This window comes from Arachis hypogaea, chromosome 1 (assembly GCF_003086295.3).
Source record: "Arachis hypogaea cultivar Tifrunner chromosome 1, arahy.Tifrunner.gnm2.J5K5, whole genome shotgun sequence".
Classification (NCBI taxonomy): domain Eukaryota; kingdom Viridiplantae; phylum Streptophyta; class Magnoliopsida; order Fabales; family Fabaceae; genus Arachis; species Arachis hypogaea.
Window position 1 is genome coordinate 17,252,195 of NC_092036.1, and position 60,130 is coordinate 17,312,324.

Sequence of the window (60,130 nt, forward strand, 5' to 3'; positions counted from 1 at the left end):
TTGAAACCTCGGGTCGTTCTCCCTAGGAATTACAATAAAGTGTCTTGTTATTGGTTTGAGTTGTTTTGGGGTTTTGGATAAGAGACATGAAAGTAAATGGTAATGAAAATAAACTAACAACTATAAAAGGCTCTTGGTAAGGTATGAGAACTAGAAGTTCTATCCTAGTTATCCTTCTCAATTGTGATGAGAATTGTTCATTGCTACCACTTAGTTAACCCTTGCTAATAAAGGAAAGTCAAGTGGATGAATTGACTTGAGCCACAAGTCCTAGCCAACTCCCAAGGAAAGACTAGCTTTAGTGCACTCCAAACCAATTAGCAATCTCTCCAATTACCAATCAACAAAGGAATTAGATAACTCAAGTGTCACTAATTACTCTACCTAGGCCAAGAGGAACAAAATCTACACTATATCTAGAAGAGGCATTTCAACAAACACATAAAAGGCAATAAAAGTAAACAACATAAATTGCAAGAATTAAAGGGAGATCTAACTACAAAGGCAAAAGATCAACAATAGAAAAGTAAAGAAGAACAATTTATTATGAATTACCTCTTATTGAATTGGAAGAATGTAGAAAGAACAATACTAGATCTACAACAAAATGTAAGAACAACATAAAGGAAATTACAACAAAAGAATAGAAGAAGATGAATGTAGCAACAAAGAATTGAAATGTAGAAGTAGAAGAAAGGAAAGATTAAAATCTAGATCTAAGAACTAAACCTAATCATAATCCTAATTCTAGAGAGAAGAGAGAGCTTCTCTCTCTAGAAACTACTTCTAACTAATCCTAATGAGTGTGTAATGAACTAATCTCCTTTGCTCTTCAATCCTTGGCTTTAAATAGCATCTTTGGCGCCAAAGTTGGTTGCAATTGGGCCCCACAACCCTTCAGAATTCGTTGGTTGCGAATTCATTAAAAAATCATATATCAGCACCGACGCGTACGCGCACAGCACGCGTACGCGTCCATAGGGTAATTCGCAGGTGCGCGCAAGCGCCAGGTGCGCGCGCGCGTCCATGGGCGAGTTCAACTTCTTTGACTTTTCATGATTTCTCCACTTTGCATACTTTCCTCTTCACTCCTTTGATCCCTTCCTAGCCTTTTCAATCTGAAATCACTAACAAACATATCAAGGCATCTAGTGGAATCAAAGGTGAATTGAATTTAGCTAGTTTAAGGTCTAGAAAGCATGTTTTCACATCTAAGCACAAATTAGGAGACAATCACCAAACTATGCTATTTCATTGAATAAATGTGGGTAAAAGGTTATAAAATCCCCTAAATTAAGCACAAGATAAACCCTCAAAATGGGGTTTGTCAACCTCCCCACACTTAAACCAAGCATGTCCTCATGCTTAAACCAAGAATGAAGTAAAGGGTACGGCATTTATTCAATGGAACTAACTAAATGCAATCTACCTATATGCAACTATCTAAATGAATGCAATTGCTTGGTCAAAATAAATCAATCTCCAAGAAGCATATATAAGCATAAGGGCAAAAGGTATTAACAACCATGCCAAACCATAATTGAATCGAGCTATTAAATATTTTTACAAACTTGCATGAAAGGAGATGATCATTGGTGGAAACATGTGATTGAGCATCAAACCCTCACCGGATGTGTTTGCACTCTATTCGCTCAAGTGTTTAGGGTTGATTCTCTCAATTCTCCCCTAATCATGCTTTCTAAGATTTGTTTTTCTTCTAACAATCGACATATATTTCATGCATGCATACAAGTATCATGAGGTCTTTTCTTTAGTTGTAATGGGGCTAGGGTCAAGGTATGATGCATATATGGTTAAGTGAGCTTGAAATTTGAATCTTTGATAAGCTTAAACTTCCCACCTAACCTATGACATCCTATTCAATTAAGTTCTAACCTAACTACCCATTTTTCACTTTTTCACATACTCATGTATCCCTTTTCATTTCACAACACTCATGCATTGATTTTATTGAGCTACACTTTGCTTTGGGGCATTTTGTCCCCTTTTTATTTCTTTCTTTTTCTTCTTTTTCTTTCTTTTTCTATTTTTTTCTTTTTTTCTTTTTCATATTATTTTTCTTTTCTTTTTCTTTTGTTTTTCTCATTTTTTTCTTTCTATATACAAGAACCTCAATGCATAAGGTCTATACATTTGATCAATACATGAGCATCTACCCAATTCCCAATATTTTCAATAACAATACAAAATTACCCTTTTATTCACCCAATGTCCCAAGGTTCCCATACTTGAATGATACTCACACACACTAGTCTAAGCTAATCAAAGATCCAAATAAGGACATTTATTGTTTTCCGCTTTAGGCTTGTAATGTGCTAAAATTAAGAACAAAGTGGGTTAAGCGTAGGCTCAAATAGGCTAACAATGGAAGATAAAAGGTAAGGCTATTTGGGTAAGTGAGCTAATTAAATGATGGCCTCAATCATATAAATGCATGAATACACAAAATAATGGACATAAAGAATCAAACAAATCAAAGATTACAATCATAGAAAGAGAATAATGCACACAAGAAGGAAAATAAGTGGTTATAAGACGTAACCACACCATTAGGCTCAAATCTCACTTGCTTGTGTTCTTAGCTCAAAACATGATCCACAAGATATATAATTCAAGCAAGTTCTATGAAAAGTTTTCACTCAAATCAATTGAGGTGCCCTATAGATAGAAATCTTGAAAATTTCATTATTTTGACTAAGCTTATTGTGTATATATATGCAAAAATTAAGAAAATACAAGTAAAAATCCTAAAATCCTAGAATGAACTACAAAAGTGTTGGGATTAGAAACTTGTCACCCAAAATCGTCGAACGGTCGGACGACCTCCCCACACTTAAAAGTTTGCACCGTCCTCGGTGCACTCAAAGATGAGCAAGGGGGTACGGCGACTCTCCGGATTGCTACGTGTTCTTGGTCTTGCTTCCATGTTTGCTTGTGGTGCATTCATCATAAAAAAACAAAAATATAACACCATAAGATGAGAAGATATAAAAACAAGGAAGCATACATTGTTGGAGTGAGGTAAATCACTAGAAATGAGTGAGTGAATTAGTGTGGCATTAATGACAGATAAGTGTGTGAATTCTAAATTGCGCGGTTTAGAACACACATTAGCATAAAAAGCTATGTCACCAAAGAAGCATGCACTTTACTCATTCTAGTATGCTTGAGATGCTTTAAGTAAACTTGTAAGGTAAAACAAGCATTAAAGAAGCATGAAAGCATTCAAGTCAAACACATATGGATGCATATGATCATGAAATACCATGCATTAAGGTAAATGCACATCATCATCCATCATCAAGAGGTTGCCTAATCACAAAATAAGGCTCAAATCACATGGTGGCCAAATCATGTAATTCAAGAAGAGTTACAAGCTCGAAGGCAATTCTCATCACTTGGTATTTTTCAAAAGATAAGCATGAAAAACTCAAGACCAAGTAGCAAAATATAACCTCAATCATAGGATCCAACAAAGATTATCTAAAAACATTAATGCTAAATTAGCATTTAGGCAATAAGGGAAAAGCAATGCATAGTAAACAAAGTCAATAATCCAACACTTATAATAAAAAAGGAGAAAATGAAATGAAAACTAACTAAAACTAACTAACAAACTAACTAACTAACTAATTAACTAACTAAAATAAATGGTTATCCATGGTGTTAGGGAGTGTTGGATGAGGGATTGGAGAAGGGAAGAAGAGATGAGAAGGAAAGAAATGGAAAGAGGAGAAGAAAGGAAATGTGGTGTAGGAAGGGCATCCGCGCGTACGCGCGCATGCCGCGCCCGCGTCGATGGCTTATTTCGAGAGTGGCGCGTACGCGTCATGTGCGCGTACGCGCAAGTGGGGTTGTGCCAAAGGCACAACGCGCGCACAGTGCGGGCCTAACTCTCGGGTTAATGCATGGAAGGTGGAACTTCTCAACCCACGTGTACGCGTGCATGGCGCGCTCGCGTGGATGGTCGAAAATGCTCAATGTACGTGTACGCGTGCAGTGCGCGTACGCGTGGATGGTGCTCTGTTTTTCAAAAAAAAATTTTTTGGTATATTTTTACACTAATCCAAGCATTCCAAACCTCCAAACAGCTACCAAAACACCATAAAACCTTATTTAACATACTAAACTATCAAATGCACTTAACAAACTACCAAAACTTGAAATTAAACTAATTCTACAAAAGAGAAAATGAAAAGATTTTACCATGGTGGGGTGTCTCCCACCTAGCACTTTTATTTATTGTCCTTAAGTTGGACTTATGGGGAGCTCCTCATCAAGGTGGCTTGTGCTTGTATTCATCTTGGAACTTCCACCAATGCTTGGACTTCCAATAAGCTCCATCATTCAAGATTAATATCTCCAAGCTTTGATGGAGTTCTTCACAAACCATGGGCTCCCAATGTTGATCCTCATATGTTCCCGGATCCCATATTTTGTCTTCACACCCATCTCCAAGTTGATTATCATTAATCCATGTGGGTGGTGAGCAAGGTGAATTCTCAACAACGTGACCAAACATCCTTCTAGGCCCATGTACTCTAGTTATACACCAACTCTTGCTATTAAGCTTTGGACATGTGACCATAATGAACATAGGATAATGCTTCCAACCACTAACCATCTCCTTTTTACTCTTAAAGCCACAAATATATCTAAGTTGACCATCCGTTTCAAGCAAACCATATTCAAGGGGAATAATAAAGCTTGAGTATAAGGAATTTACCCACTTGAATGAGAGAGTGGATGGTGGTGGCTTGGGGAGAGGTATCTCCAATGTGCTAGTAAACTCCACTCCCTTGTTTTCTTCCTTGATTGCCTCCACCTTTTCAAAAACTTTTTCACCTTCAATCCTTTGTTCATCAACTTCATCTAACTCTTCTCCATCACTCAAGTCATAAATGGGAGGTTGAGAGAAATCTACCTCCACATCACTTTCGAATTTATTAGGAGAAGGTTCTTCAAATTCAAAGGATTCTTCACCAAGAAGATTGGATGCATGATCTTCATCACCAAGGGAACTCAATTCTTACTTCACTCCTTCCAAGTCTTCATATGGGATATGCCTTGGAGGTTGTGCACATTCCTCCTCAACATCAACTTCAATCATCTTGGAGGAGTTTTCTATAACTCTAGATTCCCATGGAGGTTCCGCATCTCCTAGGTCTTCAACCACTTCTTCCTTTTTTTCAATAATCATAGGCTTCTCCAATTGTTCTAACACAAAGTAGGATTCCTCCTTTTCCACCGACGTTTCCAATCTCTTTTTTAAGCTATGCTCCTCTTTAGATTCTCCACATGTATCCATGGGAGTTCCTTGAGTGTCCAAAAGTTGGGATGCTAGCCGGTTTACCACCTCATCTAAGGTGGTCATGAATTGTTGCACATCCCTTGTCATCTCCTCTTGTCCTTGAAGAAGAACGCCGAGGGTTTCATCCATTAGAGATTGGGGTGGATGGGAGGGTTCATCATTTTGGAGAAAGGGTTCATTATAAGAAGGTGGTTCTTCTTGGTAAGGTGGTGGTGTGTATTGGGGTGGTTCTTGGGAGTAGTAATCTTGGAATTGTGGTTCCATGTATGGCTTATATGGTTCAAAAGTTGGTTGGTGTGATGGATAAGGATCATGGTCATAGGAAGGTGTTTGTTGAAAATAGGCTTGTGAGTGTGGTTGAAATTCATGTTGAGGATATGACTCATAGGCATATGGTGGTGGTTCTTGAAAATCACAAGGAGATTCACCATAGCCATTGGATTGATATGCATCTAAAGATGGCTCTTCTTCATAGTGCATTGGTGGGGGTTGTTGCCATGAGGATTGATCATAAGCATATGGCTCTTCCCACCTTTGATTATCCCATTCTTGATACACAACTTCATTATAGTTCTCATCACCTACAACATAATTGTAACTACACTCATAGCCAAAGGGAGAATTCATGATAGCAAGAGAGGGCAAAAAAAACAAAAATAGTAACAAATAAAGAGAACAAACTAAAAACTAACAAATAAGCAAAAAGCAAACATATTCACAATATTCACATATATACAATAACCAATAACATAACACCATTGCAATTCCCCGGCAACGGCGCCATTTTGACGAATGGATTTTTCACGGTTTAGAATTTCACAAATGAATTCTCGTTGCAAGTATAGTTTCTAAACCAATCAAAAATCCTCTCATACAAAAGATTGTTTGTCACAAGTAACAAACCCCTAATTTTATAAACCGAAGTATTGAAACCTCGGGTCGTTCTCCCTAGGAATTACAATAAAGTGTCTTGTTATTGGTTTGAGTTGTTTTGGGGTTTTGGATAAGAGACATGAAAGTAAATGGTAATGAAAATAAACTAACAACTATAAAAGGCTCTTGGTAAGGTATGAGAACTAGAAGTTCTATCCTAGTTATCCTTCTCAATTGTGATGAGAATTGTTCATTGCTACCACTTAGTTAACCCTTGCTAATAAAGGAAAGTCAAGTGGATGAATTGACTTGAGCCACAAGTCCTAGCCAACTCCCAAGGAAAGACTAGCTTTAGTGCACTCCAAACCAATTAGCAATCTCTCCAATTACCAATCAACAAAGGAATTAGATAACTCAAGTGTCACTAATTACTCTACCTAGGCCAAGAGGAACAAAATCTACACTATATCTAGAAGAGGCATTTCAACAAACACATAAAAGGCAATAAAAGTAAACAACATAAATTGCAAGAATTAAAGGGAGATCTAACTACAAAGGCAAAAGATCAACAATAGAAAAGTAAAGAAGAACAATTTATTATGAATTACCTCTTATTGAATTGGAAGAATGTAGAAAGAACAATACTAGATCTACAACAAAATGTAAGAACAACATAAAGGAAATTACAACAAAAGAATAGAAGAAGATGAATGTAGCAACAAAGAATTGAAATGTAGAAGTAGAAGAAAGGAAAGATTAAAATCTAGATCTAAGAACTAAACCTAATCATAATCCTAATTCTAGAGAGAAGAGAGAGCTTCTCTCTCTAGAAACTACTTCTAACTAATCCTAATGAGTGTGTAATGAACTAATCTCCTTTGCTCTTCAATCCTTGGCTTTAAATAGCATCTTTGGCGCCAAAGTTGGTTGCAATTGGGCCCCACAACCCTTCAGAATTCGTTGGTTGCGAATTCATTAAAAAATCATATATCAGCACCGACGCGTACGTGCACAGCACGCGTACGCGTCCATAGGGTAATTCGCAGGTGCGCGCAAGCGCCAGGTGCGCGCAAGCGCCAGGTGCGCAAGCGCCAGGTGCGCGCGCGTGTCCATGGGCGAGTTCAACTTCTTTGACTTTTCATGATTTCTCCACTTTGCATACTTTCCTCTTCACTCCTTTGATCCCTTCCTAGCCTTTTCAATCTGAAATCACTAACAAACATATCAAGGCATCTAGTGGAATCAAAGGTGAATTGAATTTAGTTAGTTTAAGGTCTAGAAAGCATGTTTTCACATCTAAGCACAAATTAGGAGACAATCACCAAACTATGCTATTTCATTGAATAAATGTGGGTAAAAGGTTATAAAATCCCCTAAATTAAGCACAAGATAAACCCTCAAAATGGGGTTTGTCAATCTGTCACAAAAGGAGTCCGAAAAAATTGTTCAGGATGGGCCCTTGGTTGATGATGAAGAAGGAGCTGAGGAAGGAGATTAAAATTTGGGATAGTACTGTATGTTATTTGTATTTTGATGAATTTGTATTTTGTATTGAACTTGCTTATCATCATTTTGATGATGATAAAAACTTTGTATATTTGGCCAAGTATATTGGCTTTTAATTAGCTGATTTTTCATATGACTTTTCTTGTATATAAGTTGTTTTGTAATTTGATGAGTTGTTTCCTTTTGAACTTTGAAATGTGTTGGTTATATTGACTATGTGAAAAATATTACTCAGGAATTTGATTGATCCTGATAGATTAGTTAATTAGAAGGTTGATTGATAGCTATCAGTTATGTTAGGAGAAGTTTGATTTCAAAAATGTCCTCATTAACGGATGAGATTGTAATGCGCGTTGAGTATTGGTTTGAGATAGGATTTGTATGACGTAAGTCATTATTTGTTGTTTTGATGGTTATATCTCGAAGAGATATAGATCGGAATAGAAAAGAGAAACATCAATTGATAACACATATATGAGAGAAGATAAGTATATAATATTGTTGACCTTTGGGTACAAAGGTGCGGTAGGCTTGCCTTGTTAAAAACTTTCCAAGCAAAATTTTTTTGGAAAAAATCTTGTGAGTAGAAAAAAGAGTACAAGCATGGCCTTGACTTTTAACTATAATAAATTTTTAAAGAGGATATATTTCAAGTGTTAGGTAAAGTGATACCATTTAAAGATTGTAAACGGTATGCACCATTTCCTAAGATTTCAATAACTCGGAAAGGATCTTCCTAATTTGCAGCTAAATTTTCATGTGTTGGAGGTCGCCTTGCTTGTTCAGTTTTTCTGAGTACTAAAATGTTAACTTGAAAAGATTGGGGGTTGACTTTTTGGTTGTATCGCCGGGCTTTATGCTGCTGCATAGCTCGATGACGCAAAACTGCTATACTTCGGATTTCTTCGATAGTGTCTAAATCAATTTGTCAAGCTGTATCTTGTAGCCAGGAATCAGTGAATTAAGTTCGAAGTGATGATTGAGAGACCTCCAGAGGAATCATGGCTTCAGATCCATATACCAATTAGAAAGGTGTTTTCTTTGTTGTTGAATGAGCGGTAGTATTGTATCTCCATATAATTTGGGATATGAGCTTGGCCCAGAGCCCTTTAGCATCATCTAACTTTTTTTGTAAGGCATGTAAAATGACTTTATTGGTTGCTTTTGTTAAGCCGTTTGTTTGTGGGTTTTCTACTGAAGAAAAGTGTTGTGTTATCTTTAAGTTCTACAAAAAAAAGAGGTGAATTTTTTTATCGATAAACTGGCGACCATTGTCAATGATGATGTACCAAGGTATACCAAATCTATATATGATATATTTCCAAACAAAGAAAATCATTTGTTGAGATATTATTTTAGCTAAGGGTTGAGTCTCAATCTATTTAGAAAAATAATCAATTGCAACTACTAGAAATTTTACCTGGCTTGGTGCTAAAGGGAAGGGGCTGAGGATATCAAGCCTCCCATTGGTTAAAACTTAAAAGGCCAACTTACTTCAGAATAATGCAATGCTTTGGCTGGAATGGGTATAATCGGAGAGTGCTTTTGACAAATAGGGCAAGCTTTCACTTTGGTATTGCAATCTTGTTGTAAGGTTGGCCAGAAAAATCTAGCACGAAGTATTTTGGAGGATAGGCTCCGAGCTCCGATGTGTGTTCCACAAATGCCTTCATGAGCTTCTACTATAGCTAGGTCAGCTTCAGCCTGGAAAGACATTTTATCAATGGACGAGAAAAACCTCGTATATATAGAAAATTATTGAATACTGTAAAGAAGGATGCATGTCATCGGAATTTTCAAACATCATTAATGCTGTGTGGAACTTTTCGGTTTTGAGATATTGCATATAAGGCCATCGCCAATCATCTTCCTAATTGACACTTAAAACCTCGGTTAGATTGATGCTTGGTGTTAGCAAGGTAGATTAATAAAGAGAATAAGTATGTGATTGTGTGCTTGCAAGCTTAGATAAAATGTCAGTTCGGTGATTGTGTTCCCTAGGTATGTGAATATGTGATGAATTTCAAACTTAGAAAAATTGAAAATGAGGAATTTTACAATAACCAAATATTTTGCTAGTAAAGGGTCTTTGACCTGAAAGAGATTGTTTACCTGTTGTACGACCAGTAAAGAGTCGCAATATAAATTTAATTCTGAGATGTGTAGATCAATTGCTAACCTCAGGCCCACAATTAGAACTTCGTACTCTATCTGGTTGTTACTTGCTTTGAAAGAGAGATGTAAAGAGTGTTCAAGAACAAATCCGTTACCATCTTTAAGGAGGACTCCAGCACCACATCCTTGTGGATTAGAAGCGCCATCAACATAAAGAGTCAATTCCATAGAATGTTTGTCCAAATTGGGGACAGTGAACTCGGCGATGAAGTCTGCTAAGTATTGTTACTTGATTGGACTTCTACTTTGATATCTGATGTCAAATTTGGAAAGCTCAACCGACCATTTTATAAGTCGGCCAGCTAGTTCTGGTTTATTGAGAACTTGGCACAGTGGTTTGTCAGTTCGGATATTGATGACATGCTCTGAAAGTATGGTCGAAGTTGTCTAGCTGAGAATATCAAAGCAAGAGCTAGCTTCTCCATCTTTGAGTAGCAAAGCTCGGCATGCTGCAGTGACTTGCTGACAAAGTAAATAGGCTGCTGTACTTTTTCTCTTTCTATGACAAGAGCAAAACTTATAGCCCAGTCAGTAACAGATAGGTAAAGATAAAGTTCTTTCCCATAAATAGGCTTTTGTAATATTGGAGGTTTTGAAAGGGTAGCCTTTAGATTTGAAAAAGCATTTCACATTCATTGTTCTAGTTAAAATTGTTTTTCTTTTTCAATGTTTGGAAAAAACAAGAAGATTTAGAAGCTAAACATGGTAAAAATCTGGATAAGGCAACAAGTCTCCCTATTAAACGTTGTACTTTCTTGATTGTTTGTGGGTTTTTCATCTCCAGTATAGCTCGACACTTATCAGGATTGGCTTCTATACCTCGACTTGTAAGCTAAAACCCTAGGAATTTGCCTCCTTGTACACCGAAAGCGCATTTCTCCGGATTTAGCCGTATGTTATACCGTCTAATTTGATTAAAAATTTCAATGAGATCGTCGACATGCTGATTGCCGAGCTTTGTTTTTGCCACCATGTCATCAACATAAACTTTCATGTTCCGTCCGATTTGGTTTGCAAACACCTTATTAGGGCTGGAAGTGAGTCGAGTTGAGCTGAGCTAGACCAAGTTCAAGTTCAGATCACAAAATTTGAGCTTGACTCACGACTTGATAGATTAACAATCAAGCTTATTTCCTAAGCCCAAGGTCAACTCACCGAAAGCTCACGAGTTGGCTCGAACTCACGAGCTGCCTCAATAATAGGAATATAATCTATAATTCTATACCAATAATTTACAACTTATATATTTTAAAAAATATTTAAAAAGATCAATTTTATATATTGTTTATCTATCAATGAATTATAAATTTTTTATTTATATCCTACAACAAAATTATATATAAAAAATAAATTTAAAATTTTTAATAATTAATATCATATATATATATATATATATTAATACTCATATTCTATCTACGGCGACGAAGAATCAAATTATCACTATATTTATTCCTTTTTCTACTTCTTCTTCCAAGTGCAGGATAACCCCAAGGAGTTGCGGGTTTTTTTCTACCAATTGGGGCCCTCCCTTCACCACCCCCATGGGGATGATCTACAGGGTTCATAACTACTCCTCTTACTACAGGACGCTTACCTAGTCAACATTTAGATCCGGGTTCGTATCTAAAAGATCTTGTTCTTTTGAACATAAAGAAATAAAGAAGCCATTGCAAGTGCCGGAAATACTAGGCCCACTAAAGGCACAAAAATGGAAGGTAAGTTTATCATAGAATGGGTACCTCGATTTAATATTTGTACCTACTATATATAATCATTAATTATAGAATATTTAATTTATATATCGTATTTTTTTCTTATATTGTTATAAAGATAGTCTATAATCAATAGAATTCAAATATACTTAGTATGACTCAATGGATCACTTTTTTCGATAAGTATTTTTTATGGATTCTACTCATCCTATTCCTATTAACTGAATATATATATTCAGTTAATAGAATGAGTAGAAAAGAGTATATTGAGGAGTATAAAATAGAATCTAATTCTATATATAATAATATATTATTAAAATAATAAAAAATAGAAAGAATGAATGTAAAACGTAGAACTAAAAAAATGGATTGATTTCGCTTTCTATTTCCGTAAGGAACATAGGTATGATAATACACTTTTTCATTTTTTTATTTCGAAAAAGAAAAAAAATCTTTTAAGCTCTGCTAAATTTTTCACAAAGGGAAGAAAGCATGGAGCTGAAATAACTCACTTAAAACCCCTTTTAAAGGATTACGCGGTACGATTGAATCAAATAAGCCCTTTTGGAATAAATATTCAGCTACTTGTGAACCTTCGGGTATTGTCGTATTCAACGTTTGTTCAATTACTCTTTTACCCGCAAATGCAATGTAAGCATCGGGTTCGGCAATAATGATATCGCCCAACATGCCGAAACTGGCGGTCACCCCACCAGTAGTAGGAGATGTAAGGATGGATACATAGAATAACCTTTTCTTTTTTTGATACTCATATAAAGCAGAAGATATTTTAGCCATTTGCATCAAGCTCAGACTTCCTTCTTGCATACGTGCTCCTCCGGACGCACATACTAGAATAAGAGGTAAAAGTTGATTGCCAGCATGTTCGACCAAACGGGTTATTTTCTCGCCTACTACAGATCCCATACTACCCCCCATAAACTGAAAATCCATGATCCCAATTGCTACAGGAATCCCGTTTAGTTGACCTGCTATGAGTATTAATATATATATATATAATCGAGCCAATTCACGAGCTAATGAGCTGAGCTTATCCAAACTCAAGCTCGACTCATTTAATTTATGAGCTCAATTCTAGGCTCAAACTTGACACACCAGCTCATGAGTTTAGCTTATCAAGCTATTAACGAGTCAAACTCGAGCAGGCTTGACTCACTTCCAGTCCTACACCTTATCCATGAGGTGTTGGTAGGTGGTTCCTGCATTCTTAAGGCCAAAATGCATAATTTTATAGCAATAATTACTATATTCAGTTATAAAGATAATTTTATTTTTATCAGAAAGATGCATTAGATCTGGTTAAACCCAAAATATGTGTCCATAAAACTTAATGTTGCACAACCCGAAGCATTATCAACTAAAGAATAAATAGATAACAAAGGATAAGCATCTTTTGGGCATACTTTGTTGAGATCGGTGAAATCAACACACATGCGCCATTTACCATTGTGTTTTTTTACCATTACAACATTAGTTAACCAAGTTGTGAACCTAATCTCTTGTATGACGCCGACACTTATGAGCTTTTTAGTCTCCTCCAAGAAAGCTTGTTTTTTCTTAACACCATGGATGCATTTCTTCTAACCTATAGGTCGGACAAATGGATCGAGTGCTAATTTGTGAGAAATGATTGAGGGATCAATCCCAAGTATATCAGCAGGGGTCCAAGCAAATAGGTAAGCATTTTGCTAGAGGAAGTGTTGAAGTGTATCCTTCTGCTTTGAGCTTAGAGTTCTACCTACATAGGAAAACTTATTTGGATCATTAGTGAAATAAATTTTTTGTAAGTCATCGATTGGTGTTGGTCGTTCAAGGAGCTCAGCTCTTGGATCAAGGTTGGCTAATGCTGGGAGCTCGTTAGGATTCTGGACAGCATTTACTTGTGCTCCTATAGCTCGACTTGAGGCTGGTGATTTCAAACTGATACTGTAGCATTGTCATGCTTCGCGATAATCGATGTGAATAGTTGCAATGAGATTGTCCTGCACGGAAAACATGAAATAGAGATAAATTGTGGATATTATAGTTCCAAACTTATTTAGAAAAGGTCGACCAAGTAGTAAATTATAAGGAATGAAACAATCAACAACCAAATATTGAACATCAGAAGTTTTGGTTAAAGGATGCTCACTCGGTGTGGTTTGTAACCACACAGATTCCAATACTGGGACACGTTCACCTGAGAATCCCACCAAATTCCCAGTAGAAGTTTGGAGTATGTTATTGCTTAGCTTCATTTTCTGGAATATAAAGTAATATAGGACGTCTGCGCTGCTTCCAGGATCAATCAATACTTTTCGGACTAAAATGTCTCCCAATTGGATAGAAATAACAATTGGATCATCCAGATTGGTGGTGTTTGTGTTGAAGTCGGACGGCTAAATGTCACTTTTGGGAAATAAGGAGGATACTGGGTTTTAATGGAAGCACCTTCTACCGAGAGCATAGTTCGATATGTATGCTTTCGGTCGGAATTTGAGGTCCCTCCACCAGCAAAACCTCCAAATATGCAGTTAATGACTCCTCGTGGTTGGTCAGGGTGAGTATAAGTGATCTTTTCCTTGTCTCGGGATTATTGTCTTGTAGAGGAATGGTCGGCAGAGTTTGTTGTGTATTTTTTAATGTGGCCATTGATGTATTTGTCCAAATGGCCCTGTCGGGCTAGTCGCTCTAACAAGTCTTTAGCGATGACATACTCATCGGTAGTGTGCCTACGCTTTTGGTGGAAAATGTAATATTTGGACTTATCCATATTCTTCATGTCTTGATAATTACCAACTTTTCGAGGAAACTTGATGAGCTTTGCATTTAGGATTTCTTTGATTATCTCCTCCCGCTGGGTGTTGAATTGTGTATATGAATCATAGTGGGGAGTTAACTTGAAAGCCTTCTTGTTGTCTCGAGATTTATCCTCGTCTTGTTATTGTGGGTTTTTTCTGATTTCCAAGCCTGACGGAGCTCCTCAATCTCCATTTGACCTTTAGCCTTCTCCCGGAACTTAGCGAGTGTTTTCGGTTTTGCTACTGTAATCGCTTTTAGAATTTTCCTAGTCGAAATCCGCTCTTGATGGCGTGTAAATGCACCTTAGGGTAAAGATCTGGGATTGTAATGGCCACCTTCATAAAACGAGTAATATAGTCTTTCAGACTTTCATTTTGTCCTTGCTTAATTGTGTTCAAGTAGTTGGAATCATGTAGATAAATGGAAGATGCAGCGAACTGATCTTCAAAGATCTTTGCCAATTCTTGAAAATGAGAAATAGAATCTGCAGGTAGAGAACAAAATCAATCAAGTGCAGGACCATCTAAAAAGGTAGGAAAACAACGACATAAAACATGGTCAAAAGCACTGTTTACTATCATTATAGATTAGAATTTCTTGATGCGCTTTTTTGGGTCGCCCAATCCGTCATAGGGAGTTAAGGTCGTTGGTAGAGTGAACCTCTTGTGCATTTAAAACTTCATGACATCAGCGGTGAATGGACCAACGACATTGTCTAATTCATCATCTTCGTCGGCTTGTCGATCTTCTTCTTGCCCTTGAGTTTTAAAAATGTGTGTTATATCAGAATTGTGGTCTTCATCCTCTAGTTGCTCGTTATGATCATATTTATTTTCAATCTGGCTATTTGGTTTGCCGTTCTTTTATTTTCTTCTGCCATACGCTGATTGGCTTGTTGTAACTCGGTTAACATACGAAGAAGCTCGGATGATGTTGGAGGAGGTTGGTTAGCCATAGGCGAACAAAAAAATTTTGGGGTCTAAAAAAGGAAAAAGGATTTTTATTTCTTAGACCCACGGTGGATGCCAATATTCTTGCGTGGATTAACTTGGTATAGCTCGTCCTCTTGGCAATCAACTCCGAACTTCTTATCTCAACTCTAAGCTTCTTGTCTAGGAAGAAATATACCTTGGTGCAAAAAGAACAAAGAGAGAGGTACCTGCAAAATACACTCCAATACTTAGGTTAGTCAATGTGTAAAAAATGATCATATCTTCGATAAAATGTCTTACCTCCTTTATATGCGAGGCGAGATACTTAACAGTTATGCTTTGAGAATCATTTATGTTAAAGAAGAGAAATATCATGTTAGGACATTTTGATATATGTTTTGGTATGAGACCGAGTTGTAATGCACCAAGCCGAATTATAACGTATGTCGTCAATTTATAACATTTTGATTGAGTTATAATAGGCATATCAATTATTATTATTATTATTATCCGTCAAACTTAGTTTAAATATTAACTAAATTTTTACTTTTTCGTTTAAACGAATCATACTATATATCATCAATTAATATAAAATAATATCTTAAAGTCCGGTACAACTTTTTTTTTTTTTTTTACACCAAAAGAGTTCAGAAAAAACCAAGTATCACCACTCGTCTTTCTCCCGCTCCATTCCATCAATCTTCAATCAGCCACAAATTTTTATTTGTAGCAAAAGCTAGAGAATGCTTGAGTAATTTTTTGGTGGAGCCTTTAGTGATGTCTATATCGTGCCATAATTCTTTCAATTAAGACCTTTTAGTGCCGAAGTGATCTCAAACTCTGTGAAAAGATTCTGCCCCCTATGCCTTTAAGTTGGTTTACAATGATTAAGGACCAAAAGGGAAAAAAATTGACTATTCAATGCGTCAACACAAACTTTACCCAGTGGCGCTTAGCTAACACATACCACTTTGCTTTTGCCCTTTTTCTTTCATCAACATTGAACACAACAAAACAATATATAACACAACAATGTGGGTGGTTCCGATCCTTCCTTTATTTGAAGCTCCAAATTAAAGCCTTGATTAGTTTCCACAGAACTTTTGTTTCCCCCAATGAACGGATCGTGTTTCTAGTTTCTACTCTCTCTCTCGCTCTTGCTTGCTTGTTGGATAAGTTAACCCGTGGAATCTGCAATCCCTTTCTTGAAATTTTGCTATGTTTGCTCAGCAACCAAGTAAATTTTTCACCGGTATAGGTGTGTTGTACGTACACGAAGTCACGAACAGAGACACACAAGATTAATTATTATTAAATTAATCCAGATTAGTGTAAGGAAATTATCATATATAGAGTGCAAAATGACCTATTGAAATATTAAAGCAAGAATATGATAAAAAAATATTAGAAAACTAATACTTTTTATTAATATTAACCAACACTTTTGGTCAGCATCTTATCTTTATACTATTACAATTTATAGTTTAAGATTTAGAATTCAGTTTTCTATGATATTCTCAAATCCAACAAAAATTAATTTGTACGAATTTTGAATCCCATTTAAATATTTGGTACTTGTTAATGATGACTTGCTGCATACATAAAAAAAATTCAAATTTTTAATATTTATTTAAGTGGTTTTGTAAACTAATTACCAAATTAACTCAAGTTATATTTTAAACTTTAGTATTTAAAATTTAGAGTTGGTCAAATATTGACAAAAAAAAATTAATAAATTTTGTTTGTCAATTAATATTTGAAAAGTAGGTTTAGAAGCATAAGTATGTATACATTTTGCCAACGTGCATTATTTTATTAAAGAACACTCTACTATACAGATTGAAGTGGTATAAAAAGAGAAAATAATTTTTTTTATAGTTATTTTTTATTATTTTATTGTTATTCAAAATGTGGATCCTATTTTTTTTAATCTCTCTTTCATTCCATAAAAGAAAAATCTGTAAACTTACATCTTCACCATATAATTCACCTCTTATTAATTATATTTGATTTTATATTACTATAAAAGTTGTTTATAACTTTTCATTATATATATATATGGAAGTATTATTTCTTTTATTTTGTACCTTTAAATTTTGAAGGATTTGTAAATACCAATATGCATTTTTTTTTTCATTGTTATTATAGGGTGTCATATGATCATATCCTTCCACACACACACACTCCTACTTATTAAAAAGGGTGGAATAATATAAATTTGAGTCTGTTATATATGAAATAGAATATATCTAGAATCAAAGAAGAAAAAAGGTGAAGGTTGGAAAACTTACGAAGAAAGCAAAAATAATATGAGTTGAAGGGAGAGTGGATAAAGGTGGTTTCAGCAGTTGAGCTTCGGTAAGTGGAGTCGACCCCGTGAAAGGGAAGGCATTGGCATATGACTTGGTCCAAATTAAAGTCTTTAAAATGTTTATTTAATCATTAAACAATGTGGCTGCTCCTATACACCAGGCTGACTAAGGTTTGTTTCGCACTGGCATCTTGTCTTGCGTTTTGTCTATCCCATAATTTAGATTTCTACAACTTGATCCACACATGCATGCATAATCTAAGTTGAAAATTTACCCATATACTCGTACTTTAATTAATCACATATCACAAGTAGAACTTTTTTTTTAATATTGAACTTTTATTGGTGTAATTCACTAAAATGGCCGAAAAACCGTATTTAACCCTGTTGTGAGAGTTTCTGAACGTGACTACAAAAAGTCAATAATGTTTTCTATCTTCTGATTTTTTAATTAAAAAAAATAAAAAACCTCAAAACGTTATTGACACCTTTTATTTTTCAATTTTTAAAAAGGTGAAAATTCAGGTAAAGTCGACTTTACGTGAAGTTGATATCTGAGAGTCATTAAATAAAAATTTAGTCAAATCAGTCAAATCATTTAACTACTCTCATGTATTAACTTTACGTGAAGTAGAATGCACTTAAATTTCCACATTTTAGAAAAATTGATCACATGCAAAAAGTCCTGCCGTTTTGTAGAGTAAAAATTTTTTTAATCATTTTTTTAATGAATACAGCATTGCCGTTTTGTATTTAATAAATTTAAAAAATATTTTTATATACAAAATATAAATGAGATTGTGTCTTTTAAAAAATAAAAAATATTCCATAACAGAATAAAACTCACACACACTAAAATATTGGGCACATTATACAGGTGGTTATAATATAAAAAAACAGCCATTACAAGTAGAATAATAGATAGGTATATGTCTTTAACTAATTATAATTTGCAATCTTGAAAACTTATAAATTAAAAAATAATTTTATATGATCAACAAAATTTATCATTTTTTATCAATATTTACTCGACAAAAATATTTTTATATGCAATATACAGTGTTGATTAAATTTAAATCCTAAACTTTAATCACAAATACTAAATTCTAAATTTTAAATCTTAATACTATTAAAATAAAATGTTTACACATGAATTCCGACACAAATGCTTACACATGAAGACAGCACATGGCAGATACTACTGGCCTTGCATAGGAATAATATTAATACTAATTGAGTATTATGGAAGTCATCATTTCATTAATCACCCCCTTGGAATAGCAATTGTTAACTTTCAGATTTATTCATTCGGTTTAATTTGTTAATTTAATTTGATTTATTATTTGGGGCCTTGGACTATAGTTGTTTGTCACGATTCAAGAAAATGATATGCTCATATCATCAGGAAAATACTCAAAATAGTAACCCTTTAACTAACTCTGATTTGCCTTTGTACTTATTAGTAGTTCAATTTCTACAATTTTAAAATTGGAAGTATTGATTTGTATATATATAGCAACGTAAGAGAAGGTAAAAGATTTTTTTAGGATAATACTACAATATTCTTAACATAATTATTGTTTTTTTTCAATAATTAATTCATAATATTTAAAAATATAAAATTAGATTGTGAGATTAAAGGTGATGACTAAAAATATTAGTTAATACAAATTAAAATTACTGATTTTTGAATTTTATTTTAATATTTAATATTTTATTGATATTAAAATATAAATTTAATTTTTAAACCTATTTTTAATCCATTTTTTAATATTTAAAATATTATGAATAATTTTTATATTAAAAATTAGTAATACGTATTATTTTTAAAATATTAAATGATCAGTAAAATTTATTATTTTTAGTCATTAATTAATTATTAATATTTAAAAGTGTAGACTAAAATATATTATTAAATTGTTAGAATAAAAAAATTAAGTTAATAATTAAAAATAATGATAAAAATAATAAATTTTAATAATTTTTTAATATTTTTCTTATTTTTAAATTAGGGTCATGATTTTTTTTCACCAAAATGCAGATAGATGCTCAATACATACATTGGATAAAGTACAACTTAACAAAGTCTTGGTGCATCATTATAGGCAGTCAACCATCGTAACCAACACTACAAGAAAAAGCGTGTTTATCGACGGCAAAAATCGACGGTTATTTCTGCCGTCGATAATTTTCGACGGCCTGCTGTCGATATTACTAAAAAAAATAATTAAAAATAAAAATATTAAAATCGAAGGCCTTGTCGTCGATATTTTTATAATGCATTAATTTATTTCCCTATTATCGTCATATTAGAGGTGCAGAAAATAAAATCGACGAAGATCGCGTCTATTTTATTATTTTAAATATCGACAACATTGCCGTCGATAAATTTGAACGGTCTAGATTACCTTCTAAAATGGGATGAATGGTCTAAATTTAATCTATATAATAGACGCCATATGTGTTGTTTTTTTATATTAAAATCGACGAATGTGTCGTCTATTTTATTATTTTAAGTATCGACAACCATGCCGTCGATAAATTTGAACGATCTAGATTACTTTCTAAAATGGAATGAACGGTCTAAATTTAAGCTATATAATAGACGCTAGATATGTTGTTTTTTTATATTAAAATCGACGATTTTGTCGTCTATTTTATTATTTAAAATATCGACACCTTTGCCGTCGATAAATTTGAATAAAATCGACAGACGGGCCGTCGATTTTTATCACTAAAAACACATTTTCTCAACTCCTGCTTCCAAAGTTCAGAAACGCATGTCTTCCCCAAATTCAAGCTAGGTTTATCATTAAAAACGCTTTCTCTTCAACACCGCCTCCGTCCGACACCACCACCGGCGACCACCATCGCCTACCCTCTCTCTCTTCCTTCTTCTCTTTCTTCCCCATTTCTCCATTTTTTCGTTCCTGCATGCGACACCCCTGTTCGTGGAGTCACTCTCTGTCCGCGTCTTCAAGCACCGACAAGCAACCACCAGCGGCGGCGACCTTCTGTGCCACTGCGAGATCACCTCCACCCCACCGCCTCTCCGTTCTTCTTCCTCCTTTCATCAATGCAGGTTCCCTTCCCCTGTTCTCTGTCTTTCTTTTCTTTATTTTCATTGCTTTTTAATTCTGTTTTTAGAAATTTTGGTTAGGCTTAGGTTTGTTAAAACTTGTGTTTCTGGACTGAAATTGTTGTTGGCTGTATCTTTCTAAAATTACTGAGTTGAATGTTGTTTAGATTAAACTGAAATTTACTGTTTTGAACTCTGCACACCACATGTTCGGAGAAATGCCTGAATGGAATTTTTGTATGTAGGGCTTTATTATTATGATTATTATTAGGTTTATTTTTTCAATTTTATAATATTTTGATAGAGTAAAATAGTAAATAGTGAATTGTATATAGCTAGGGAAGAATCTAATAACAAGAATTATATTGATTAGAACGAATGGGTGATATTTGGAATTTACCACAGGAGGAAGGAGGTATCATAGCTGCTTTGAAATTAAGCTATGGTCAAAGAATTGAAAATAGAAATTTCTAATCATATAGAAAGAAGGACAAAGGTGATGGTATAATTATAGATCTTGATAACAAAAATACAATTTTAAAGTTTTAATCCCTTGTCTTGAGTTTTGACTTTAGGAACACAATGTTCCCATTTAAAAAGCTTAATAGACAGTGGAATAGAAAGAAAGGGTGGCTGCCAGAATTCTAGGAGGAATAGAAAGATCAAAGAACAAGTGGAGAACAGAAGAGAGTGTTGTTCTACAAGAAAAGTATTTGTATAATATAATCATATGATTGATTAATCTTTGTGTGAAAAGAATCAGAGTGTTCCATTCTGGCTTAAGTGATTGTTTGTTGAAAAAAATATATCCTTATTAATGATTATATTATACAACTTGTGTAAAAGAAAGAGAGTTTCACATTTATACCGTAAAAGGGATAAGCAATAAATCCATGGAGAAGAATTCAACTATATATCATATTTATACAGTTGGTATACTTAATGTTTTCCCTTGATTGGTCCAATGACATTCCATGAGTTTTTTTTTTGTTAAGCAGGGCATGAAAATGAATCCTCCATATATTAATTAATCGTATAATATAAATAGAATCTTGTTATTTGTTATTTATTTATTATTATTTTAATAATACAATACTATCTTCTGTTATTATATATATGTCTATATCTATAATCACTTCCCAAGCAAACTAATCAAACCCCCATATCTTTTAAGTGGGTGTTTACTTTTTAACCGATTATTCCATTGAGTGTGGCTTAAGTCACATGCCTTCAAAGATTATGCACTTTCTCATCATTTTTTTGATATATTTGCCATGGATGAGTGATCCATTATTTAGTGGGGCTATCATCACAGGACACAGATCATAGATTTATCTATTTATAATTATGGATCAGTGATTTTAAAGCTAATATATTATTATTTGGCAATCACTAATCAGCAATCTGATTATGCAAACAGCAATCACTCTCCTTCCTTTTTGAAGTAACTAGTTATAGTGGATAATCATGTTTGCATTAACTAATTATGGGGAAAAAAAGAATTCAATTAATTGAACCCAAAATCATAAATTTTTCTCAGGTTCTTTCAGACAGTAAGATCAAGACTAATTGGACAGAGTTGTTGCTAGGCCTCACAAAATTTCTGATGTAATTATGTGCTGTCATACTCATATAACATTATCACAAACCTATATGGCACATTTTTTGACATAGACAAAATGAAAGGCATTTCATAATTTGCTTTCAATACAGTTCTTTGATTGCTTCTCTAAGGTGCTCAACTGTATCTCATTTTGGTTTTCAACTACTTTATAAAGTCATCCCACGTCAAATTACTTGTATATTTCTGAATAATATTCAATTTGTATGTTTGCTTCATGAAGATATACAATTATTTATCATTGAAACTAGCAAGAAATTTAGAGTTATATCTATAGATTGCAATGATTCCCTGTTCCTAACTATATATTTTGATTTTCTAACAACAACATATACATTTGAAGCAGCTTTCTTAAAAGATTCTCTCTCTCTCTGGTGCTGCAAAGTTAGGGTTTCCTATGACCAGGTACACTACCCTTTTCATTTCTTCAATTATTGCTTGCTGTAATTTCAGCTCAGGTATTAGCAATTGCCAACTTCTGCTTATTCTTCATGTGTTGATTTTGCAATTTGTTATGATATTCGGTTACTGATTAAGCATTTTGTTACTAGCTGATTCTGTTTTCTGGTTTAGCTTCTTGGAGCTTAGTTAGTTTTCTGCTTCTTTGTGAAGTATGAGAAATCATCAATATTGAAAGAATATTCAGTTTTCTGCTACCGAACTCAAGATTCTGATATACTCTTTTGCAATATTTGATATTTCTATGCAGTATTTCACAGTGGGAATTGTAGTGATGTGGGTCAATAGAATCTTTTGATCAAAGAAACAATAGTGGAGTATTTGGTTCTTCAGCATATACACTATCACAAAGTATTGGTAGAGTTTAAGACTCCCAAAAAAGGTATTCAAGGTTTAACCTTCTACTTTTTTATTTATTATGCATGCTTATCTATACTTACTTATGTATGCTTGTTTGTGTAAACCATTCATAGTGAAAGTATAAATTATATTGATGATAAGATTTATTTGTTGTGGTTTCTCGTTGAATAAAAAAATTAAAAAGTGAATATTATCCCTTTGATATGTAGAAAATTAAATTCATTAATAATGGAAAACCAGAACCGAAGTTGGATGTATGATAGAACATATGATCAGAGGCGGGGTCTTAAACCCAGTTTTATTAAAGGGGTAAATGAATTTGTGGATGTGTGTACTAGAACTCATGAATTTCTCAGAGGATGTTTAGTTAGGTGTCCATGTGCCAGATGTCAATGTGGGACGTTTAAACAGTTGATCGATATTAAGATTGATCTATATACTCATGGGTTTAAACCTAATTATTGGGTTTGGACAGAGCATGGAGAAGAGATACCCACAGAGAATCAGATTAGGATAGAAGAAGATATTGAAAGTAGCTCTGAATTAGGTGGTGTTACATGGGAAGAAAATTTTGACTAAAAGTGACTGTCTGTCTATCTGTCTGCTTGCTTGCTTGCTTTTCCCTAATTTATGACTAAAAGTGACTTATGAGAGAGAGCAAGTGTGTGTGTATATGTGCAACTGTGCATTGCAAATTGAAACTAGTTGCAGGATAAAGCTTATATATAATTGATGGCTTATATATAATTATACCATAGACCTAAAGTTGTGGCTTTTGAGCTCTGAAGGATCATGTCTACAATCTAAATTAATAGCTTTCTTTAATTTAATTATTACCTTAATTTTTTCAACATTGTCTTAGATGAAACTAGGCACTCAACTCGAACTAGAAAAAAGATCAGCATATTTAGATGATTTTCACTACATGATTGTATTATCTAAACCTCATTATTGTTTTTCGTTTTATCCTAATATTTTACATAATTTTGCTATTAGAGAGAATTCTGATATCTTTAGATTATTATTACTTGTTAAACTCAGCATTACTTGTTATTTATTTATCAGCAAAATAAATTTGTATCTGTTCAGAGGCTAAATTTTATTCCAATGATTTTTTAAAATAGAAATGCTTTGACATTATTGATACGGAAGAGGATGATATCTATCAAGCTTGGAGGTTTAGGGCTGCCAAGCGCTTGCGAGGTATGCTCCATGCCATTCGCAAAAAAGGTGCCCGTCCATATTGGATCCCACTAGAAGTTCTTGGTGAATTGATGAGACGTTGGATCACTGATGCCTATAGACAATTACAGGCGAGAAATACAGCTGCCAGGAAATCGACTCGAGGTACTTCTCTTCACACTGCAGGAGGCACCACCTTTCCAGAAGCGAGGTTACGCTTAGTAAGTTGCTTATAGAATTTGTAATTTATATTTATATTATACAGAATTTGAATATAAATTGATAAAATAAATAATATGTATTTGCATGCACTATACATAGAAAGGACACAGTAGATAGCCTGCTTTATAATTCCTACTAATTATAAACAGAATACTTGGAAGGAGTGTGTGACACCAGATTGAAACAATTTCATTAGGAGTGAAAGTAGATCATATTATCTTGACAAGGATTTATGATCTAACAGGACTTAGTTAATACATTGGTGATGAATAAGGTGATTTTTATTGTGTATATTAGTAGATTGCAATTTAAACGAATATAAGTCTAAGTTTAGTTATTTATCTTGTCTTGAGTCTTTATGTTAGAGGGTTATTTATTATTTTGATAAGTTTGTAAACTCATTATCTAATATTTAGTATAAATTTTATTTTTATATTTAAAAGTTTATTTGTCTTGTTATCTAATATTCTGTTTAAATTTTATTTTATATTTAAAAGTTTATTTGTATTAACGGTTTACTATTTTTCAAATAGAAAAAATGAATTAAAACATATAACTATTAAAATCGACGGCAACGTTGTCGATTTTATTCAAGCCTATATCGACGGCTTTGGCGTCGATTTTATTAAACATATTATAGACAACAATGATGTTGATTTTATTAAGTTAAATATCGACGGCAATAGTGTCGATTTTATTCAAGCATATATCGACGACTTTAGCGTCGATTTTATTAAACATATTATAGACAGCAGTGTTGTTGATTTTATTAAGTTAAATATCGACAAAAAGGCTGTCGATTTTATTAAATCAATTATCGACAGAGAAGACGTCGATTTTAAATAATAATATCGACGGCAATGTTGTCGATTTTATTAAGAATGTAAAATTCTCACACCCATATTACAGACGGAATGGACGTCGATTTTATTAGATTATTATCGACGGCTATGTAAGCCGTCGATTTTATTAGCATTTTGAAAAATCGACAGGCTTTATAGCGACCAACTGCGCCGTTTATTTTGCCGTCGAATTTAAATATTATCGACGGCTAAGCTGTCGATTTGGCCGTCGATTTTAACGACGTTTCTTGTAGTGCAAACATTTTAAAATCAGAATGCTGGCAAGTGGCAACGGAAGCCCTTTAGTATTACGTCATTCTAGTTTTTTATTTTCTTTTAAAAAATGATATTAAGTAACCATTTATTTTTAATTTCCCCAAACAAGTACTTATTTAATTATTTATCATATATATGTTGTTTAACCTTCAACGAATGGCCAATTAATCATGATGAAGATTGAAGACTGCACGAGCACGAGCACGACCACGTAACTACGTAAGTAAATAAATAAAAGCATGAAATAATGTATAATATTTTTAAAAAATGTATTATTGTACATGCAATAATAATGCACAATAGTTAAATATAAACCAATATATAAATAATTTAATATAAAATCATCAAAATACAGATTCATTCAACATCATTCTTGATACCCACATGACACCTAACCTCGTATAAAAAACTATCATTTTGCAATTTATTGAATTCACACTCACTAACTAAAACTTCTACGTGTATTGGGAAAAGCTGTATATTATTAAAGTCAAAATTTAGTATAGTTGCATTATATTTAGAGCATACGTAAACAAATTAATTAAGTTCTTTAAAAAAAATTGATAATAAGAGCATCTTTAATATTTTGATTTTAATTTTATTTTATTTTAAATCTTATACAATATTATATAAGTATTTGAAAAATTATATATCATAAAAATTAATTTAAAATTTAATTTAAAATTCGTCACTCCAATACTTAGTTTTATTTTAATTTAATAACTTTATATAACAAGATTACAATATTTATTTAATGAGTTTAATGGATATATAAATGACAATATTTTACTTATTTTTTTTAAATAATATGGTAGTTCTTTATTAATACCAATATTATTTTAAAAATTATATCCAATACAAGTTTTAATTTTAAATCAATTCAGTTACTGTAAAAGTCAAAATTTATACCCAAAAAATATTTTATTAAAACTGCTCTAAGAATTTATATTAAAAACCGATTATAAATAAGTTAGTACTTATTTTTAAATTGTGTAATAAATACGAGTGATAAAATAGTTTTTTAGAATGAGATCAAAATCTCTTAAACAACTTTTTGAAAAGTTAAAAATATATCTAAAAAACTGTACCAAACACTATTAATATGACTTTTCATAAAATTAAAAGTAAAAAAAAGTAGCTTTTAAAACTTTTTAAACGGGCCTTTAATTTCATCCACATAGGAATAGAGATGACAAATATCCCTAGTGAGACGGATACTTGTGGTTTACCCGCCGGGGAGCAAGTTTGGGGGACATTTTTTTTTTCCTGTGGGGGGTGGGTACAGGTACCCGTATAATAAACGGAGCGGCGGGGGCAGAGGGAGAGGTTCCCGCCCGTGGATATCCGTTTATTATCTGTGATTGTAAAATTACAAAAATAACCCTCATATATATAATTTTTTGATGAAACCCTACACGCTCAAACCATAATCTCTGCGCCTCTCTCTCACTCACTTCACTCTCTCACATAAGCCTCTCTCACAATCATCTCACACTCTCACTCAATCTCTGTGTTCTCACTCTTAGTCCCTCACCTTCCTCTGTCATTGTCGCCGCTCACCTTCCTCTGTCGCTGTCGTCGCTCACCTTCCTCTCACTGCTTTGCTCACTGCTTGCTGCTAGCTTTACCACCGCCTCCACCTCTGCTTTGCAACGAAGTCTCAAATCTGCGACGTTGATGACAAGCTTCCTCCGGCAACGCTTCTGCTCCACAACGCCGATGATGCCTCTCCCACCACGACTCTGCTCAGCAAAGATGATAACGACTGTGCTCCGTCTCAGTGGTCGGCCATCTCGCAATAAGTTGGATGTTTCTGTTAATTGATTAAATTGGTTTTCACATATGTTTTTATTTTTATAAATTTATGAAATTTCTATGAAATTGGGACATTGGAGTTAGGGTTTAAATTCTATTTATTTGAATTGGGTTTAGATTTAGGGTTTTGATTCTATTAATGTAAAATTGGGTTTATGTTTAGGTTTTAGATTTTGTTGATTAATAAATTTGGATTAAAGTTAGATTTTATTACTGTAAAATTGGAATTAGGGTTTGGATTCTTAATTTTTTATTGTAAAATTGGATCACAATATTAAGATTTTTGTGAAATTGTTGTTGTTTACTGGATTTTTTAAAAAAAATTTCTTATTTGTTTCTTCAATTACTTCAAACCTCGTGGATATCCGCGAATATCCTAATATATGGCGGGGACGAGGTCCCCGTTACCCGTCATGGGAATGGGACGGAGACGGAGAGTCTGGAGGCGGAGGCGGGGGACGGGGGCGGGGGCATGTTCCACCCTCATGGGGACCTGTTGCCATCCCGACATAGGAAGTTAAACTCTTAATAAAAAAGAAAAAATATTCAAACTAAATATGCAAGCTATATTTCACAAATTCGCTATATTTAATTGGCTAAATATGTCAATTGAAAAAGTAAATATAGTGGAATATTAATTTCGTTATTTAAGAGAAAGTATAAGAGATCAATTCCATTCCCAGCCAACTCACAATTTATTTAAAAAATAGAATTTTAAATTTTTTAAAAATAGAATTTTAAATAACAATTAGAATTAATACTATGAAATTAGGATTAAAGTAACGTAACTCATTGACTATCATCGTGCAACTAACGTTTCTCCTTCCACTATATTTTTCCATCACCGCTATGTCCTCCACATCCTCAACATCTACCCGTCGCCTCTTTGTCCTCCTCTTCCACCGTGTCTGCCTGTCGCCTCCGCGTCCTCTCACTCCACCATGACGCAGAGCAGTACTGTTGTTTCTTTATGGAGTTCTGACCGCGCTCCTTGGCTTCTATCGCGTCGTCTGCCACTCATGACGGCGTCGTCTCCTTCCACCTCCCTCCAATTGTGGCGGCTCTATTCCTTCTTCATCAAGTGCAGATTGCGCGTGAGGACCACTGCTGCAGGAACGGACTTGCAACGTTCACTATATGCAAAGATGCCTCGCCATGGCTGTTGGCTCGTCCACGTGGAGATCTTTCCACTGGCAATTGCTTGTTACTGATCACTGCTGTAAGTGCCCAAGGGAGCAACGCTGATGCAACGGTTCTGAAAGAAACATCTATAAAACTAAAAGAAACATCCGAAAAACAAACAAGAAATATTCAGGATCCAGAGCACAACTAAAAAAACATCCAATCTCTAAGAAAAGAAACATCCACTAATTCAGAAAAGAAACATCCACTGATTCATAAAAGAAATATCTACTATTTCAACCAGAAACTTCCACTAATTCAAGAAGAAAACATCTAGTAATTCAAAAAAGAATCATTCGAAGATGAGGATACATCAATTTCATGTTCTATGTCGCCACATGCAGCGTTACTTAGTAAAATCGGCAGCGACAGAAATGGCGTTACCTAGTGAAATCGGCGACGACAGACAATTTGTACTCGACGGATAACACAACACTCGTTGGAGGTAATAGCTGACGAACGATTAGTCCAGGTTGAAGTTGGCCATGCAGGACAATGACAGTGTCCCGAAACTCCATTCATGGGGTTATTCTCGTCGTCTTCCGCGTGTTCGACAACACTTCTTGATGCAACAAAGACCAAATGGCGGCACAGCAGCGTGAGGTGGGGGGTCTCATGACAGCAGAACTTGTTAGGGAGAATGGAAAACGGCGCAGCTAGAAAAGAGGGGAGATATGTTTCTGTACTTATTTTTTAAAATATAAGAGTAAAAACTGAAAGTAGAGTTATTTCTGATTTTTTTGTTTCATTAGACATTTTGTTGTAATATATTAAAATTGATAGAATTGACTGATATCTAAGTTAATTATCTAGCAAAATTGATTATTTAATGTGCCTTTTTACAATTTTGGATGAGCTTTCTATATCTCTAGTGATGATTTTAGATATTGCAGTGAAACTGTTTTTATATATAGCTTTTTCTTTTAATATATCAATCTCTATTTCTCCAAATGATATCAAACATACAGTTCTACCCAATTCCTCATCATTAAGCCGTGTGGAATTATAAAAGCGGACGTGTGAATTGTGAAATAATATAAGGGGACGCTGGTCTCATGTGAAATTGAAAAAGAAAATTTAGTTAGTTAATATTAATCAAATTTAAAATATGTGTGATTGGAAAGAAGTGATAGAGAAATAAAAAAAAAAAGAAAAAAAGACAAATTATAAAATTTCTTTTATAGATTACACATAAAAATTTATAATTTTTCTCTTTTTTGTTTTTTTTTCCAACCAAAATATTTTTAGAATTTAAATTTATAATTCAATATTTAATATTAAAAATTTATAATTTAAAATTTAATAGACTAATTTTTTTAAAAAAATTAGTTGATATTATTTAAAAAAAAACACATGATTTCAATTTGTTACATAATTTATTGTGTTATTTTATGAGTCGTGTGCAAAGTTAAGACTATGAGAATCGGAAGGATGAATAAATTAGTCAAAAGATTACTTTAACAGTTTAACAATTTAATTGTGATTAGATTATACGTGAATTGGTTTAATTAAATATATACTAAAATAAATAAATATTTAAATTTATCACAAAATAATTTTAAATTAGATATTTTAATTTTCAACAAATTTTTATTTTTTAGAAGTAATTATTTTTGTTAGACAAATTAGTTTTTGGTTTTTTTATTAAAATAAATAAAAAAATATTAACTCCTTAAATACGCATGCATGAAGTTAATTCCCACAATACGTAGTTCCATCTCAGGAGAGTCACCCACGAATTGGGTTTCGCTACCAACTCTGGGAAGGTACCAACGAAATGGGAAGATTACCTGACAAAATCTGCGTGGAACTCCAAATCAAGCATGGCACCCACGAGATGAATTATGGCACTGGCGGCGTCAGCGAATTGGACATATCAGGTGAGGCGCCCACGAATTGGGCCAAGGCGTGGCTGATCCACGCGAAATGGTGCATTTCTATTGCGGCGCCCACGAAATGCGCACAACAATGGCGGCAGCAACAAAATCGTTTGGCGTCAGTTCCTGTACATGCATGCATTGGCTTGGCATGTTCACATTCTCCACCAATAATGACAACATGAAAAAAGTCTAAGAGACCAAGCAATGAGATCATGAGTTCTGCATTAGCTCTTGGAGCATTGTTCACTACCGCTCGCTTCAGCCTACGACTTTCAATCCATTCCCTCACTTTATCAAGGCCATTCAAGGTCGGAGAGTTTTTACCCTTTTTGATGAATCCTTCCATGACTTCAAAAACTTCTTTTTCAAAGTTCAATCTGTAGAGGGTCACCACCCCTTTTTCCTTGATCAAAATTCTTCTCCTCGCTTTCCCCTATATTGGTTGGAGGCCTCTCCTTGTGAAAAATACAGTCTGGATGATTTGGATGAGGTGGAGGCGGCCGTTGTGGGGTTTCTCCAAGAAGTATGGGGGAGAGCCCCCTACCTGGATACAAAAAAGTTTCTCCAGGGGTCTCCGACCTTTATCCAGTCTCAACTACGTAGCTTTTGTTTATTTTATCATATTTTCTGACTTGATGCTTGTACGACTTGTTTTTTCCGACTTGTTTTGCTGATTTTAGTTGCTTTTACAGAAATGGCGAAGAAGAATTTCAGGGAGTCTTACCAAAGGGTTCAGGAGGCCAAAGCGAGATCCTGCGCCAGAGTCGGCGGTGCCAGGGCAGCTGGTCCCTCTCTTCCTTTCCCTCTCCCTTCTTCTCACAACTTGGGGACCCGCACTCGTCCTATTGTCATTTCTTCCTCAGCCTCTTCTCTGTCGTCCCCTCTTTCCCGATCTTCTCCTGAGTCAGAGAAGAAGAAGCGTAAGACTTTAGAGTCTGGCTCTTCCTTTGAAGGTGAGGCCAAGGTAGATGCGCCTCAGTTTGTTCGGAAGCATATCTATCCTCATACTCGTATAAGTATGGATGATGCTTCTGTTCGAAACCACCTTACTATTCTGGCTCAGGAGAGTCTCAGGGCGGCGGGGGTGTGCACCAAATTTCTTGATATGTTTTAGAAGACTCCCCTCAGCTCTTTGGGTTCATCCCTGACGGTTGAAGAGCTAGAGGGGAGGATTCTTTTGTATCAGGAGGCTAAGAAGAGCCTGAAGGAGGAGGTCGCCAAGCTGAGGGAGGAAAGGGATAATCTCCGGAAGGAGGAGGAGAAGTTGATGGGCTGGTGCTCTATGGCGGAGGGTCTACGAGATAAGGCAGAGCAGAGCTATTCGAGCTTGTTCCAGGACCTTATGGAGGTTAAAAAAGATCTGGTAAGAGCTCGGGATGCTTATGCGGATCTGGAGGACTCCATTGCTGAGGGATCCGAGGAGGCGTGGAGGGTCTTTAAGGATTAGGTCGGGGTTATTGCTCCTGACCTGGATCTCTCCCCTTTGGATCCTGATAAGCTCATAATCAACGGGGCCATTTTTTCTCCTCCCCGACCTGTGTCTTAGTCCGAGTTGAAGACTCGGGGCGAGAGAATAATAGAATCCCCTCCCCGACCAGAAGATGTCCCGAGTTCTTCGAAGGCTCCTGAAACTTCCCCTCCATCTCCTATGGATGTTTCTCTCCCTGACGCTGGTGGTACTCCAACTACTCTCCCTGGTTCTGGTGTTGACGTCCTTCCAAACTGAAAAAATTATCTTTGGCTATATGGGGGCCCGGCCTATGGGTCCCACCTTTTTTAAACTATTTATTTTTATGTTGTGGTGGCATGATGTTGACACTTTCTTGGCCTTTTATGGACGTAAACAAAATATTTAGAAATACCCTTTTTTGGATAAGGGTTTAAGGTATTTTTTTTGGTTGTGTGCATGCCTTTTCTGTTTAGGTTTCGAAAAAACCCTTTTGATCTTTGTTTTGAAAACCTTTTTTCTTGGCTGGGTGTCCCTTCTTCTAAGTTTTTCTTAAATTTTTCTTGAAGACTTGGGACAGTCTTTACCTTAGTGCCTTCTATAGGTTTTGCGATCCATTTTCGGTATTCGTTGTACTCAATTTTTGATTTATTGAGTTTTTATAACTTAGGTTATTTTTGCGATATATTTCTTTGTTTCTCAGTTTTTTCCGACTTGTTAGTCAGATAATTTCTGAGTTTATTCACGATCGACTTTTATAACCTCTTTACACCGACCTGTACCTCGTCGTTTTATCCTGACGACCATCTGGGGTGAAGCTCCTTCGAATGACTTTTTTGTTGTATCTGTTCGTCATCCTTTGTTTCAATGCTGCTTCTCTAATGTGGGCTCGTTTTCAGACTTCTGGGAGTAGCTCAAGTTTTTCTTTATGCCCCTATATGTTTTCAACCTCGTCGTAGAAGCTCACCCTTGGGCTTTGTTCGTTGATTTCAACCGGTATCATGGCTTCTATGCCGTAAGGAAGTCGGAAGGGTGTTTCTCCTGTGGCAGACTGAGGTGTGGTCCGATAGGCCCAAAGTACTTGTGGGAGTTCCTCAGCCCAGGCTCCCTTTGCATCCTGCAACCTTTTCTTCAACCCTGCCAGTATGACCTTGTTTGCTGCCTCGGCTTGTCCATTTGCTTGTGGATATTCTACCGATGTAAACTGATGTTTGATTTTCATGCTAGCCACCAGGTATTTGAAGGTTGAGTCGGTGAACTGAGTACCATTATCAGTAGTGATGGAATGAGGTACCTCATACTTGGTGATAATGTTCTTGTAGAGAAACTTTTGACTTCTCTGAGCGGTGATAGTGGCCAATGGTTCTGCTTCTATCTACTTTGTGAAATAATTCACTCCTACTATTAGATACTTTACTTGCCCCGGTGCTTGGGGGAATGGTCCTAGCAAGTGCAATCCCTATTTTGCGAAAGGTCATGGGGAAGTTATACTAATGAGTTCCTCGGGAGGGGCTACGTGGAAGTTCGCATGCATTTGGCATGGTTAGCACTTTTTCACAAATTTCGGGGAATCTTTTTGTAAGGTCGGCCAGTAAAACCCAGCTCGGATTACCTTTCTGGCTAACGACCTTGCTCCAAGATGGTTCTCGTAGATTCCATTGTGTACCTCCTCTAGCACCTCGGTTGTCTTTGAGATCGGGACGCACTTTAGAAGTGGTGTTGATATCCCCCTTTTATAGAGGATATTTTTCACCAGTGTGTAGTTTTGTGCTTTTCTCTGGATTTTTTTTGCCTCTTTTTCCTCTTTGGGGAGGATGTCGAATTTCAGGTATTCGACTAAGGGCTTCATCCACCCGAGATCTAACCTGGCGACTTCAAAGACATCTTGAACAGCCTCCGTTTTGGCCACAGAGGGTTCAGGGAGAGTTTCTTGGATCAGGCTTCTGTTGTTCCCTCCTGGTTTGGTACTTGCTAGCTTGGAGAGGGCGTCTGCCCTGCTGTTGAGGTCCCGAGTTATATGCTTTACCTCGGTCTCCTCAAAGCGCTTAAGGTGCTCCAAGATTTTGTCCAAGTACCTTTTCATGTTAGGATCCTTGGCCTGATACTCTCCGTTTATTTGGGAGGTCACTGGTGGACGAAATTGTGATTTCTATCTTTTTGAGCTTTAGCATATATTGACTCTTAGAGCACTGTTTATTCTCACAACTCCGTTCAACTAACCAGCAAGTGTACTGGGTCGTCCAAGTAATAAACCTTACGTGAGTAAGGGTCGAATCCACAGAGATTGTTGGTATGAAGCAAGCTATGGTCACCTTGTAAGTCTCAGTCAGGCAGATTAAATTGGTTTATGATTTTTTTTGGAATAATTAATAAAAAGAATAATAAAAGGGATAGAGTACTTATGCAGATTCATTGGTGGGAATTTCAGATAAGCGGATGGAGATGCTGTAGAGCCCAAGGACGCCTGCTCTCCTATTGCTTCTACTCAATCCTTCTTACTCCTTTCCATGGCAAGCTTTGTATAGGGGTTCACCATCAACTGTGGCTACTTTCTTCCTCTCGGGGAAATATCCTGTGCGGCTGTCACTCGCACAGCTAACCAGTCTGGAGGCATCACCCATGGCTGATGGCTACATCCATCCTCGCAGTGAAAACTAATGCTCACGCACTCTGTCACAGTACGGCTAATCACCGGTTGGTTCCCTCCCCTACTGGAATAGAATCCCTCTTTTGCGTCTGTCACTAACGCCCAGCAGGTTACAGGTTTGAAGCACGTCACAGTCATTCATTAACGGAATCCTACTCGGAATACCACAGACAAGGTGAGACTTTCCGGATTCCCAGGATCCTACTCGGAATACCACAGACAAGGTGAGACTTTCCGGATCCTCATAAATGCCGCCATCTATCTAGCTTATACCACGAAGATTCTGTTGAGGAATCTAAGAGATACGCATTCAAGCTCTGTTGCATGTAGAACGGAAGTGGTTGTCAATCACGTACATTCATAAGTGAGAATGATAATGAGGGTAATTTGACTCATAACATTCATCATGTTCTTGGGTACGAATGAATATCTTGGAATAGGAATAAGATAGAAACCGAATAAGAGAAAATAGAATTGCATTGATACTTGAGGTACAGCAGAGCTCCACACCCTTTATCTATGGTGTGCAGAAACTCCACCGTTGAAAATACATAAGCAAAGAGTTCAGGCATGGCCGAATGGCCAGCCCTCTCTAACGTGATCACAGGATTCAATTTACAATCCAGGATGTCTAATACAATAGATAAATGTCCTATATATACTAGACTAGCTACTAGGGTTTACATGAGTAAGTATTTGATGCATAAATCCACTTCCGGGGCCCACTTGGTGTATGCTTGGGCTGAGCTTGATCAATCCACGAGTAAAGGCATTTCTTGGCGTCAAACTCCAGGTTATGACGTGTTTTGGGCGTTCAACTCCGGATAATGACGTTTTTCTGGCGTTTAACTCCAGACAGCAGCATGAACTTGGCGTTTAACGCCAAGTTACGTCGTCATTCTTCGAATAAAGTATGGACTATTATATATTGCTGGAAAGCCCTGGATGTCTACTTTCCAACGCCATTGAGAGCGCGCCAATTGGAGTTCTGTAGCTCCAGAAAATCCATTTCGAGTGTAGGGAGGTCAGATTCCAACAGCATCAGCAGTCCTTTTGTCAGCCTTCTTCAGAGTTTTGCTCAAATCCCTCAATTTCAGTCAGAATTTACCTGAAATCACAGAAAAACACACAAACTCATAGTAAAGTCCAGAAATGTGAATTTAACATAAAAACTAATGAAAACATCCCTAAAAGTAGCTTAAACTTACTAAAAGCTATATAAAAACAATGCCAAAAAGCGTATAAATTATCCGCTCATCACAACACCAAACTTAAATTGTTGCTTGTCCCCAAGCAACTGAAAATCAAATAGGATAAAAGAAGAGAATATACTATAAATCTCAGAATATCAATGAATATTAATTTAATTACATGAGCGGGACTTGTAGCTTTTTGCTTCTGAACAGTTTTGGCATCTCACTTTTTCCTTTGAAGTTTAGAGTGATTGGCTTCTCTAGGAACTTAGAATTTCGGATAGTGTTATTGACTTTCCTAGTTAAGCATGTTGATTCTTGAACACAGCTACTTATGAGTCTTGGCCGTGGCCCTAAGCACTTTGTTTTCCAGTATTACCACCGGATACACAAATGCCACAGACACATAACTGGGTGAACCTTTTCAGATTGTGACTCAGCTTTGCTAGAGTCCCCAGTTAGTGGTGTCCAGAGCTCTTAAGCACACTCTTTTGCTTTGGATCACGACTTTAACCACTCAGTCTCAAGCTTTTCACTTGGACCTTCATGACACAAGCACATGGTTAGGGACAGCTTGATTTAGCCGCTTAGGCCTGGATTTTAATTTCCTTGGGCCCTCCTATCCATTGATGCTCAAAGCCTTGGATCCTTGCTTTAAAATTTTCGCCACTTTTTTTTTTTCACTGCTTTTTCTTGCTTCAAGAATCAATTTCATGATGTTTTTCAGATCATCAATAACATTTCTCTTTGTTCATCATTCTTTCAAGAACCAACAATTTTAACACTCATAAACAACAAGATCAAAATTATGCACTATTCAAGCATTCATTCAGAAAACAAAAAGTATTGCCACCACATCAATATAATTAAATTAAATTCACTAATAATTTCGAAAATTATGTACTTCTTGTTCTTTTGAATTAAAACATTTTTCTTTTAAGATAAGTGAAGGACTAATGGATTTTATTCATAGCTTTAAGGCATGGTTACATACTAATGATCATGAGATAAAGACACAAAACATAGATAGACATAATACTTAAAAACGAAAACAGAAAGAAAATAAAGAACAAGGAATGAATCCACCTTTAGTGGCGTCTTCTTCTTGAAGGACCAATGATGTTCTTCAACTCTTCTATGTCCCTTCCTTGCCTTTGTTGCTCCTCCCTCATTCCTCTTTGATCTTCTCTTATTTCTTGGAGAGTGAGGGCGTGTTCATGGTGTTCCACCCTTAGTTGTTCAACATTATGGCTCAAGTCTTCCAAAGAGGTACTAAGTTGCTCCCAATAGTTGTTGGGGGGAAAGTGCATTCCTTGAGGCATTTGTTGATGATGAACTTCCTCATGTTCTTCTTGAGGGCCGTGAGGAACTTCCCTTGTTTGCTCCATCCTCTTCTTTGTGATGGGCTTGTCTTCTTCAATGGAGACATCTCCATCTATGATAACTCCAGCTGAGTAGCATAAATGGCATATGAGGTGGGGGAAGGCTAGCCGTGCCATGTATGAAGGCTTGTCGGCTATTTTGTAGAGTTCATTGGATATGACTTCATGAACTTCCACTTCCTCTCCAATCATGATGCTATGAATCATGATGGCCCGATCCACAGTAACTTCAGATCGGTTGCTTGTAGGGATGATGGATCTTTGGATGAACTCCAACCATCCTCTAGCTACAGGCTTGAGGTCCAGTCTTCTTAGTTGGACTGGTTTGCCTTTGGAGTCTACTCTCCATTGGGCGCCTTCCACACAAATGTCCATTAGGACTTGATCCAACCTTTGATTAAAGTTGACCCTTCTTGTGTAGGGGCGTTCATCACCTTGCATCATGGGTAGGTGAAACGCCAACCTCACATTTTCCGGACTGAAATCTAAGTATTTCCCCCGAACCATTGTGATATAGTTCTTTGGATTCGGGTTCATACTTTGATCATGATTCCTAGTGATCCATGCATTGGCATAGAACTCTTGAACCATCAATATTCCAACTTGTTGCATGGGGTTGGTTATGACTTCCCACCCTCTTCTTTGAATTTCATGTTGGATTTCCGGATACTCATTCTTTTTGAGCTTGAAAGGGACCTCGGGGATCACCTTCTTCTTTGCCACAACATCATAGAAGTGGTCTTGATGGCTCTTGGAGATGAATCTCTCCTTCTCCCATGACTCGGAAGTGGAAGCTTTTGCCTTCCCTTTTCCTTTCCTTGAGGGTATTCCGGTCTTGGGTGCCATTGATGGTGAATGAAAAATAAAAAGCTTAGTCTTTTTACCACACCAAACTTAAAATTTGCTCGTCCTCGAGCAAAAAAAGAAAAGAAGAGTAGAAGAAGAAGAAGAGAATTTTGGTGGAGAAGGAGAGGAATGGGTTCGGCTATATGAGAGAAGAAGGGGTTTGTGTTGTGTGAAAATGAAGAAGAAAGGAGAGGTATTTATAAGGAGAGGGAGGGTGGGAGTTCGGCCATTTTGGGTGGGAAAGGGTGGGAAATTGAATTTGAATGTAATGGAGGTAGGTGGGATTTATGGGGAAGAGGAGGTTGATGTGAATGGTGCATGGGGTAATTGGGAAGAGGAATTGAGGTGATTGGTGAAGGTTTTTGGGAAGTGTGACATTGAAAATGAGGTTTGGATTAGGAGAGTGTGATTAGGATTAAAAGAAAAGGTAGGTGGGGATTCTGTGGGGTCCACAGATCCTGAGGTGGGGATCCTGTGGGGTCCACAGATCCTGAGGTGAAAAAAAATACCATTCCTTCACCATATAGGCGTGTAAATTGCCTTCATGCACCATTCTGGCGTTCAAACGCCCATTGGTGCATGTTCTGGGCGTTAAACGCCCATGTAATGCATGTTTCTGGCGTTGAACGCCAGTTTCATGCTTGTTTCTGGCGTTCAGCGCCAGATTGTCCTCTGTGTGCGCATCCTGGCGTTAAACGCCAGGTTGTTGCTTGTTTTGGGCATTCAGCACCAGAAAGATGCTCTGTTCTGGCGTTGAACGCCAGCCAGATGCATCTTCTGGGCGTTGAACGCCAGCCCGTGCGTCCTCCAGGGTGAAAAATTTTTTTCTTCTGTTTTTGACTCTGTTTTTAATTTTTTTGATTTTTTCGTGACTCCTCATGATCATGTACCTAATAAAACACAAAATAACAATATAAAAAAAAATTAGATAAATAAAATTGGGTTGCCTCCCAACAAGCGCTTCTTTAATGTCAATAGCTTGACAGTGGCTCTCATGGAGCCACAAGGTGATCAGGTCAATGTTAGTGTAGTCCCAACACCAAACTTAGAGTTTGGATATGGGGTCTAAACACCAAAATTAGAGTTTGGTTGTGGCCTCACAACACCAAACTTAGAGTTTGACTGTGTGGGCTCTTCTTGACTCTGAACTGAGAGAAGCTCTTCCTGCTTACTCTCTTTTGTCACAGAGGGATGGCCATGTGCTTTAAACACAAGGTAGTCCCCATTCAATTGAAGGACTAACTCCCCTCTGTTGACATCTATCACAGCTTCTGCTGTGGCTAGGAAAGGTCTTCCTAGGATGATGCATTCATCATCTTCCTTCCTAGTGTCTAGGATTATGAAATCAGCAGGTATGTAAAGGCCTTCAACCTTTACTAGCACGTCCTCTACTATTCCATAAGCTTGTCTCAATGACTTATCTGCCAATTGCAATGAGAACAAGGCAGGTTGTACCTCAATGATCCCTAGCTTCTCCATTACGGAGAGTGGCATTAGATTTATCCCTGACCCAAGATCACATAGAGCTCTTTCAAAGCTCATGGTGCCAATGGTGCAAGGTATTAAGAACTTGCCAGGATCTTGTTTCTTTTGAGGTAGAGTTTTCTGAATCCAAGTATCTAGTTCACTAATGAGCAGGGGAGGTTCACTTTCCCAAATCTCATTACCAAACAGCTTGGCATTCAGCTTCATGATAGCTCCTAAGTATTGAGCAACTTGCTCTCCAGTCACATTTTCATCCTCTTCAGAGGATGAATATTCTTCAGAGCTCATGAATGGCAGAAGGAGATTTAATGGAATCTCTATGGTCTCTGTATGAGCCTCAGATTCCTCTAGATCCTTAATAGGAAGCTCCTTCTTGCTTGAAGGACGTCCCAGGAGGTCTTCCTCACTAGGATTTTCGTCCTCCTCCTCCCTAGTGCATTCGGCCACTTTGATCAAATCAATGGCCTTGCATTCTCCTTTTGGATTCTCTTCTGTATTGCTTGGGAGAATACTGGGAGGAGTTTCAATGACTTTCTTACTCAGCTGGCCTACTTGTGCCTCCAAATTTCTAATGGAGGATCTTGTTTCATTCATGAAACTGAAAGTGGCCTTGGACAGATCAGAGACTATATTGGCTAAATTAGAATTGTTTTGTTCAGAGTTCTCTGTCTGTTGCTGAGAAGATGATGGATATGGCTTACTATTGTTCAGCCTATTGCGTCCACCATTGTTAAAGCCTTGTTGAGGCTTTTGTTGATCCTTCCAGGAGAAATTTGGATGATTTCTCCATGATGGATTATAGGTGTTTCCATAAGGTTCACCCATGTAATTAACCTCTGCCATGGCAGGGTTCTCAGGATCATAAGCTTCTTCAGAAGCTGCCTCTCTAGTACTGTTGGATGCATGTTGCAATCCATTCAGATTTTGAGAGATTATGTTGACCTGTTGAGTCAACACTTTGTTCTGAGCCAATATGGCATTCAGAGCATCAATTTCAAGAACTCCTTTCTTCTGAGGTACCCCATTATTCACAGAATTCCTCTCAGAGGTGTACATGAACTGGTTGTTTGCAACCATGTCAATGAGTTCTTGAGCCTCTTCAGGCGTTTTCTTCAGGTGAATAGATCCACCTGCAGAATGGTCCAGTGACATTTTCGAAAATTCAGAGAGACCATAATAGAATATATCTAACATGGTCCATTCTGAAAACATGTCAGATGGACATCTTTTGGTTAACTGCTTGTATCTTTCCCAAGCTTCATAGAGGGATTCACCATCTTTTTGTTTGAAGGTTTGAACATCCACTCTCAGCTTGCTCAGCTTTTGAGGAGGAAAGAATTTATCCAAGAAGGCAGTGACCAGCTTATCCCAGGAGTCCAGGCTATCCTTAGGTTGTGAATCCAACCATATTCTAGCTCTGTCTCTTACTGCAAAAGGGAAAAGCATGAGTCTGTAGACTTCAGGATCAACTCCATTCGTCTTTACAGTCTCACAGATCTGCAAGAATTCAGTTAAAAACTGATAAGGATCTTCAGATGGAAGTCCATAAAACTTACAGATTTGTTGCATTAAAGCAACTAGTTGAGGCTTAAGTTCAAAGTTATTGGCTCCAATGGCAGGAATGGAGATGCTTCTTCCATCAAACTTGGATGTTGGCTTTGTGAAGTCACCAAGCATTCTCCTTGCATTATTATTATTATTATTTTCGGCTGCCATGTTCTTCTCTTGTTCGAAAATTTCTGAAAGGTTGTTTCTGGATTGTTGTAATTTAGCTTCTCTTAATTTTCTCTTCAGAGTCCTTTCAGGTTCTGGATCAGCTTCAACAAGAGTGCCTTTATCCTTGTTCCTGCTCATAAGAAAGAGAGAAGAAAACAAGAAAAGAAAGAGGAATCCTCTATGTCACAGTATAGAGATTCCCTTATGTTAGTAGAAAAAGAAAGAGGTAGAAGAATGAAGAGGGAGATTCGGATTTGTGGATGAAGAGAGGTGAAGAGAAGTGTTAGTAATTAATTAATTAAATGGAAGAAGAAAAGAGAAGAGAAATTTCGAAAATAATTTTTGAAAAAGAGTTAGTGATTTTCGAAAATTAGAGATTAAATATAATTAAAATTAAAATTTAAAACAAAAAGAATTTTTTGAAAAAGAGAGGGAGAATTTTCGAAAATTAGAGAGGGAAAAGTAGTTAGTTGGTTTTGAAAAAGATTTGAAATCAAAATTTGAAAAAAAGATAAGAAGATAAGAAGTTAGATAAGATATTTTGGAATCAAATTTTGAAAAAGATAAAATTTTGAAAAAGATAAGATAAAAGATAAAAAGAAATATTTGAAAAAGATATTTGAAAAAGATTTAATTTTTAAAAAGACTTAACTAACAAGAAACTACAAGATAAGATTCTAGAATTTAAAGATTGAACCTTTCTTAACAAGAAAGTAACAAACTTCAAATTTTTGAACCAATCACATTAATTGTTAGCTAGTTTTTTGAAAATTTGATATAAAAATAAGAAAAAGATTTTGAAAATATTTTGAAAAATAATTTTGAAATTTTCGAAAATTATATAAAAAAATGACAAAGATATGATTTTTGAAAAAGATTTTGAAAAGATAAGATTTTTAAAATTGAAATTTTGACTTGACTTGTAAGAAACAACTAATTTTAAAAATTTTTGACCAAGTCAACCCAAAATTTCGAAAATTTGGAGGAAAATAAGGAAAAGATACTTTTTTTATTTTTGAATTTTTAAAGAAAACACAAAAAATGACCCAAAACATGAAAATTTTGGATCAAGACACAAGATGCATGCAAGAATGCTATGAATGTCAAGATGAACACCAAGAACACTTTGAAGATCATGATGAACATCAAGAACATAATTTTGAAAAAATTTTTGATGCAAAGAAAATATGCAAGACACCAAACTTAGAAATCTTTAATGCATGGAAAATATGAATGAAAAAATGCACATGAAAAACAACAAACAACACAAAATAAGAATTCATCAAGATCAAACAAGAAGACTTGTCAAGAACAACTTGAAGATCATGAAGAACACTATGAATGCATGGGATTTTCGAAAAATGCAAGAAAAAGTTTTAAAAGCATGCAATTGACACCAAACTTTAAAATTAGCACAATACTCAAACAAGAAACACAAAATATTTTTGATTTTTATGTTTTTATGATTTTTTTGTATTTTTATTAAATTTTTTTTTCGAAAAACATTTTTGGAAAAACGAAAAATAAAAGAAAAATTTTTGAAAAAGATTTTTGAAAAGAAAATTACCTAATCTGAGCAACAAGATGAACCGTCAGTTGTCCATACTCGAACAATCCCCGGCAACGGCGCCAAAAACTTGGTGGACGAAATTGTGATTTCTATCTTTTTGAGCTTTAGCATATATTGACTCTTAGAGCACTGTTTATTCTCACAACTCCGTTCAACTAACCAGCAAGTGTACTGGGTCGTCCAAGTAATAAACCTTACGTGAGTAAGGGTCGAATCCACAGAGATTGTTGGTATGAAGCAAGCTATGGTCACCTTGTAAGTCTTAGTCAGGCAGATTAAATTGGTTTATGATTTTTTTTGGAATAATTAATAAAAAGAATAATAAAAGGGATAGAGTACTTATGCAGATTCATTGGTGGGAATTTCAGATAAGCGGATGGAGATGCTGTAGAGCCCAAGGACGCCTGCTCTCCTATTGCTTCTACTCAATCCTTCTTACTCCTTTCCATGGCAAGCTTTGTATAGGGGTTCACCATCAACTGTGGCTACTTTCTTCCTCTCGGGGAAATATCCTGTGCGGCTGTCACTCGCACAGCTAACCAGTCTGGAGGCATCACCCATGGCTGATGGCTACATCCCATCCTCGCAGTGAAAACTAATGCTCACGCACTCTGTCACAGTACGGCTAATCACCGGTTGGTTCCCTCCCCTACTGGAATAGAATCCCTCTTTTGCGTCTGTCACTAACGCCCAGCAGGTTACAGGTTTGAAGCACGTCACAGTCATTCATTAACGGAATCCTACTCGGAATACCACAGACAAGGTGAGACTTTCCGGATTCCCAGGATCCTACTCGGAATACCACAGACAAGGTGAGACTTTCCGGATCCTCATAAATGCCGCCATCTATCTAGCTTATACCACGAAGATTCTGTTGAGGAATCTAAGAGATACGCATTCAAGCTCTGTTGCATGTAGAACGGAAGTGGTTGTCAATCACGTACATTCATAAGTGAGAATGATAATGAGGGTAATTTGACTCATAACATTCATCATGTTCTTGAGTACGAATGAATATCTTGGAATAGGAATAAGATAGAAACCGAATAAGAGAAAATAGAATTGCATTGATACTTGAGGTACAGCAGAGCTCCACACCCTTTATCTATGGTGTGCAGAAACTCCACCGTTGAAAATACATAAGCAAAGAGTTCAGGCATGGCCGAATGGCCAGCCCTCTCTAACGTGATCACAGGATTCAATTTACAATCCAGGATGTCTAATACAATAGATAAATGTCCTATATATACTAGACTAGCTACTAGGGTTTACATGAGTAAGTATTTGATGCATAAATCCACTTCCGGGGCCCACTTGGTGTATGCTTGGGCTGAGCTTGATCAATCCACGAGTAAAGGCATTTCTTGGCGTCAAACTCCAGGTTATGACGTGTTTTGGGCGTTCAACTCCGGATAATGACGTTTTTCTGGCGTTTAACTCCAGACAGCAGCATGAACTTGGCGTTTAACGCCAAGTTACGTCGTCATTCTTCGAATAAAGTATGGACTATTATATATTGCTGGAAAGCCCTGGATGTCTACTTTCCAACGCCATTGAGAGCGCGCCAATTGGAGTTCTGTAGCTCCAGAAAATCCATTTCGAGTGCAGGGAGGTCAGATTCCAACAGCATCAGCAGTCCTTTTGTCAGCCTTCTTCAGAGTTTTGCTCAAATCCCTCAATTTCAGTCAAAATTTACCTGAAATCACAGAAAAACACACAAACTCATAGTAAAGTCCAGAAATGTGAATTTAACATAAAAACTAATGAAAACATCCCTAAAAGTAGCTTAAACTTACTAAAAGCTATATAAAAACAATGCCAAAAAGCGTATAAATTATCCGCTCATCAGTCACCACCTGAGAGTCACTAAATATCATTACTTTAGTTGCGCCAACTTCTTCTGCCAGCTTTAATCCTACAATCAAGGCTTCATATTCTGCCTGATTGTTGGAAGTTGGAAACTCGAACTTGAGGGAGACTTCTATTTGCGTTCCCCCTTTGCTGATCAGTATTATGCCTGCACTGCTTCCAACCTTGTTGGAGGACCCATCTACATACAACTCCCATGCAGTAGATTTCTCTTCTTGATCTTCGGCGTATTCTGCTAGGAAGTCGATGAGGCATTGAGCTTTTATTGCCGTTCGGGCTTCGTATTTCAGGTTGAACTTGGAGAGCTCTATTGCCCATTGAACCATTCTACTCGCAATGTCCATCTTCTGGAAGATCTGCTTCATGGGCTGGTTCGTTCGGACTTTTATCGTGTGCGCTTGGAAATACGGCCGTAATCGGTGTGAGGCTACTACTAAGGAGTATGTAAACTTTTCAAGTTTTTGATACTTCAGTTCTGGGCCTTATAGAACTTTGCTGGTAAAGTACACAGGATGCTGCCCGACCTCATCTTTCCGTATTAGAGCTGATGCTACAGCTCTGTCTGCTACTGACAGATACAGGATGACCTCTTCCCCGACTCTGGGTCAGGTCAGAATCAGAGGCTGGCTCAAAAACCTTTTGAACTCCTGGAATGCTTCTTCGCATTTCGGAGTCCATTCGAACTGGCATCTTTTTCTTAGTAGAGAGAATAGTGGAAGGGATCTTAGTGCCGACCTTGCCAGGAATCTGGAAAGGGCGGCGAGCCGGCCGTTCAATTATTGGACCTCCCTTAGACAAGTCGGGCTTTTCATTTCTAGAATAGCTTTGCACTTATCGGGGTTTGCTTCGATCCCCCTTTGTGTTAGCATGAACCCTAGAAACTTTTCTGCCTCCACTGCGAAGGTGCATTTTATGGGATTTAGTCTCATCACATGTACCCTTACGGTGTCGAAAACTTGCGAGAGATCTGTCAAGAGGTCAGTTTCTTCCTTGGTTTTCACTAGCATGTCGTCTACGTAGACCTCCATTAGGTTCCCGAGATGGGGGGCGAACACTTTATTCATCAACCTTTGATATGTGGCCCCAATATTTTTTAATCCAAAGGCATTACCACATAGCAGTAGTTTGCACTAGGTGTGATGAATGAAGTTTTTTTCTCATTCGGCTTATACATCGGGATTTGGTTGTATCCCGAGTAAGCATCCATAAATGACAAGTACTGATACCATGAGCTTGCATCTACTAGGGTGTCAATACTGCGAAGTGGATATGGGTCTTTAGCGCACGCTTTGTTCAGGTCGGTGTAGTCGACACACATCCTCCACTTGCCGTTTTGCTTTTTGCCTAGCACTACATTTGCTAGCCATGCCAGATTCTTGACCTCTCGGATGAAGTCGGCCTCTAAGAGGGCTTGCACTTGCTCCTCCACTACCTGAGCTCGTTCGGTTCTGAGCTTGTGCCTGCGCTGCTGTACAGGTCGTGATCCGGGGTGTACTGAAAGCTTGTGGGACATGAGCTGAAGGTCTATGCCTGGCATGTCGGAAGCTTTCCAAGCAAAGAGGTCGAAATTATCTTGCAGGAGCTTTATTAGCCTCTGTTTCAAGTCTCCGTCTAGGCTGGCCCATATGTTGGTATTTTTTCCTTTCTCTTTTCTGATTTGAACCTCTTCGGTTTTTTCCCCCCGGCTGCGGCCGCAGCTTTTCTTTAGCTTTTATTCCCCCGAGCTCTATGGTGTGAACTTCCTTGCTCTTTTCTCAAAGGTTCAAGCTTTCATTGTAGCATTTTGTTGCCAACTTCTGGTCTCCCCGTACTATCGCTATTCCCTTAGGTGTTGGGAATTTCATGCAAAGGTGAGGGGTTGACACCACCGCTCCGAGCCGATTTAGTGTAGTCCTGCCGATTAAGGCGTTATACGCCGATCCAACATCGATGATGATAAAGTCGATGCTCAGAGTTTTGGAATTTTCCCCCTTTCCGAAGGTCGTGTGGAGGGGGATGTATCCCAGTGGCTTAATTGGCATGTCTCCTAGCCCATACAGGGTGTCCGGGTAAGCTTTTAGCTCCCTTTCATCCAACCCTAATTTGTCAAATGCGAGCTTGAAGAGGATGTTCGCCGAACTCCCTTGGTCCACCAAGGTTCTATGGAGGTTGGCATTCGCCAAGATTATGGTTATCACCACCGAGTCGTCATGCCCGGGCATGATCCCCTGCCCGTCCTCTTTGGTGAAAGAGATGGTTGGGAGGTCGGGAGACTCGTTTCTGACTTGATAAACTCGCTTTAGGTATCTTTTGCGAGATGATTTAGTGAGTCTCCCTCCCAGAAATCCTCTAGAGATCATATGTATGTGTCTCTCGGGGGTTTGTGGTGGTGGGTCTCTTCTGTCCTCATCATCTCGCTTTCTTTTCCCATGATTGTCTGACCTTTCCATGAGATATCTATTAAGTCGGCCTTCCCTGGCCAACCTTTCTATTACATTTTTAAGGTCGTAGCAATCATTTGTTGAGTGGCCATACATCTTATGGTACTCACAGTAGTCGCCGCGGCTTCCTCCTTTTTTGTTTTTGATGGGTCTAGGGAGTGGCAACCTTTCAATATTACAGATTTCTCTGTATACGTCCACTAGGGAGACTTTTAAAGGAGTATAGGAGTGATATCTCCTCGGCCTGTCGGGTCCGACCTCCTCTTTTTTCTTGGGCTCCCTTTCTTTCTCTTTTGCTGAGTGAGGGGGCCCCTGTCGCCAGCTTGGCTCCCGTAATCTGGCATTTTTCTCCATGTTGATGTACTTTTCTACTCTCTCTTGTACATCACTCAAAGAGGTGGGGTGCCTTTTTGATATGGACTGAGAGAAGGGGCTCTCTCTAAGTCCATTTACTAGCCCCATGATAACTACCTCTGTCGGCAGGTCTTGAATTTCCAAACACGCTTTGTTGAACCTTTCCATGTAATCCCGTAAAGGTTCCCTGACCTCCTATTTAACTCCCAGGAGACTCGGTGCATGCTTTACTTTATCCTTCTGGATGGAGAACCTTATTAAGAACTTTCTCGAGAGGTCCTCAAAGCTGGTAACCAACCTTGGGGGGAGGCTATCGAACCACTTCATCGCTGCTTTCGACAGGGTGGTTGGGAAAGCTTTGCAGCGAGTTGCATCAGAAGCATCAGCCAGATACATCCAACTTTTGAAATTGCTTAAATGATGCTTTGGGTCTGTGGTTCCGTCATAGAGATTCATATCAGGGCTTTTGAAGTTTCTTGAAACTTTTTCCCTCATTATGTCCTCACTGAACGGGTCCTCTCCTCCTAGGGGCGACTTTTCTCGGTCGCCACGGGAGTTCCGACTTCTAAGGAAAGATTCGAGCTTCAAGAGCTTTTCTTCTAACTCTTTTCGTCGCTCTATCTCTTCCCTAAGATTTTGCTCTGCCTCTCGTTGTCGTTTTAATTCCTGTTCCAATTGTTCCAAACGACCTTGGTGACCGTGGACCAATCCCATTAGCTCGGTTGCATGTGGTGGCCCTTCCTTTCCTGATTCTCGTCCTTCCGAGGAGTTTACCTTTGGGTTTTTAAGCCCAAATGTGCCTTTTCTATGCTGGTCGTTGGTTCCTTGGTGAAGGGTCAGGTCCGCGTCGTTGTTTCCGGTATCTGGATTTTCTTGTTCGGAATCAGATGCTGTATGACCATCCTCTGGTGAGTTATCCGCCATTATTGGTTGATCTCTCGGGTCCCCGACAATGGCGCCAATGTTACGATGGGTAACCGGAGATTGATGGGCTGGACTCGTTGGGTTGGCCCAATCGTCTGGGGAAGGAAGCCTTCGAGTGGGTTTGCGTCTTTGGGGCTTCCGTCCGACTTGTACGTGTGAGAGAATGGGGGTGGTACCTGCAAAGACACTCCGATGCTTAAGTCAGCAAGGGTGTGAGCAGGTCTAGAGAGTATTGGGACTTAGAGATACATGAGGTTGTGTCAGTGTATTTATAGTGGTGAACCAATAACCACCGTTGGAGTAGTTCCACCTTTTAAGGTGGATAACCGTCCCTTTATCTTGGGAGGTTGCGATATGGCTCCTGGAAGAGGGTTGACAGATTTTAGGGGCAGTTATTATCTGCCAGCTAATCTTTGCTTCCAACTTCCTTAGAGCAAGTCGTGGGGAGCACCGACTTCTTAGGGGAAGGTTGGTGTATTGTGAGGTTCAACCCTGTGGGTTGGACCTGTCGTTTAGACCTGGGCCTTAGCGTTGGGTCAGGGTACGAACAGTAATTTTCGAAGATATTTAGAGAATAATTTTTTTTTTTTAAAACCAAAGTGTACAATCCGAAATGTTTTGGGAACCTATGAGTATTTTTTTCCTAATAAAATTATATATAATATAACCTTATTGATATTTTAACTTTCTAGCATTTGAAAGTAATTTACTTATATATATCATATCCACATCAAAATTATCAGATTGTCCTAAAAGTAAAATGGCTACAATTTTATCCTCTAATTTATAATATAAATTATGAGTATTTTAAAAGTTTTACAAATAATCATAAAATTTTAAGAAATTCCATGATTTTTGACAAAAATAGCATGGACCCTATGTTAGTAAATTATGGAATTTGGTAGATTTTGAGTAATGTACATAACACACAATTTCTATGATTTACCATAGTCTTCCATGAAACTTGAGGAAGATCCAGAATTTATGCATGGTGGCATAAAACTCTATAAAAGATGCAAATGTGCATAAAATTGGTATGAAGTGATCAAAAACAAAATTATATATTAATATCAATTCTTTTGTTTTTATAATATAAAATTTTCACATTGACAATATATATTTTTTTTAGTTTTAAAATGATTGTTTATACAGATTTTATTTAATTTGTTATATTATTTAAATTATTTATTATTTTTTAATATAAAATATTTAAAAAATACTATTGTGCTTAAAGAAACGTGTGGGTATAAAATTTTAAATTTATATATAATCAAAAAATTATATTAATATGTTATTAAATATTTTTTATTATTTGAGGAATATAAGTTTAATATATCTTATGTTAAATATAGATACAATGTCATAAGAAGATTTTAAAATAAAATATTTCAAAAAAATTGAACAATTTAAATCCAATAATATTAAGTATAATTATATTTTAATTCTATAAATAAAATATTTCAATACTTCTTTCAATACTATTATACTTTATATATTATCCTGCAGCCAACGGCAACCAATTAATAATTTTTTGTTTTTGAATTTTTTTTTGAGAAGATGTGAATATAAAATATCATGAAAAACATGTAAAATCTAATAAAAAGAAATATCTAAAATTAAAAAAAAAAATTCTAAAACCATTTTAAAATTTCAAAATTCATTTTAAAAATTTATTTTAAATATTCAAAATATTTTAAAAAGTTCAAAATCATTTCTAAAATTATTTTAAAATTTATTTTAAAAATTCTAAAATCGTTATAAAAATTTATAATAAAAAATCTAAAACATACCAAAAAGAAATATCCAAAACCTAATAAAAAAGGATCTAAAATCATTTTAAAAATTCTAAAACTTAACAAAACAAAACATATAAAAATTTATAATAAAAAAACACATCCAAAACATACCAAAAAAATCCAAAACTTAACAAAAAAGAAATTCAAAATTATTTAAAAATTCCAAAATATAACAACACAATATCCAAAAAATATTTGAAAAAGAACGTTTGAAAACTAGATAAAAAACATCTAAAATTGTGAAAAAAATATCTAAAATAAAAAAAGAAGAAACATCCAAAACATAAGAAAAAGAAACATTCAAAACTTAAGAAAAAGAAATATCCAAAATTAGTAGAAAGAATAATCCAAAATTAAGAAGAAGAAGGAAAAGCGATGCGGCCAAAGCACGACGTTTGGATGTGGCATGGCATGGTGTCCTTTCTCGCTGGCTGTTCCGTCACGAGTCTTGGTGGTGTGCAGCAACAGCAACGGTGTGTAGCGACCCTTGGTAGTTGGACGCGCATTCGTGCGCTCGCAGGGAAAATGCGTTAGCGGAGGAAGGGAGGGTGCTGTTGCATCGGAGGAGGAGGGAAGGTATTGTGCGGCTGCTGTAGGGGAGAAGGGAGGGCATTGCTACATCGAAGGAGTGAGGACACAGCGTGGGTGATCAGCGGCGCACCATTCGCGAGGGGATGGCACTGATACGGCAAACCAAGGGAGGACGCTACTATGGCAGAGGAGAGAGGGCACTGTTGTGGCAGAGAAGAGAGGGTGCAGCATAGGTGATCGGCAGCACGCCGTTTTTGAAAAGGGAACAACGCATATGCAAGTGGCAAACGCAATGGAGGGGGAGGACACAAGGCGAGGGATAGGAACTCGCGAGCAAGGTTGCGAGAACCAGACCGGTCATTGAACCGGTCAGGTGACAGGTTCAATGGTTCAATGGATCAACGGGAGTCCAAGCAGGGTTGAACCGGTTTCATTAAATATATAATAAAATTATCAAAAAAATTCCAACTCTCCAGTATGTGAATTTCTGTAACTATCAAATCACTCACCAAAACATCCAAAACATGTATCAAATCTAAGAACCATAAGCATAATTCAACCAAATCATATGAAGCCATATAGTAAATTCAATGCAGAATTGTGGCAATGTTTTTATTTTGAATAAATAATAGCAAAACAACAATGCACCAAAACAAATACAACAGGTTAGATCTAAACATCAATCTCAGTCAAATTAAAAAATTAAACAATTGAATTTATAACTCAATCTTCAGTAGAATTAATTCAATATGAACAGGCTGAATTGAAATAAAAATTCATAACATTAATATCTCAAAATTTAGCAGAATCATCAATAATACATCATATGCATGTTCAGAATAAATTTCAAATTTCAAAGGGAAAGAGTCAGGGAAATAGATTTAGGGAGTGTTAGAGACTGAGACTTGAGGCCTGAGAGGGTTAAAAGCTTGAAGCAGAGAAGAAGAGACTTGAGACCTGAGATCTGAAACCTGCGATGGTTGAAGCAGAGGAGCAACTAAGCGGCAATGACCCACGACGAGGAGCAGCGAAGCGGCGCGACCCACAGCAACAAAGCGAGCTCGGACAGAGAGGGCGACATATAGAGAATGGAGAGAAGGAGCCACAGCCAAAAATGACAAGGAGGTAAGAAGCAGAAACGACGCACGGCAAGGAGGGTAGAAGCAGTGACGACCCACGACGAGGAGCAGAGAAGCGGTGACGACGACCTACTGCGAGGAGCAGCAAAGCAGCGACAGAGAGACAAAGAGCGCGAAAGAGAGAGAGAGAGAGAAGGGAGAGAAGGGTTCAGCGATGACAAACGATGCGGGAATCTGGGGGCTGTGGTGGCGACAGACTGGGTGACTGTGGGTGGCTGTGGGTGGCTAGGGTTCTTCCTCTTCTTTCAATCTCAACCTTTCTTCAGTTTGAGAAAGGAGACGCTGAGAGGGGTGAGATTGGGAGTGGGAGGGGGAGTGGGAGTGGGTTGGGAGTCTTGGGGGACGGGTAGCCATTTAGGGCTTTCTTTAAATAAAGTATAAAACGGCGCCGTTTGGATGGAGTATTTAAACCAAAAACCCGCTAAAAAACCGGACGGTTCTGCTGGTTCACCGGTTAACTGCCGGTTTGACTAATTTTTTCACCGGTTTTTTGCCAAGCGGTTTCTGGCCTTACCCGGACCAGCTAGGTGACATGTTTCCGATTAATTCGGTTGAACCGACAGGTCCGGTTCGATTTTCAGAACCATGTTCGCGAGAGGTCGCGACTTTGGGGGAAGAGTGATTGAAGCGGGAGATCATAGAGGTTGATGTTGGGTGACACGTGTTTCTGAACCTAATCATAATTTTTTGAATTTTAAAATCAAACTTTTTAAAAAGTTGTTCAAGTTTGTTGTAAGTAGAGTTGGTAGAGTTGGTTACGTAGACTTTCCCATAAACATTATCAAATTAATGAAATCCTAAAACCACAAGCAAAAACACAACAACCGCCCTCTCCCGCGAGTAAATCTCTATAATGTTCACTGAGATTCACAGAATTACCTAATTTAGTTCTCGTGGTTCCAATTGCACCATAGTGATCCCCCAGATTCAGCTTTGGATAGCATAATGGTCCCTAGGCATATTTTGGATGATGAGTCATCCGTTTCAGTACTAACGTGGCTAGAGTATGCCACGTTGGCGACTACAACGACTTTGTACCCGATGTGGTCCCTCTATCTCTATTTAACCTTAACCCTCTTTGCTCCCTCCTTTTTTACGGTAACTTTTGGTGCTTCTTCCTCCTTTTCTTGGAATCTCTTCCCTACCTCCAACTTGGACTCCTTCTTCAGCGCGATATCCTCCTCCATTGTCTCACTCTCCACTCTTAAAGAGCTTTGCTCGATCACAACAACTTCACCGGAGCTATCCTCGCCACCTTCAACGGCCTCAAGAACTTGAAGAGGCTGGAGCTTTTATCCAACAAGCTCCAAGGTTCGGTTCCTCCATACTTAGGTCCCCTAAACAAACTTAATTACTTCTACACCAGCAACAATTCCCTGATAAAAAAATTGTCAATCTAGCTGCTGGCTTCCCAAGTTTAGATTTTGATACCGGAAGTGTTGAAAAACCTAAAGTACTTGCAGGTTTTGGCTAGATTTGAGTTCGAACAAGCTGAGTGGGCTAGTTCTATTTGCTCTTTTTGAGTTTTTATCGCTACTGCAATTAACGCTGTCTTTCAATGAGATTTCTTAAGCGAAAGAAATTTTTACAAGATTTGAGAAGAGCGGATTGATCGTGGTAGACATAAGCAACAACAAGCTTAGAGGTACTTTGCCATGGTTCATGGTATGGATGCCTCTGCTTTTAGCGTTATCGCTGGAGAACAAAATGTTGAGTGGCATGATGCCAAGAAAGAAGAAGGAAGAAAAAAAAAGAAGAAGGAATAATAAAAAAAGAAAAAAAAAGAAGAAGAAGGAAGAGGAGATATCGTTCGCAGATGGATCAAAGAATGTTACGGTTAAATAGAGAAGGAATGATTAAATTAGATACAAATTGCAATCTGACCAACTAAGCTAGCTATTGCATGCGCCAATGTGGCACATTGTAGACACGTTAGCACTAAAACGAGTGACTCATCGTCGAAAATATGCCTAAGGATCATGATGGTGTCCGGAGCTAAATTTAGAGGACCACTCCTATGAATCCCAGAGATCATTATAAAGATTTACTCTCTCAAACAACCAGACTCTTCCAAATTTACTCCATTGCCTCTCCGTGTCACCCTCACTCTCCTCTCATCATTTCTTCTTCGGTGTACTTTTCACTGCATAAAAGATGGATTTTCCATCAATATAATAAAATTTACTATTTTTTACAAAATGTTGAAAAAAAAGCGAGAAAGCTTCTTACACCTGGGCTGCCGTTTGTGATGTTGCTAAAATTCATGCAATCTTACAATTTAGTGAATTTACAATCCCAAAAGGTGTGAAACATTGAACGTGGGAAAGCCTAGGTTTCTCCGCAATAGAAGCCAGGATGTATGCTGGAGTCGAAGCAATAGAGAATCAAAGCTGGTGTGCGGCGTGATGAACCTGGAAATCGAAGCGTAAGGAGTAGCATCGTACGGCTTACAAGATGGAAGCTAGGCGCTGGTCCAGTCTTTGGAGCAGCTTCGTTGGGCCTCGCAGAGTTTTGTTTGTTTTGTGGGTTGCTTGCAAACTCCGACCAAAAACAATCATTCTCTAGGCATTTTAGGCGTTAAAGCCTAACTAATTTGTTTACCCCGCCATTTAATTGTCACAACCAATGGAGGAGCTTCATTAAGACAATGCGACCATAGACCTCTAAATATTTTATAAAACTAAAACTTTGACCATTTATTTTGTTTGGTATAAGTTTTTTAATTGGCTAATATTTTTATTGTAAGTTTTCCACAACTCTTTAGGTCCGTTTAAGAGACACCAATAAGTTACTTTTTTTTATTTTTGACTTATAAAAAGTTACATTAATAGTGTTTGGTACAATTTTTAAGATAAACTTTAAACTTTCCAAAGAGTTATTTAAGAGCTTTTGAAGAAGTTAAAAAATGTGATTTCTCCTATTTTCAAAAGTTATTTTATTACTCCTATTTAATGCACAACTTTAAAATAAGGACTTCTATAATAACTTTCCAAACACAAAATAACTTATTTAAAAATTATTATTAATAAAATTCCTTATATTTTAAACTCTTTTTTCAAAAGAACTTATTTAAAAAGTTTAGCCAAACTGACCCTTAGTCTTGGATTCAAAACTTATTACAAGTACATTCTCACTTTTAAGGTCAACAAATTTTCATTTTTTAATTTTTATTTTTTATGTTTATAATAAAAAGATAATCTTATTATTTTAAAGTATAATGAACTAGATAAAATTCAACTATCAAATAATAAATAATACAAATAAATAATTTCATACTATTTTATTAATTATAATGTTTTATAAAACAAAATTATTTTTCAACTAAATTATAAAATAAATAAACTATATATATAAGTATTTATTAAAATAAGTCTAATATTTTAATTTTTTTTACATCACTACTATCTTTAATATGTTGCACAATATAATAATTGGCATTATAATATCAAATAAAAAAAGCCTTATTATATTTTAAGTTTGTCATTTTATATTTTTTATTGATCTTCAATATTATTTTTTGAATAAAATTGATTTGGACAAAAAAGTTATATATTTAGTGTAGCTTTAGATGCTATTATGTTAATTATAGTTTTTTAATAATTTATTTCTATAATTATAAATTTATAATAATTTAAAAAATAAAAATTAATATATTTAATTTGAATATAAATACTCTCACACATATATATATATATATATATATATATATTTTGGCCCCCCAAGATCCGCCACTGGTCACAACACAAATTTAATTGTCACAACACAAATCATCTTTAGAAAACTACACCTTCCCACGGCCAAGAAATCTAGCAGGACTAAAGTGTTTAAGATCAACGATGGTGGAATGCCCATCAATTACAAGCTCAGCCATGGCAGCACCAGTAGCAGGTCCATTCAAAATACCCCAGCAACTGTGCCCTGTCGCCACAAAGCAACCCTTCACTCCTGGAACCTCCCCAATCACCGGAATGCCATCATCGGTGCACGGCAAGAAGCACGCTTGCTCTGCCTTCACACGGGCCCCTCCTTCACCAAGATGGCTTGACACGGTCTTCGCCACCCTCTTCAGCATCTCAATTGACTCCTCCTTACCTCTAATCTCCTCAGGGTCATCTGCTACCTCTTCCTCGGCTGACATCCCACAAACATACACCTCCCCTGCCGTAAAACAAAACCAATAAATCATGGACTATGCTCACATAAAATATATTTTATAACATTACATTATTATGTAAATGTGTAAATATAATTAGTTATTAGTTAGTTGTAACTACACAATTCAGTTGTGTATAAACTTAACCCCTCAATTCAATAAATGAATAAACTGTACCAAGGTTTAGGCTCTAACATTATAAAAATGAGAAGAATAAATTTATAATTGAACAAAAGGACGAGTTTATATACAAAAGTGTGTGAGATTGCCAAAGTATTGAATATCCTAATAATCCATATCAGCCAAACTATCTAATTTGTCAGCAATATCTACGTAGCCAGTGTGGAACTGGAAACTCTTCTTTCTGCCTGTTTTATCTTGATTCCAGTTCCTTGATGAGTCAAGATTAACGTAGACCCCGAGCTTGCTATTTTCGTTACTGCATCATTGCAGCTAAATTAAGCATTGTAATCAGACAGGGTTGTTTGGTGAAGTATTTCTTTCTAGTTTCTACGTAGTCAACTGAGAAATGCTATGTAAACAATGAATTGTAACAATTATACTTGACAACTACCCCAAAAGCAACAGAGATATTTTAAACTTGTCGGGTGAGGTCCATAATACACCTTTCTCTCAGTTTTACTTTAGATTTCATGCATAGTAATTGCTAACTTCTATTTATTTGTGCACACTAAAAAATAGCACCAAATGGTGAATTTACAGAACAGCTACCTCGGAGGCTGTGAAGTATGTGAAATGGCTTCAGTCTTGAATGAACTTCATCATCTTATTAGCTTAGACATGAAACCAGCCAATTAATTTCGCTTTTCTTTGTTTCTTCCTTTCTTGCTTCTTTCTTTCATTTTTAGTCACAAAAATAAAGTCTGATTTTTGGTGTACATAGTTACAAATAATAGCATACCTGTGGGACGAGGGTAGACTTCTGGGTCAATAGCTTTTCCTCCTTTTGAAGGGTAATAACTAAGAAATAGTGCGTGAGGGGTTATGGAATTGGGTTCTCTAGGCTCCAAAACAATGCTATGTGCCTTAAGACCATAAACTCTACACAATGACGCCAAAACCTCCAATTTTCCAGACCAAGGACCCAACGCCAAAACCACCGAGTCACATTCAATAACTCGTCCTCCTTCAAGCACAACCGATCCAACTCGGGCCCCAACTAACTCTAACCGTTCCAACTTCCCAATAACAACCTGAGCCCCATGGTCCTTAACTGCCCTAGCTATTAGCGTGCGCGTAAACAGTTGCGGGTGCACCTGCGCCGTCGTTTCGGGGGTTCCAATCGTTCTTGGACTCCGAATTGGTCCGTCGATCCATGAGGGAACAATTGAGGGTTTGGAAGTGGTGGAAGAAGAGGGAGGGTTGCTATCTGATTCTGTTACGGTGAGGCTGAGAGTAGTTAGGGGTCGGTAACCGTAGGATCGGGGACCGTTGAGCTCGGCGGAGAGTGAACGGTGGAGATTGAAGCTAGCGCGGGCGAGTGATTCGACGGGCCCTCCGTCGCACCAATCGAGGGCGAGGAATCCGCCGGCTTTTCCGGAGGCGGCGCACGCCACGTCGGATTTCTCGATGAGAGTGACGGCGGCGCCCTTCTTGGCGAGGAAGTAGGCGGTGCAGACACCAATGACTCCGCCACCGCAGACGACAACTCGCTTGGGATTCTGATCCATGGGCTGACGCGACGGTAACGGAATTGTATTGGCGGAGGAAGTGATGGAAATAGTGATTGTGTGGAATAGAGTGAGCGTTGAAGCTCGAGAGGTCACTGCTAGATTCATCACTACTCGGCTTCTTCGCTCTGTGTGACACGTGGCCATTAAATGCTATTGCGTGGTAAAAAAAATTGGGAATATAAATTCTCTAAATTAAGAGAAATAAGAAAACTAATGTCAATAAAAATTATTGTTTTCGACTTTTTGGTAGTATTTTAGTTCTTAATCTAATTTATTTAGTCTAGAGTCTATATTTCTAAATATTAATCATCAATCACTGAGGGATTGGTATTAGTTTGTGATTCTCGTTTCAGGGATATTAGATGTGAAACCAGTTGCTTTGATATTTTATTCATGATGTATAATTTTATAAGTGGGTATTTATTTGAAATAATAAATTTAATTTACAAAATTTAAGAATTGTTATATCATTTTTTGTTTGTTTACAATTGAGTGGATGTCCAAAAAATAAATAAAGATGCAAATTAGGTAGTTAAATGTCATATTAAAAATTAACTCTAGTAATATTATTTCATGTGTTGATCTTCAATAAATTATCCGTTCAGATATAAAATAGTGTTTATTTTGTTTTTTATATGTTAAGACATAAAAAAAAATAAATCATCAATTACTGAAAAAAATATATTAATTTTTTAATAATTTTCAAAAAAAATAAATAAAGTGATAACGCGAACAATCAACTACCGTTAAATTTGTAATTCTTATAGTAAGTGAGTTTTATTATTTTAATATAAGAATAATTAATTTTTTATTTTTGATACTTTATTAAATTTTTATTCAAAAAAACTGATCCAAAAAATAGTTTTTGATAAATATAATAATTTAATTTAATAAAATAAGTCAATTTTTATTCAATATTAATCAATTTTTAAAACTAATTTTATAAATTTTAAATTTTAAATTTTAAATTTTTTAAAAATAAAAACCTTTATAATTAAAAAATTAATTAATATTAACTAATTAAAATATATTTTTTATATTTATTCTAAAAAATATCAATTTCTCTATATATCTATATATTATTTTAATATTAGTACTTTTTTAAAAAATTGAAAATTTTATTTCTTAGTAAATATATTTTTATACAAAAGAAAAGAATATTCGATACACAGATGGGATTACTGAAAAAATATTTGTTAAATTTTTTTTAGAAGAGTTTTTGTTTCGTATTGTTGTAACAAGTTAAAGAACAGAGTGGGAGAAAGCTAGAAGGCCTTTTGGTTTCTTAACATACTTGCTCGAGCCTCCATTACAGTCAGATCTGGACCAGAGATCTTATTAAATAAATATTGGGCTTAAAAACTTATACAAAACATAGGGTGTTAAATATTATTATGTTGTTAATTACCAAAAAAATATTATTATGTGGTTAACCCAAAAAAAAAAATTATTATGTGAGCAGTTTAGAGGTTGAAGAGACAAAAAAAAAAAGCCGATAAGAGGAATTTTTTTTAAATAAATAAATTAATTATAATATTTACTAATATATGAAATTATGAAAATATTTACGTTCTTCTGTAAATGACTGTGTAAATGAAAAAATAAAAAACATATATGCTTTACAATAGGGGTGTAATCGGCTCGGTTCGGTTCGGTTTTGGACCGAAAACCAACCGAACCAACCTGATCGGTTCTTCCAAGAGGCCAACCGTTCGGTTGGCTGCTGCTTGAGCAACCGAACCGAACCGAACCGAACCAACAGCGGTTTAGTTCGGTCGGTTTTTTCGGTTTTTTACACCTGCTTATCTGAATTTAAAATGCCATCAAATGAAATTTAAAACCTTTAATAAACTAGAATAACAAGAGTTTATCACATCCAAATCCAATACAAATTCAACTTAATTAAACATACAATAAAAGACAATTAAAAATGTCTAGCAAAACAAAAACAATAAACACAAACAACAACAATAAACACAGTTTAACCGAAACATTCACTTTTAAACAAATAAAAGCCAAACAGCCACCATGTTTACTCAGAATCTACACCAGACTCATCCTCATCTTCTCCGGTTGGTGCAATTTCTACAAAAATAAAAGAAGAAAATCAATATAGATTATAAAGATAATATAGATTATAAAATAAACCAATATCTTCCACCAATGAATCCACTTGACAAAAGTGCAGAGTTAAAAAAGCAGAAAAGTACTGCTAGATGAAGCAGAAAAGTGAACAAAAAATAGACCTTTGGTAAGATAGAACAGAGATGCAGAGATATCCATCACAAATAAAAAGTGATAAATAAATGTCATAAGATTTTCTCATTTTTGCATTTCTTAACCTAGATTCAAAAGCGAATTGTAAAATGATTTTTTACACAAAAATCCACACATATTGCCAAA

At 36.4% G+C, this 60,130-nt stretch overlaps 2 protein-coding genes, 1 long non-coding RNA gene, 1 other non-coding gene and 1 pseudogene across 5 annotated transcripts; 3 read left to right on the forward strand and 2 right to left on the reverse strand.

The window, feature by feature from the left end:
• Positions 1-12,064: 12,064 nt before the first annotated feature.
• Positions 12,065-15,355, reverse strand: LOC112699532 (acetyl-coenzyme A carboxylase carboxyl transferase subunit beta, chloroplastic). Its single transcript, XM_025751719.2, has 5 exons — positions 15,283-15,355; positions 14,703-14,884; positions 13,751-13,859; positions 13,500-13,601; positions 12,065-12,587 (listed from the first exon to the last, which is right to left on the reverse strand). Exons 1-5 carry the CDS (start codon positions 15,353-15,355, stop codon positions 12,073-12,075), a joined length of 981 nt encoding a protein of 326 aa, XP_025607504.1. The 3' UTR covers positions 12,065-12,072.
• Positions 15,356-20,390: 5,035 nt separating this feature from the next.
• On the forward strand, positions 20,391-25,024 carry LOC112799692 (uncharacterized). Of its 2 annotated transcripts, none has more exons than XR_003201172.3 (4): positions 20,391-20,725; positions 22,690-22,748; positions 23,053-23,184; positions 24,287-25,024. It is a non-coding gene; the product is annotated as an uncharacterized lncRNA (long non-coding RNA). The 2 variants fall into 2 exon arrangements; XR_011880497.1 differs by having other exon boundaries at positions 20,391-20,721.
• A 15,747-nt stretch (positions 25,025-40,771) lies between these two features.
• Positions 40,772-40,875, forward strand: LOC112717068 (small nucleolar RNA R71). The gene has a single exon (XR_003160558.1). It is a non-coding gene; the product is annotated as a small nucleolar RNA R71 (small nucleolar RNA).
• A 10,842-nt stretch (positions 40,876-51,717) lies between these two features.
• Positions 51,718-53,725, forward strand: LOC112699692 (uncharacterized; annotated as a pseudogene).
• Positions 53,726-55,510: 1,785 nt separating this feature from the next.
• LOC112799697 (D-amino-acid oxidase) lies at positions 55,511-58,176 on the reverse strand. Its single transcript, XM_025841750.3, has 2 exons — positions 56,956-58,176; positions 55,511-56,038 (listed from the first exon to the last, which is right to left on the reverse strand). The coding sequence occupies exons 1-2, from the start codon at positions 57,869-57,871 to the stop codon at positions 55,662-55,664; spliced, it is 1,293 nt and encodes a 430-aa protein (XP_025697535.1). The 5' UTR covers positions 57,872-58,176; the 3' UTR covers positions 55,511-55,661.
• Positions 58,177-60,130: the final 1,954 nt, after the last annotated feature.

Coding starts and splice junctions, on each gene's coding strand:
- LOC112799697 (XM_025841750.3), bottom strand. CDS start 57,871: ATGGCCACGTGTCACACAGAGCGAAGAAGCCGAGTAGTGATGAATCTA. Junction 56,039..56,955: donor AGTCTACCCTCGTCCCACAG/GTATGCTATTAT, acceptor GTTTTACGGCAG/GGGAGGTGTATGTTTGTGGG.
- LOC112699532 (XM_025751719.2), bottom strand. CDS start 15,355: ATGGCTAACCAACCTCCTCCAACATCATCCGAGCTTCTTCGTATGTTA. Junction 13,860..14,702: donor TCCCAGATCTTTACCCTAAG/GTGCATTTACAC, acceptor TTTATATTCCAG/AAAATGAAGCTAAGCAATAA. Junction 13,602..13,750: donor GTGGTTACAAACCACACCGA/GTGAGCATCCTT, acceptor TTTTCCGTGCAG/GACAATCTCATTGCAACTAT.